This window comes from Heterodontus francisci, chromosome 12 (genome assembly GCF_036365525.1).
Source record: "Heterodontus francisci isolate sHetFra1 chromosome 12, sHetFra1.hap1, whole genome shotgun sequence".
In the NCBI taxonomy this organism is placed as follows: Eukaryota; Metazoa; Chordata; class Chondrichthyes; order Heterodontiformes; family Heterodontidae; genus Heterodontus; species Heterodontus francisci.
In genome coordinates, this window is record NC_090382.1 from 29,238,864 (window position 1) to 29,310,952 (window position 72,089).

Sequence of the window (72,089 nt, forward strand, 5' to 3'; positions counted from 1 at the left end):
AACATCCCTGCTGACAATCTTCAGCCAGAAGTGCCAAGTGGATGAAAAATCGCTGCCTCTTCCTGAGGTCCCCAGCATCACAGATGCCAGTCTTCGGACAATTCGATTCACACCACATGATATCAAGAAATGGCTGAAGGCACTGGATACTGCAAAGGCGATGGGTCCTGACAACACCCGGCAATAGTATTTATGACTTGTGCTGCCGAACTAGCCATGCCCCTAGCCAGGCTGTACCAGTACAGCTAAAAGGCTGGCAGCTACACAACAATGTGGAAAATTGCCCATGTCCACAAAAAGCAGGAGAAATCCAATTACCGCCCCATCAGTCTACTCTCGATCGGCAGCAAAATGATGGAAGGTGTTGACAGTGCTATTAAGCACCACTTAAACAACAAAAACCTGCTCACTGATGGTCAGTTTGGGTTCTGCCAGGGCTACTCAGCTCCTGACCTCATTACAGCCTTGGCCCAAACATGGACAAAAGAGTTCAACTCAAGAGGTGAGATGAGAGTGATTGCTCTTGATAGTAAGGCAGCATTTGACTGAGTTGGCATGAAGGAGCCCTAGCAAAATTGAAGTTAGTGGGAATAAGGGGGAAAACTCTCCACTTGTTGGAGTCATACATAGCACAATGGAAGCTGGTTGTGGTTGTTGGAGGCCAATCATCTCAGCCCCAGAACATTGCTGCAGGAGTTCCTCAGGGTAGTGTCCTAGGCCCAATCATCTTCAGCTGCTTCATCAACGACCTTCCCTCCATTATAAGGTTAGACGTGGGGATGTTCACTGATGATTGAATGATATTCAGTGCCATTCGCAACTCCTCAGATACTGATGCAGTCCATGTCCATATGCAGCAAGACAAGAAAATTCGAGCCACACAAGTACCAGGCAATGACCATCTCCAACCAGAGAGAATCTAACCATTTCCCCGTGACACTTAATGGCATTACCATTGCTGAATCTCCCACTATCAACATCCTAGGGTTTACCATTGACCAGAAACTGAACAGCACCAGCCACATAATACTGTGGGTTCAAGAGCAGGTCAGAGACTGGGAATTCTGCAGCATGTAACCCACCCCGTGACTCCCCAAAGTTTGTCCACCATCTACAAAGCACAAGTCAGGAGTGTGATGGAATACTCTCCACTTGCCTGAATGATTGTGGGTCCAACAACCCTCAGGAGCTTGACGCCATCCAGGATAAAGCAGCCTGCTTGATAGACACCCCAGCCATGAGCTTAAGCATTCACTCCCTCCACCACCAACGCACAGTGGCAGCAATGTGCACCATATGCAAGATGCACTGCAGCAATTCACCACACCTCCTTTGACAACACCTTTGACAGTGACCTCTTCCACCTAGAAGAACAAGAACAGCAGACGCATGGGAACACCACCATCTGCAGGTTCGCCTCTAAGCCATGCATCATCCTGACTTGGAAATATATCGCTGTTCCTTCTCTATCGCTGGATCAAAATCATGGAACTCCCTCCCTAACAACACCGTGGGTGTACCCGCACCAGATGGACAGCAACGGCTCAAGAAGGCAGCTCGCCACCACGTTCTCAATGGCAATTAGGGATGGGCAACAAATAGTGGCCTTACCAGTGATGCCCACATCCCATAAAACTAATTAAAAAACATAGAAGTTCGAAGACTTGGAGAAGACATCAGGCACCTCATGCCCCTCTTGCCTTGCCACTGCTGCATTGAACTCATGGCGAAGATGAGGGTATGCAGATCTGCGGCATCTCTGGGATCAGGCTGTCCAGGAGGAAGCAAGCTGTGTGCTCACACATCTGAGACATGGCAGCATTCGTGGCTTGGATGGGCCCCTCCATTGTCCACACATGACTGTGCATTGCCTCTGGCAGCTCTGCCAAATGTTCCCTTAACTCTGTCTGCAACTCCAGCATGTTCTGTGCTGCCAACACCAGTGGCTCATCATCAGCTGGGGGCTCAGTATGGACCAGGCCTTCCACAATCCTCTGACTATCAGTGGCCTTGCCTGTCACGGCTGCTCAGATGCATGCGTGGTTCTCTCACCCACTTGTGACCCTGCATCTAAGCACGAGCGCACGCCCACCAATGTGAGAGTATCTGCGCTAGTGCAGGGTACAAGGGAAATTGTGTGATGGTGCACCTTCTGAGGATTCTTCTTCCTCGTCCTCAGAGGACGATGGGATTCCAGCGGTGCCAGCAGATGATCTTCTCTCCGAGTTGCTATGACCTGATTGAGAAAATACAAACATTTAAGAGTTCTGTTGCATGGATCTGTCCATGCCAACCATGTGTGATGTGGTTCTCTAGAAGGTCAGTGGCCATCACATGATCACAATGCCTCCTCACTCTCTTGGGTGGACACTCCAGTCTCTTCATCTGCTATGGAATGGCCGCCTTGGGAGCCCACTAGTTCCAGGGCCTTCTCCTCTGCCTTCTCATTTCTCGGATATCCGGGATCCCACCTCTAGTCTTTGCCCTTTCCCTAGTAGTGTGAGCCATTTTCTCTTGCGAGCAGAAAGAGGGACACTGTTAGTCTTCCCATGGGGACCAATAGGGCACTTTTTCTGGTCGCAGTCCTTTGGCACCAAATGCCTCCTCCTCACGTCCGCTCTCAAGGGACAGGCAGCGGACAAGCTAGGACAGAAGACTGGTTGTCTTGGAGATGCAGCCATGCATCTGACATGATCTGCCGTTCCCTCAGCCCCTTGCCACCCACTTTGCAGCCACTCCCTGGTCATGTCACTCTATCTTCCATGTGGCCACATGCAAGGCCCAAAGATGAGATGGCTATGTTGGACTCACCTCAGATGAACAAAGGACACCACTGACCCCTTTGTGGCACTGGACCCAGTTTCGGAGGGTGTCTCCATGGCTGCTGACTTCCTCTGCTGTCTCCATCCAGGCTTGCTTGATCAGGCGGGAGGGTCTCTTCCTGCCGCCCATTAGGAAGAGGTGCTCCCACTTTTCTCTTACAGACTGGAGGAGAATCTGCAGGGAGGCGTTGTTGAACTGGGGGTGCGGTGGGGGGTTGGTGGGTGGTGCAGGGGCAGCAGCACAGGGATCCGCCAGGTGGGGGTCAGCAGCACAGTGTCTCCAGCTGGGAGCGGGGTGGGTGGGCGTTGGGGGTGACAGCAGTACAGCAGCACAGGAAATCCAGCAGGAGGGGCCAGCAGTACAGGGTCTCCAGCCAGGTGGGTCAACAGCACAGCAGCACAAAGTCTCCAGTCAGCAGCATAAAGGAAAGCAGCAGCAAAGTACTCAGTGAAGCAGCAGTTCAAGCATAGCCGGCAACACTTTAAATATGGTACCAGCACATAGGTTCGTCTCCGCTGACAATGGCATTGGCATCTAGCTGCCCGCCCCGCACCTCCTGCATTCAAATGGGCAGATTGCCGTGTGATCGTGGTGGATGTGCGGTGGTGCCACCCTCATCTGTCCTGCCGCTGGCACCCGCAACAGGCTGATAAAATTCAGCCCTTAGTACTGATCTGCTCTTTCCTTCTCCCAGGCTCCTGGATTCATCTCCACTTGGCCAATATTTTGTACATCGATTTCTATCTGGCTCATCCCTATCCTGATTCAGCAATTCATATGTTCTCTGTCTCTTGTAAATATCATAAATTTCTTGATTATTCTCATTATGCCTCACTATTGTCTAATGTTAATACCATTTCTGCTAATTACTGCCTGACCTGCTCAGTATTTCCAGCATTTTCAGTTTTTGTTTTACTCTTACTATACTTGTTCTTAAGTGCAGTAGCCTGTGAATAAAGCACAATAATAAAAACACAAAGTAAAGTCTGACTCATTTTATTCTTGGAAACCGTGTGGATGGATAACAATACATCAAAAAGAACACACAGAAGGCAAACACATTTTCTCAAGATTCCCAACACCATGAAAAGCAATAATCGTTTAATGTTGTTTATATTCATGTAAGATAACCTCTTTTTACTTTTTTAATACTGGTGCTGGTCTTATATTGCTCTCTGATGCTTGTAACTTTCTTCACCATGTTTGATTGTTTCCATCTTTGCAGGAGAATTGAAGCAAATAGTCACATCACACAGGAGAAGCTGTGTCTGCACTGAAATGCAAAAGAGATATCAAAAATACTAAGCATTGGATAAGAAATTGCTACCAGTTTCAATAGACGAGCACAAAGTTGTATTTATTAGTTCTAATTGTGAAAAATATCAATAGTTATTTTTGCTAGTGTCATGCAGGCCCCCACCTGCCAAGAATGAGGCACACATTATTTCACCACATGAACATTAAAACTTAAAATTGCTGCTGGGAAGAAAAGAGGGCCTATAACAAGGAATTGCCAGGTCCCTGAACGGAAGGACCTTTTTTGCATAGTAAAAGACAGTACTTGGAACGGATAAAGGGGCCACTCCCTGCTCCAATTTAAACCACAATGGAATTGTGATTACCAGACATTGAAGGTGGAGAGGCTAGCATTCTAGATTAACTGCTAAAATGGCCGAATAGACAGACAGACATGGTCAGACCAGATTAGTCACATGACTAACGGTTGGCGTTTTTTTGAATTTGAACTTACCACAGAGAATTTGAACTCTGAAAGCTGCTTTTTTAAAAAAGAGATACAGCACTGAAACAAGCCCTTCAGCCCACCGAGTCTGTGCCGACCAACAACCACCCATTTATACTAATCCTACATTAACCCCATATTCTCTACCACATCCCCACCATTTTCCTACCACCTACCTACACGAGGGGCAATTTACAAAAGCCAATTTACCTATCAACCTGCAAGTCTTTGGCTGTGGAAGGAAACCGGAGCACCCGGCAAAAACCCATACGGTCACAGGGAGAACTTGCAAACTCCACACAGGCAATACCCAGAACTGAACCCGGGTCGCTGGAGCTGTGAGGCTGCTGTGCTAACCACTATGCCACTGCTCCTGGACTAAAACAATCTCTCTCCTGTCTGCTCCCACCTCTTTCTCATGGAACTGAAGACCCATTGAAGACACATGAACCCCAAGAGAGAAGAGTCTCCTACAGTGAACAAGGTTTAAGAAGAATACTGGGCCCCAACAAAAAGCAAGACTAAAAGAACTACAGTGAGCTTGAAGCACAGTAAACAAGAAACTCTACTGATATTGCCTCAAACCTATCTACTTTATTTTTTCTTCTGCTCTTTTCTGTCTCTATTTGCATGTGCAGATCATGTATGCCTACTGGCTTGGGGTGCGGTGTATATCCGTAGACGTTAACCGAATTAGAGTTTAAGTTTAAGGTTTAATAAATTTCACTTTTCTTCTTTAAACCTCAGAAAGCCTGTTTGTGCTCATTTCTTTCCCTTATAATTGGAAAGCGGTGAACAAGGATTCACCAAGGCGGAGCTCAAAACATGGTGTTTAAAATTAAAACCCTGTTACAATAAGACCAGGTGCAGTCTAAAAGGGACCTCTGGACACCTTTCTGGAAAGGGATAGGTAATTATAAGTGCATTACCCCATTCTGAAGGTGTTGGCTCGGTCTCCCCACTCTCTAGCCGGCTACCTTTTAAAGGTAAAATTCCATCAGATTAGAGTTTCTATTAGGAGACACATGGCCCTCTCCCCTGGTGTGACCACACAGTGGACCAGGACATGGAAAGCATGGCTATTGATTGAAATTTGAATGGGGACAATCTATTAACATGGTGTTATTTCACTCCTATTCAATTTTGGTTTGAGCTGTGAGTCTGTCTTTCTCCAGAATTCTTTGTCAATTCATTCATGTCGATAAGAGTCATTAATATGCAAAAGTGGTCATTTTAATTTCAAAAAGGTTCTCCCCAGAGCAATTTCAGACAAGGTTAAGGAGTTCCATCTTTTCCGACAGGTTTGTTGATTTTTAGTATGGGAGGGGTCACATGACGATTACTCCATTTAATTGTGGTACAAGTGCCCATTTTGGTAGGAAGAATAAGAAAGAAGCATATTGTCTAAATGGTGAGAGATTGCAGAGGGATCTGGGTATCCTAATGCATGAATCACAAAAGGTTAGCATGCAGGCTCAGCAAGTAATTAGGAAAGCTAATAGAATGTTTCATTTATTGCAAGCGAATCGAATACAAAAGTAGGAGGGTTATGCTTCAGTTATACAGGGCATTGGTGAGACCCACATCTGGAGTACTGTGTACAGAATTGGGCTCCTTATTTAAGGAAGGATGTAAATACGTTGGAAGCAGTTCAGAGAAGGTTTACTATACTAACACCTGGGCGGATTCACAGAATTGTTACAGTGCAGGAGGCCATTTGGCCCATTGTGTCCACACTGGCTCTCCAAAAGAGTAGTTCCCTCTGTTCCAATCCCCTGCCTTCTCCCCATAACCCTGCACATTCTTCCTTTTCATATAACAGTCTAATTCCCTTTTCAATGCTTCAATTGAACCTGCCTCCACCACATTGTCAGGCAGCGCATTCCAGACTTTAACCACTTGCTGTGTGAAAAAGTTTTTCCTCATGTCACTTTTGCTTCTCTTACCACATACTTTAAATTTGTGCTCTCTCGTTCTCGATCCTTTCACGAGTTGGAACAGTTGCTCTCTATCCACTCTGTCCAGACCCCTCATGATTTTGAATACCTCTATCAAATCATATGTCAGCCTTCTCTTTTCCAAGGAAAACAGTCCTAACTTCTCCAATCTATCTTCACAACTGAAGTTCCTCATCCCTGGAACCATTCTCGTGAATCTTTTCTGTACTCTCTCTAATACCCTCACGTCTTTCCTAAAGTGCGGCGCCCAGAATTGGATGCAATACACCAGCTGAGGCTGAACCATTGTCTTATACAAGTTCAACATAACGTCTAAAATAAAAGCAAAATACTGCGGATGCTGGAAATCTGAAATAAAAACAAGAAATGCTGGAAATACTCAGCAGGTCTGACCTCTCCACAGATGCTGCCAGACCTGCTGAGTATTTCCAGCATTTCTTGTTTTTATTTCAACATAACGTCCTTGCGCCTGTACGCAATGCCCCTATTAATAAAGTCAAGGACACTGTATGGTTTATTGACTGCTCTCTCAACCTGTCCTGCCACCTTCAATGACTTATGCACATATACACCCAAGTCCCTTGTCAAGGTATGTTGGCTGCAGAGTAGTTTGTCTTGTGAGGAATGGTTGGACAGGCTGGTCTTGTATCTGCTGGAATTTAGAAGAGTAAGAGGCGACTTGATTGAAACATAAGATCCTGAGGGGTCTTGACAAGGTGGATGTGGATAGAATCTAGAACTGGGGGTCACTATTTAAAAGTAAGAGGTTGCTTATTTAAGACAGAGATGAGGAGAAACTTTTTCCCTCAGAGGGTCGTGAGTCTTTGGAACTGTCTTCCTCAAAAGGCAGTGGAAGCAGAGTCTTTGAATACTTTTAAGACAGAGGTAGATAGATGGCGGAGCAGGCTCGAGGGGCTGAGTGGCCTACTCCTGCTTCTAGTTTGTATGTCCATGTTCTTATGGTTTTGTTTAACAGTTCACCTTTTAAAAAAAAATTCATAATTCTTCCATTTTATTGTTTATTGCATCACGACTACTTCCATTCTTGACAGTATGATGTTATGATTGGTTATGCTAATGGTTGCCTGTGATTCAGTAGTGATAGCCAGGAGGAGCAGGGTGTAATGGAAATATCAGATGCTCGCTCAGTCTACGTGACTAAAAAGCAGGCTACCGGTTATGAGCCACCAGAGCATTAAAACCCTGAGATTCCATGTCGATTTCAAAGACATGTCTTGGTCTTTGCCACTAGTAAGGCATTGATGGGAGTGCAAGAGGTGGTTGAAAAGTGACTAGGGTTGGAAACTAAATATTTCTGCATATTTGACATTTACAAGAAATATGCAAAATAGAAAAGGAGTTGGGATAACCCTGATAATAAAGGATTGGATAAATATAGTACGTAGAAAAGATCTTACTTTGAAAAATCAAGATGTAGAACCAGTTTGGGTGAAGTTAAGAAATAGCAAGCAGCAGAAAACATTGGTGGAAGTAGGTTATAGGCTCCCTAATAGTAGTTGAATTGTAAGACCAAATATAAATCAGAAAAATTAGAGGTGCATGTAATAAGGGTAATACACTAATCAAGAGGAACTTCATATAGACTGGGAAACGGAATTTGCAGCAACAGAGTGGAGGAAAAGTTCATGGAATGCATTCAGGATAGTTTTCTAGATCAGTAATCGAAGGAACCAACCAGGAAACAGGATATTTTAGATGTAGTAGACGTGGTCTCTTCAGCAGACGTGGTCTCTTCAGACTACTAGAAAAGATCGGATGTCCACCAAAGCTACTAAGTATCATCACCTCATTCCATGACAATATGAAAGGCACAATTCAACATGGTGGCTCCTCATCAGAGCCCTTTCCTATCCTGAGTGGTGTGAAACAGGGCTGTGTTCTCGCACCCACACTTTTTGGGATTTTCTTCTCCCTGCTGCTTTCACATGCGTTCAAATCCTCTGAAGAAGGAATTTTCCTCCACACAAGATCAGGGGGCAGGTTGTTCAACCTTGCCCGTCTAAGAGCGAAGTCCAAAGTACGGAAAGTCCTCATCAGAGAACTCCTCTTTGCTGACGATGCTGCTTTAACATCTCACACTGAAGAATGCCTGCAGAGTCTCATCGACAGGTTTGCGTCTGCCTGCAATGAATTTGGCCTAACCATCAGCCTCAAGAAAACGAACATCATGGGGCAGGATGTCAGAAATGCTCCATCCATCAATATTGGCGACCACGCTCTGGAAGTGGTTCAAGAGTTCACCTACCTAGGCTCAACTATCACCAGTAACCTGTCTCTAGATGCAGAAATCAACAAGCGCATGGGTAAGGCTTCCACTGCTATGTTCAGACTGGCCAAGAGAGTGTGGGAAAATGGCGCACTGACACGGAACACAAAAGTCCGAGTGTATCAGGCCTGTGTCCTCAGTACCTTGCTCTACGGCAGCGAGGCCTGGACAACGTATGCCAGCCAAGAGCGACGTCTCAATTCATTCCATCTTCGCTGCCTTCGGAGAATACTTGGCATCAGGTGGCAGGACTATATCTCCAACACAGAAGTCCTTGAAGCGGCCAACATCCCCAGCTTATACACACTACTGAGTCAGCGGCGCTTGAGATGGCTTGGCCATGTGAGCCGCATGGAAGATGGCAGGATCCCCAAAGACACATTGTACAGCGAGCTCGCCACTGGTATCAGACCCACCGGCCGTCCATGTCTCCGTTATAAAGACGTCTGCAAACGCGACATGAAATCGTGTGACATTGATCACAAGTCGTGGGAGTCAGTTGCCAGCATTCGCCAGAGCTGGCGGGCAGCCATAAAGACAGGGCTAAATTGTGGCGAGTCGAAGAGACTTAGTAGTTGGCAGGAAAAAAGACAGAGGCGCAAGGGGAGAGCCAACTGTGCAACAGCCCCAACAAACAAATTTCTCTGCAGCACCTGTGGAAGAGCCTGTCACTCCAGAATTGGCCTTTATAGCCACTCCAGGCGCTGCTTCACAAACCACTGACCACCTCCAGGCGCGTATCCATTGTCTCTCGAGATAAGGAGGCCCAAAAAGAAAAAAAAAGAGGAGTATTCTGCAATGAGACAGGTTAATTAATAAGCTTATAGTAAAGAAGGCTCTGGGGAATAGTGATTATACAATGATTGACTTTTATTTTGAGTTTGAGAGCGATTTAGATAAGTCAGAAACTAGGGTCTTAAATCTGAACAAAGCAAACTACGTAATTATGAAGTGCGAGTTGGCTACGGTAGACTGTGAATCTTGATTAAAAGATATGATGGTAGATAAGCAATGGCAAACATTTAAAGAATTAATTCATAACACATAACAAATATATATTCCCTTAAGGAATAAAAGCCCTATGTGAAAAGTGATCCAACCCTATTGCTAACATGAGAAGTTTAGATAGTGTTAGATTAAAATAACAGGCTTATAATCTTGCCAAAAGAGTGGTAAGTTTGAGGAGTGGGAAGCTTTTAGAATTCAAAAGAGGATCAAGAAATTGATAAAGAAAAAAATAGAATGAGAGTAAATTAGAAAGAAGCATATGAATCGATTGTAAAAGCTTCTATAGGTAAGTAAAAAGGAAAAACATTAACAAAAGTAATTGTGGGTCCCTTAGAAGCAGAGACAGGAGAAATTGTAATGGAAATAAGGAAATAGTCTTCTTTTCTCCTTTGGCCTCCTTGTCTCAAGAGATAATGGGTAAGCGCCTAGAGATGGTCAGTGGTTTGTGAAGAAGCGCCTGGAGTGGCTATAAAGGCCAATTCTAGAGTGACAGACTCTTACACAGACGCAGCAGATAAAATTGGTTGTCGGGGCTGTTACACAGTTGGCTCTCTCCTTGCACTTCTGTCTTTTTTCCTGCCAACTGCTAAGTCTCTTCGATTCGCCACTCTTTAGCCCCGCCTTTATGGCTGTCCACCAGCTCTGGCAATCACTGGCAACTGACACCCACGACTTGTGATCAATGTCACAGGACTTCATGTCGCGTTTGCAGACGTCTTTAAAGCAGAGACATGGACGACCGGTGGGTCTGATACCAGTGACGAGCTCGCTGCACAATGCGTCCTTGGGGATCCTGCCATCTTCCATGCGGCTCACATGGCCAAGCCATCTCAAGCACCGCTGGCTCAGTAGGTTGTATATACTGGGGATGTTGGCCGACTCGAGGACTTCTGCATTGGAGATACGGTCCTGCCACCTGATGCCAAGGATTCTCTGGAGGTAGCGAAGATGGAATGAGTTGAGACATCACTCTTGGTTGACATACGTTGTCCAGGCCTTGCTGCTGTAGAGCAAGGTACTGAGAACACAGGCGTGAAACACTCGGACCCTTGTGTTCTGTGTCAGTGCAGCATTTTCCCACACCCTCGTGGCCAGTCTGGACATAGCAGCGGACCCTTTCCCATGCGCTTGTTGATTTCTGCATCGACTGACAGGTTACTGATGATAGTTGAGCCTAGGTAGGTGAACTCTTGAACCACTTCCAGAGCGTGGTCACCGATATTGATGGATGGAGCATTTCTGACGTCCTGTCCCATGATGTTTATTTTCTTGAGGTTGATGGTTAGGCCAAATTCGTTGCAGGCAGCCGCAATCCTGTCGATGAGTCTCTGCAGCCACTCTTCTGTGTGGGATGTTAATGCAGCATCGTCAGTAAAGAGAAGTTCCCTGATGAGGACTTTCCGTACTTTGGTCTTCGCTCTAAGATGGGCAAGGTTGAACAACCTACCATCGGATCTTGTGTGGAGGAAAACTTCTTCTTAAGACTTGAACGCATGTGAGAGCAGCAGGGAGAAGAAGATCCCAAACAGTATAGGTGTGAGAACACAGCCCTGTTTCACACCACTCAGGATAGGAAAGGGGTCTGAGGAGGCACCGCTATGCTGAATTGTGCCTTTCATATTGTCATGGAATGAGGTGATGATACTTCGTAGCTTTGGTGGTCATTCGATCTTTGCTGGTAGTCTGAAGAGACCACGTCAGCTGACGAGTTCAAAGGCTTTGGTGAGATCTATGAAAGCAACGTCGAGGGGCATCTGTTGTTCGCGGCATTTTTCCTGTAGCTGGCAAAGGGAGACCAGCATGTCAATGGTGGATCTCTCTGCTCGAAAGCCGCACTGTGCCTCAGGGTAGACACGCTCAGCCAGCTTCTGGAGTCTGTTTAAAACGACTCGAGCGAAGATTTTCCCCACTATGCTGAGCAGGGAGATTCCACAGTAGTTGTTGCAGTCACCGCGGACACCCTTGTTCTTACAGAGGGTGATGATATTGGCATCGCACATGTCCTGCAGTACTGCTCCCTCATCTACTTTAAGTGCTACGGATGGTAACTCACTGGGGGCTTTCTTGTAGTTCAACAGTGCAGTGCGCTAAGTGGATATGACAGATTCCAGCTCCTCAAACTGAGATTGAAAGCAGTCTGCATTCTGCTTCACACATTTGCCAAAGGTGGTCATTGCTGAGGTCTTTGCATCCCCTGCAGGAGTGTTTTGAAGGGCTTTTTTAAGTGAATTTAGAAACTAATGTAACAGCTGTGGCTAAGAAATTCTGTTAGTGTTGATGCGCAGGCAGCCCTTCTGCTTGGAGTGATATAGCTTCTTTGGTTTGAGTCTAACTTTGCTGTACACCAGGGAGTGGTCAGTGTTGCAGTTCGCACTGTGGAAGCTGCGTGTGATTTGGACACTGTTTATAGAGGCTTGCCTTATATTTTTTTTGATATTTAGAGATACAGCACTGAAACAGGCCCTTTGGCCCAACGAGTCTGTGCCAACCAACAACCACCCATTTATACTAATCCTACATTAGTCCCATATTCCCTACCACACCCCCACCATTCTCCTACCATCTAGCTACACTAGGGACAATTTACAATGGACAATTTACCTATCAACCTGCAAGTCTTTGGCTGTGGGAGGAAACCAGAGCACCCGACAGAAACCCACATGGTCACAGGGAGAACTTGCAAACTCCACATAGGCAGTACTCAGAACTGAACCCGGGTCGCTGGAGCTGTAAGGCTGCGGTGCTAACCACTGTGCCACCTTGTGACGATGAGGTCCAGGTGGAAAGAGCAGACAGTAAACAAATGCCATGTAACACTATTCACAGTAGAAGACATAAAATATGTTCCAGAAATAGTGGAAACCAAGGGTGAGAATGAGGGATTTAAAAGAAATTAAAGAAATAGTGTTGTAGAAATTAATGACACTAAAAGTTGAAACATCCCCTGGGCCTGATAGCCTACATCCTAGGATCGTAAGAGAGGTGGCTACAGAGATTGTGAGTGCAGCAGTTTTGACCTTCAACAACTCCCTAGATTCTAGAACGATCCCCATAGATTAAAAGGTAACAAATGTAACTCTGCTGTTCAAGAAAGGAGGGAGAGAGAATGTAGGCTACCAATTAGTCTGACATCAGTAATAAGGAAAATGCTATAATCGATTATTAGGGACATGATAACAGAGCACTTAGAAAATCATAATATGAGTCAACATGGATCTTTGAAAAGGAAGTTGTGTTTGACAAATATGTTAGAGTTCTTTGAGGATGTAACTAGCAGGATAGATAAAGGGGAATCAGTGGATACAGTACATTTGGATTTTCAAAAAGCATTTGATAAGGTGCCACCTAAAAGGTTATTACACAAAGTTAGAGCTCATGGGATTGGGGGTAACACGTTAGCATGGATTGAGGATTGGTTAATGGACAGAAAAGAGATAGTATGAATAAACGGGTGATTTTCAGGTTGGCAGGCTGTTATTAATGGGATGATGCAAGGAACAGTGTTGGTGCCTCAGCTATTTAGAAGCTATATTAATGGTGTAGATGAGGGGCCCGAGTGTACTGTATCCACGTTTACTGATGGTACAAAATTAGGTGGGAAATTTATCTGTGAGGAGGACACAAAGAGGCTGTAAGAGGATTTAGACCTATTAAATGATTGGGTAAAATTGTGGCAGATGGGATATAATGTGGAGAAGTGTGAAGTTATACATTTTGGTAGGAAAAATAGAGAAGCAGAATATTTTTTAAATGCTGAGAGACTGGAAAATGTTGGTATTGAATGAGATATGGATGTACTTGTACACGACTCGCAGAAAGTTAGAGTGCACGTACAGAAAAGCAAATGGCATGTTAGCCTTTATTAAAAAGGGATTAGAATATAAGAGTAAAGAAGTCTTAGTGCTATTGTATAGGGCTTTGGTGAGACCACACCTGCAATACTGTGTACAGTTTTTGGTTTCTTTACCTAACGAAGGATACATCTGCCTCAGAGATCATGCAACCTTGGTTTACTAGACTGATTCTTAGGATGAGAACACAGTCCCGTGAGGAGAGAATGAGTACACTAGGCCTATATTCTCTGAAGTTTAGAAGAATGATGATCTCATTTAAGCATATAAAATTCTTAAGGGGCTTGTCAGTATAGATGCTTGGAGGATGTTTCCCTGGTTGGGAAATCTAAAACTAGGGGTCACAGTTTTAGAATAAGGGATCAGCCATCTAAGACTGAGATAAGAAGAAATTTCTTCACTCAAAGGGTTGTGAATCTTTGGAAATTTTTACCCCAGACAGCTGTCGACACTCAGTCATTGAGCATATTTAAGAACAGAGATCGATAAATCTTTGGATACTGAGGGAATCAAGGGATAATGAAGGTCATGCGGGACAGTGGAGTTGAGGTAGAAGATCAGCCAGGATCTTATTGAATGGTGGAGCAGGCTCAAAGGGCCATATGGCCTACTGCTCCTATTTCTTATGTTCTTATGAACAGTGGCAACTTAGGCTAGATAATGGAAGGCAACTGCTGTCTTGCAATCATATGGCTGCAAGCAGTCAACAACTTGAGGGGAAGTGGTGAGAAAGGTGATCATTGATAAAGAGAAATAGAAAAAGCAAAGAAAAAGCTATTAAAATAAGAATCTATCATTTGAAGCCATAATATCTCCCCCAGAAATGTGTACATAATGATTCTATACCTAATATAATTTGCCATCTTATAGCTAATTTAATAATTCATTTTTTCTGTCAAATATATCATAGTTACCATATAGTTGATCCATATCTTCTAACATTGTGCCCAAGTAGTTAATAATTCCCTCAAGTATTTTCTGGTGTTCAGTCATGCAATAATTACTCACTGGCTCCTTGTGCATCTAATTCAACAAATAAATACACATTACTCAAAACATAGAGTTCGATCATTTTGTAATTAATGATCATCAATCTTATAAATTTATTGAGGAAAGTGAAATCCAGAATATTATAATTGATAGAAGGGAAAGTCTCAAATTCTCAACTAAGGTAAATGCTTAAATTCTCAACTGCACATCTGTGAGCCAGACTGGAAACCATATAATCCAAGTAAAAATAACCTGATTTAATTCAAATACTAAATAGCTAAACTTTGCACCATTAATACTATATTGAGTTATTTTATTCAATTTGCTACTAAGAAGAAGGATCTTTTTAATTCAGATTTCACAGAGAGAATTTCAACTTACCTGACCCACCAGGGGTTTGTTGGTGTGTGTGTGGGGGAGGGGGAGGGGCAGGTGGTGGGGGAATGGTGAACAGTACAGCATGGGGAACCCAAAAGTCAGGGATCCCTCACACACTCTGGAGTGTTAATGGAGTGCATGTGACATCACTGACAGGTTCCTTGCCTGAAAGGCAGCCTGATTGACAGGCTTGGCCTTCAGTCAGGTGGGCAGCAGTCTGGAGAAGGCGGCAGGACCAAGTAGGTCCATGCCGACAGGAGTGGTTGGGGGAATTAATCCCAATGTATGGGAGGTCCAATTCCCTGGGGCAGGGGGTGGTGAGGTGCGTCCAATCCAGGGAAGTGAGTCTGATCCCAGGCTCTGGGGGGGGAATCAATCCCAGTGTCCGTGACATCGAAGGCATTGGTCGGGGTGAGGAAGCCGAAGGCCTTCAGTGGTGGGATTGGGGGAATCCGAGGCCTTGGAGGGAGGTATCAAGAAACCAGTCGGCTGGACTTAAATTTCAAAAGAAGCATGCAGCCTCATAGAAATATTTAAAGTACCAAAGCATCTCCTATTTTATTTTTCATTCAGGAATGTGGGCGTCGCTGGCTAGGCCAGCATTTATTGCCCATCCCTAATTGCCATTGAGAAGGTGGTGGTGAGCTGCCTTCTTGAACTGCTGCAGTCCATTTGGAGTAGGTACACCCACAGTGCTGTTAGGAAGGGAGTTCCAGGATTTTGACCCAGCAACAGTGAAGGAACGGCGATATAGTTCCAAGTCAGGATGGTATGTGACTTGGAGGGAAACTTGCAGGTGGTGGTGTTCCCATGTATTTGCTGCCCTTGTCCTTCTAGTTGGTAGAGGTCGCGGGTTTGGAAGGTGCTGTCTAAGGAAGCAGGTTGGTCACAAACACCCTGATTAAAACCAGAAGTGGGTGGTTTGGCGGCAGGTTGGGATTGGGATTCAAACTGTTAACACTTTGACACCCCTACCTGACTGAAACCTGCCCGTCTTTTGGGGTTAGAATCCTCCTCTCCCGTGCCCACATGTTTACTGCAATAGGAAACTGCAAGTGATTTGCACCAATCAGAACTAGACTATAAACTGGGTGTGAGGATCCAAGTCGACTCTTAAGTAAAGTGGAGTGAAACCACCTCCTCTCGTGCTTAGTGAGGATGCTGTGAATGGTATTCCATGGATTTATGTGTTGCAGCCATTGTTACTGACTACAGATATCAATGAAATGGACAGAAGAATGGTGAAAACAATTTTGAAATTTATGGATGCAATCAAATTGAGGAATATGGCATATTGTAATGAAAACTGTAAAGGACTGTCGGAGGACTGTTCTGATCCCTGTGGAGACCACTAACAAATGAAAAGAATCAAATTCACCGATTGACCCCGATTTAGGAAACCAAACCAAACGGATAAGATTTCACTGTTATAAATTTTTTTTTAAGAGATACAGCACTGAAACAGGCCCTTCGGCCCACCGAGTCTGTGCCGACCAACAACCACCCATTTATACTAACCCTGCAGTAATCCCATATCATCTACCTACACTAGGAGCAATTTACAATGGCCAATTTACCTATCAGCCTGCAAGTCTTTGGCTGTGGGAGGAAACTGGAGCACCCGGCGAAAACCCACACGGTCACAGGGAGAACTTGCAAACTCCACACAGGCAGTACCCAGAACCGAACCTGGGTTCCTGGAACTGTGAGGCTGCAGTACTAACCACTGCGCCACTGTGCCGCCCCAAATTTTACTCAACACTCAAACCAAAACCAACATAAATTAAACATGAAGCAGCAGACAGGTCACAGGTAATATATATATATATATATATATTATAAATTACACCTTGACTATCATATGTAACTGAGATGGGTCTCATGGTTTCACTGGGCAGTCCACCCAGCATATATGGCAATAATTACAGTCATTCAGTTCTTCACAACTCTGATGTTCCTCAGGTAGATTTTCAGCTCTTTTCTTCCCAAGGATTTAGTTGCTGTTCTTCTTCAAACAGCAGTTCCCTCTCAATCCAAATTCCACGAGTGTTGTCTTCACCATGAGGCGCACTTCTCCAGAGCCCCCTCAGCTCTGCTCACGACAAGCTTGATGGTGTAGATTTACCAGCCTTCCCTTTATCTGAATCCTTCAGTGACAACCTGTGCCCTGTGTGGCTTGGTCTGGTTAGTCGGCTATTCTAAGTAATAGAAATAGCTCCTGGATTCAGTCTTCAACTTATTCTGCTTGATGATCAACCTGGTGTGGGGAGGAGTCTGTCTCCTTCTATCTGGTTCTAACCAGTGTCAGTTTCCTTGGAAACCTGAAGTTGTTTTTCCAGCTTCTGTTTCAGTTTTGGTTTCCGTTTCTGTTTCAATACTAGTTTCCCTCTCAGTTAGGGTCTAAGAAAAACAAGCTTTGCAACCATTGATTCCATTACAGGACATAGAAAGATTAGCAGAATGGCCAGAACATTCATAGACCTAGTTCAATGTCGAGAAATGTGAAGTAATACATTTTGGAAGCAGACAGGGAAAGGAAGTACACATTAAATGGTAAGAATGCAAACTGAGTATAGGAGAATTGGAATCTTGCTGTGGAGATGAACAATTTTTTTATCCATTCACAGGATGTGGGTGTCACTGGCAAGGCCAGCATTTAATGCTCATCCCTAATTGCCCTTGGGAACCACTGTAGTCAGTGTGAAGGTACTCTCACAGTGCTGTTAGGGATGGAGTTCCAGGATTCTGACCCAAAAACTATGAAAGAATGAGGGTATATTTTCAAATCAGCATGGTGTATGACTTGGGAGGGAACTTGGAAGTTGATGTTCACATGTGCTTGCTGCCCTTGTCCTTCTAGATGATAAAGGTTGAGGGTTTGGGAGGTGCTGCTGATGAAACCTTGGCAAGTTGCTGCAGTGAATCTTGTAAATGTTACACACTGCAGCCACGATGGGCCTGTGATTGACGGTGTGAATGTTTAAAGTGGTGGATGAGGTGCCAATCAAGTGAGCTGCTTTGTCCTGGATGGTGTCAATCTTCTTGAGTGTTGTGAGAGCTGCACTCATCCAGGCAAGCGAGAGTATTCCATTGCAATTCTTACTTGTGCCATGTAGATGGTGGGCAGGCCCTGCAGAGTCAGGAGGTGAGTCACCCGTTGCAGAATACCCAGCCTCTGACCTGCTCTTGTACAGCAATGATATGGCTAGTCCAGTTAATTTTCTGATTAATGGTGACCTCGAGGATGTTAATGGTGGGTGATTCAACGATAGTAATTTTATTAAATGTAGCTGCAGAAATAAACAAGGCCATCAAAAGACCCCTGGAATTGAGGAGGCCTATAATACAAAAATGGGGAGGCAATGTTGAACTTGCACAATAAAGAACCTGCATTTACATCACACTTTTCACTTCCTCAGGCACACCAAAATACCTCAGAGCCAATAAACCACATTTGAAGCATTTTCACTGTTGTTTTGCCAGCAAATGTCGCAGTTAATCTGTGCACAAAGCATTACCAATAGTAAATTAAATAAAACTCATTATTCTGTGTTGTTGGTGGCATGAATGTTGTTCAGGAAACCAGAAGAATCCCATGTTCCTTTTTAAAAGAGTATGTGACACACACATAAAGTGGTGATTGAAAAAACAAGAACTCACCCTGAACAGTTATAAACATGGACTTTCATTTAAACAAGTGAACAATGTGCTCCAAAATGGTTATGTTAAAATACCTGCCTCTGTATATTCAAACTGTCTACTGGCTGGTACAAACAAAAGAATACTTTCAAAGCTAAGAGGTGTCAATTCGACCCATCCTAAACTCATCAAGAGACAATTTTGAATTGAATGGATTCTTCTAAAACAAAGGAGTGAAGTAGCCACATCCTGGACCATTGCCAGTCACTACGGGGAGGAAAATCTGTCTCCCAACAGAGGCAAAGGTGTGAAAACATTTGGAGCTTTAACGATAGCTCCCTGGAGAGAGGGGGAGACCCAGAAAGAAACATCACCAAAAGCTTGTCCAGCGAAGAGCTGGGGGAAGAAAGCCAACAGGCCAAGAAGGAGGGAGCCCTGCTGTGAATTCTACATTTTCAAAGTGATCCTCTGTCTTCAAATTGAACTTTCAACCAAAAGAGAAATCTACAAACATCTCAGGCCTACAACCAGAGAACTTGATCTCTGAGAGAATTCAACAGGTTTATTGTGAACCCCAAAACCCTACCTCACTTCAAAACCACTTACCCCTTTTTCCTGACTATCTGTCTCTTTGCGCGTGTGTGTGCGCGTGTGTGTGTGTATGCGTGCATGCGAGTGACTGAATGTGCATGAGTGGATGCGGTTGCGACAATAGGAATAAGGCATATTGCTCAATAAATAATCAATCTTCTGTTTTAAACTTGCAAGGAAACCTGTCGCTGTCTGTTTGGCAAATCAAACACAAAGGGTTAAACCCTAATAACAAAAAACACTTGCTGCGGTTAGGTGGGAGTTGAACAGTAGGAACCACACACACCCTCACCACATGGCTGTAACAAATAATATAAAGAATATTTAATGTGCAAGCAGACAGAACCTTGGTTTACCATCTCTTCTGAAAGACAGTAGCTTTGACAATGCAGCAGTACTGCACTGTAATGTAAACCTAGATTAAGGGCTGAAGCCTTAGATTAAAGGCCTTCAATCCACAACCTTCTGACACAAAGGTGAAAGTGCAAACACTTAGCCAAGCTAGCAATAATAACATCTTAGTTGAGCCACAACTGGTGTTACATACATTTGCGAGTACCCCTTTTAAAGAAAGGATATATATAATTTTACGCCAGGCTGGAGGCCTCATTCACTAGCAGGAAAAGTCAGTGGCGAGCCCGCCTCTGCCTGGCCTGAAAGTCATGCCATGATTTTACGTGGCCCAGACCCTTAAGTGGCTTTGGGCAAGATTTCCACCCCTTTGAGGCAGGAAGTTCCGCCTCCAAGAGCTGCTGGCCAATCAGTGGACAGGCAGCTCTTCAGTCCCAGCAGTGCCACTGTGCACAGTGGATACTGCTGGGACTGCACCCAGCCAGGACCGGCAACATGGATGAATCACAGAATGCAGTTAAGTATGTTGAGCCTCGCTGGGGCTAATCGGCTGGGCCCTGGAGAGGAAAGGGGCGGTGGGGGTTGCTCAAGAGGGGGTGGGAGGTGCTCCAGTGGGGACGGTTTGTGCCATGGGAGGGGGGGGGCACCCTTCATTGGGCACAGGGTGCCTGATCAGGTGGGCCCCCCACAGCCCGCAAGGAGGCCACCAGGTTTTACTGGACAGCCGTCTGAGCTACCGTACTGCCCGCCCACCGCTGATAATAAACTGGCAGTGGCAGAAGGAGGCCCTTAAGTGGCAATTAATTGGCCACGTAAGGGCCTTAATTGGTCTAGGGTGGGTGGGCCGTTTGTCATATCCGCCTGCACTCATAAAATTGCAGCGGGGTGGGAAGGTGACGGGAGGGCACTCTCTGCTTCTCAGTCAATTTTACTCCTGCCCTCGGCTCCAGTCCACTCCTGCAAGGGTCATAAAATTTCGGCCATAGGTACAGGAAAAGGCAGTGTAGATTTATTAAAATGTTTCCAAGGATGAAGAATTTGTGATGCAGAAAGACTTTTTCCACTGAAGCTCAGATTATGAAGGGTCCGACTACGGCACCGCATTGTTTCCATTGGTCATTGAGATGGTTAGTGGTTAGAATTGCCACGACTACGGTTTAATCAGAGATGTTAAATACTTTTACTAAAGAGATGGTTACTTGAAAAAGTAATATTCAGGGTCATGTGACATGTGCAAGAGTGGGACCAGATTAGATGGTTCATGTGGAGAAAATATCAGTGCAGTTTGCTTCTGTATCAATAATTTTACTACAAATCATGATTTGTAATTTCAGATTAGCTGTGCATCATTTGTTTGACGTTTTGATGTATTTGCCATTCCAAGGAAAGTTCTACTTGTAATACAAAAATGCATGTAAACATGGGATAGATTTTCTGACACAGGCATGAACTTGGCGAGAAGCAAGTTCCGCAGTTGTAAAACCTACAGATTTGTTTGGAGGTGAATCAGAGGTCCATGGCCTATTTCATTAACATCAAGGAAGTAACTTCCTGGGCTGTGTAACGTATTAGGTAAAACATGTTCATTCACAACTTTCCTGGAAAGCTGCATTCTACTTTCCTCCCTAATCATTGCAGTTGCATGACACAAATCCATCTATTAACTTATTCTGTATTCGCAATAACACATCACTTGTAAATTTCTTTCTTACAAGATGGCACATAACCACTGATCAGAAGGAGGACCATGCAATTGCTGGCCTTACAGTTGTTTTGAAGAGACAGCATTCCTACTGTTATGACTGAGGCGGGAGGAGTGCACTGTTTTTCTTGTTCCACTTCTCCACAGATCATAACATACCAGTTACCAATAAGGTCATTCATAGACTCTATTTTTATCCCAGAATAAAATACACCAACCAGGCTTCTTTGACAAACAACAAAATTATCAGTTTATTATAAAACAAGACATAGCCAGTAACGAAGCAAAGCATTATCACAGAGAGTGAAATATGAAAGTTCCATTTTACCTTAGCCCCTCACATACACACACACACACACACTGGCTAACCAAAAAATAGAGATTTTCTCTTTAGAGCGCAGTTACAAAAAAAAAGCTTGCTAATTCTTGAAGAAAAAAGAAGATATGGAAAGATGTCAGTTGTCCCTTTTTGGTTTGGCGTCCAAAATATGCGTAGACAGCTGTCACTGGGATCTTTCAAAAACAGTTCTTTTCAGGCGACGTTGAAAATCAGTTTGGCAGCTTTCCAAGAGAAATGCGGCAACAGGGGTTTCTAGCAGGCCTTTCAGGAGGAATGCAGCATCAATTTCTCTATTTCTTACACTTGATTGTCAGGAATTTCTCAAAGAGATGGAAGAGGGTGATGATGGTGATTCTCTCTTGGTTGGTTTTCTCCAAATGCTTTCAAAACAGTTCACACCCAACACACTGTCCAAAGCAAAACCAAAAAGAATATCTTAAGAATCAAGCCTCCTGACCCCTATAAATCTTGACCTGTCACTTCTCTGTAAACACCTCCCCCAAGCAAAAAGCCCTTGCTGGGTATATATCTGACAGGTGACTTCCAGTAAATGTTGTTTTCAAACAAGACCTCTCAATGTCCTTTCAATGACCCCAGTGAAAAGAAAACATCCATGGATTCCTTTTCAGTTTTTCCAAATAAAACAATGCCCATAATTCTAAAATACATGAGTTCTCAAAAAAAACTTAACAAAAAATATAGAAGCATCGTCATAACACTTAGTATAAAAGCAGTTGAATGGATGAAGACTGGCTTTTCTGATAGTGAGAATCTCAGGAGTAGGCCAAGATGGATCATCCAACTGGCACTTCTGGTTGCAAATGCTTCAGTCTTGTCTTTTGCATTGCGTGCTGGGCTCCGCCATCATTGAGGATGGGGATGTTCATGAAGCCTCCTGCTCCTGTTACTAGTTTAATTTTTCACCAACATTCATGACTGGATGTGACAAAACACCTAAGCTTTGATCTGTCCAATGAAGGAGATTTCTTTGCTCTATCAAAAGTATGGTGCTTCCACTGTTAAACATGCATGCAGTCCTGTGTTGTAGCTTTACCAGTTTGCACTTCATTTTTAGGTGGTGCTCCTGTTCTACACTCTTATTGAACAAGGGTCGGTCTCCTGACATCATGGTAATGGTAGAGGGATATGCCAGACACAGCATAATGGCGTAGTGGTAATGTTACTGGACTAGTAATCAGAGGCCCCGACTAATATACTGGGGACATAAGTTCAAGTCCCACCACAGCAACTGGTGAAATTTAAATTCAATTAATTAATAAAACTGGAATTAAAAACTAATCACAAGAATGGTGACCATGAAACCACTGGATTGTTGTCAAAACCCATCTTGTTCATTAGTGTGCTTCAGGGAAGGAAAGCTGCTGTCCTTACCCAGTCTGGCCTACATGTGACTCAGTCCCACAGCAATGTGGTTGACTCTTAACTGCCCCCTGAAATTGCCAAGCAAACCACTCAGTTAACCAAACAGATACAGAAAAGTGAAATAAGGAAAAAAATAGATGAACCACCCAACAACATACCCTGCCCTGTTGACCCTACAAAATCCTCCTCATGAACATCTGAGGACTGGTGCCAAAATTGGGAGAGCTGTCGCACAGAGTAGTCAAGCAACAGCCTGACATATTCATACCCACTGAATCATACCTTATAGCCAATGTCCCAGAAACCTCCATCACCATCCCTGGATATGTCCTGTGCCACTGGCAGGACAGACCTACCAGAGGTGGTGACATGGTGACATACAGTCAGGAGGGAGTTGCTCTGGAAGTCCTCAACATTGACTCCAGACCCCATAAAGTCTCATGGCATCAGTTCAAACATGGGCAAGGAAACCTCCTGCTGATTACCACCTACCGCCCTCCCTCAGCTGATGAATCCATACTCCTTGTTTAACACCACTTGGATGAAGCACTGAGGGTAGCAAGAGTACAGAAGGTACTCTGGGTGGGGGACTTCAATGCCTATCACCAAGAGTGGCTCGGTAGCACCACTACTGACCGGGCTGACTGTGTCCGGAAGGACATAGTTGCCAAACTATACCTGCGGCAGGTGGTGAGGGAACCAACAAGAGGCAAAAACATGTTTAACCTCACCTTTAGCAATCTACCTGTTGCAGATTCTTCTGTCCATGACAGTATTGGTAGGGGTGACCACCGCACTGTCCTTGTGAAGATGAAAACCTGACTTTACATTGAGGATGCCATCATCATGTTGTGGGCCACTACAACTGTGCTACATGACATAGATTCAGAACACATCTAGCAGCTCAAAACTGAGTATTAATGAGGGGCCGTGAACCATCAACAGCAGCAGAATTGTGTTCAGCCACAATCTGTAATCTTATGGACAAGCATATCCCTCGCTCTACCATTAACATCAAGCCAGGGGATCAACCCTGGTTCAATAAGGAGTGCAGCAGAGCATGCCAGGAGAAGCACCAGGCATACTGTCATGTTCATGCAATACGAACTTATGAACTATAAATATGAACTTATGAAGTAAAAACCCGAAACAGACACTTTCCTGTGGAACAAATGGAGTTGAGAGGTCAGGTGACCTTTTCTTTCTTGCCAAAGCATCAGGAACTGCAAGAACCCCAAGCTAATTTTCATGTCTGAACAAGGTTTAGCAGTAATTAAAATGCAAATGAACCTTCCTGTGGCAATGGCTGCATTTCTCCAACTAATTAACAAAATTGGGTTTACAATACCATTGCAGACTCTTTGACTGCAAACTTGAAATCCAGAAAAATGGGTGTGAAATATATTTTATCAAGATGGTATGTGGATGAATGATACCCGGACTCCATTGTCTGACAATTGCCGAACCATCAGAAACTATTCATGAGGACAATGGAAAGAGATGGTCTGGTCACATGAAGGAAACTAGGAACATAAAACAACAGCGAATTCGTCCCCGTAAACCTCAAGAGCTTTTCTTCAGTGGGCAAAAATGAAAGAAATACAGGCCTGTCTCGTTTCAAGTCTTCACCTGAGAAAAAAGCAAGTGACCCTTGAAATCATAAGACCTAAATGCATGCCACTTTTATAATCACAATCTTTTCTTTCTTGAGTTTGTGTGTATCTGTATGAGTGTGAGAGTGGGTGTAGTTGCATATATTCGGGTGTTGAACAATTCACATTTATCTTTCCTTTGAAACTTACGAGAAAACCTGTAATTTGTCTATTCCTGATAATAAAAGCACTCAGGAGCTAAACTCTTTTTTTTAAGACATGCTGCCTTTGGTCAGTCAATAGGTGAAAAGGGGGAGCCATCACTATCATCTCTCTCCTGCCCTAACAATATCTAAAAATGAGGTGTCAACTTGGTGAAGCTGCAACACAGCACTACATAGACAAAGCAAAGTAATCCCACAACCAAAAGAAAACATCAAAGCTCTGCAGTCCTACCACGTCCAGTTGTGAAAGGTGGTGGACAATTAATCAACTAACCAGAGCCGAAGGCTCCACAAACGTCCCCATTGTCAATAATGGAGAAAACCAGCATGTCAGTGCAAAAGACAAGGCTATAGCATTTACAACGATCTTCAGCTAGAAGTGCTGAGTGGATATCCATCTTGACCTCCTTCAGAAGTCCCCACCGTCACAGATGCCAGTCTTCAGCTAATTCGATTCACCCCACCTGATATCAAGAAATAGCTGAAGGTGCTGGATATTGCAAAAGCCTTGACAACATCCCAGCCGTAGTACTGAAGATTTGTGCTCCAGAACTTGCTGCACCTCTAGCCAAGCTGTTCCAGTACAGCCACAAAACTGGCTTCTTCCCGACAATGTGGAAAATTACCCAAATATGACCTGTCCATAAAAAGCAGGACAAATCCAATCCGGCCAATTACCAGCCCATCAGTCTACTTTCAATCATCAGCAAAGTGACAGTGCTATCAAGTGGCACTTACACAGTAATAACCTGCTCACTAATGCTCAGTTTGGATTCTGCCAGGATCACTCAGCTCCAGACCTCATTACAGCTTTGGTCCAAACATGGACAAAAGAGCTGAATCCAAGAGGTGAGGTGAGAGTGGCTGCCCTTGACATCAAGGCAGTATTTGACCAAGTGTGACATCAAGGAGCCCTAGCAAACTTGAAGTCAATGGGAATCAGGGGGAAAACTCTCCACTGGTTGGAGTTATACTTAGAACAAAGGAAGATGGTTGTGGTTGCTGGAGGCCAAGCATCTAAGCTCCAGGATATTACTGCAGGAATTCCTCAGGGTAGTATCCTAGGCACAACCATCTTCAGCTGCTTCAACAATGACCTTCAATCTATCATAAGATCAGAAGTGGGGATGTTCGCTGTTGATCGCACCATGTTCATCACCATTCGTCACTCCTCAGAAACTGCAGTAGTCTGTGTCCACATGCAGCAAGACCTGGACAACATTCAGGCTTGGGCTGATAATTGGCAAGTCACATTCGTGCCACACAAGTGCCAGGCAATGACCATCACCAACAAGAGAGAATCTAACCATCTTCCCTTGACATTCAATGGCATTACTATCGCTGAATCTACCACCATCAACATCCTGGGGGTTACCTTTGACCAAACATTTAACTGGACTAGCCATATAAATACTGTGGCTGCAAAAGCATGTCAGAGGGTGGGAAGTGAGTAACTCACTTCCTGACTCCCCAAAGCCTGTCCACCATCTACAAGGGACAAGTCAGCAGCGTGATGGAATACTTTCCACTTGCCTGGACGAGTGCAGCTCCAACAACACTCAGGAATCTTGACATCCAGCATACGTGCTTGATCGGCACCCCACCCACCACATTAAACATTTACTCCCTCCACCACCAGTGCACAGTGGCAGAAGTGTGTACCATATAGATGCACTGCAGCAACTCGCCAAGCTTCCTTCAACAGCACCTTCCAAACCTGTGACCTCTACCACATAGAAGGACAAGGGCAGCAGATGCATGGGAACACCACCATCTGCAAGTTCCCCTCCAAGTCACACATCATACTGAATTGGACCAATATCGCCATTCTGCTGGGTCAAAAACCTGTAACTCTCTTCCTAACAGCACTGTGGTTGCACCTACATGAGGTGGACTGCAGTGGTTTAAGAATGCAGCTTATCACCACCTTATTAAGGGTAATTAGGGATGGGCGACTAGTGTTGGCCTTACCAGCGATGCTCACATCCCATGAAAGAATGAAAAAAGATTAGATTAAATATTGTGGTGGAATACAATTCTGCAGTCTCCCAACTATGTCCTTCAACACTCAACTAGTCTGGTCAGTAGTGGTACTACCAAGCCACTCTTGGTGATGGACATAGAAGTCCTCCACCTAGAGTACATTCTGTGCCCGTGCTACCCTCAGTGCCTCTTCAAAGTGGAGATTCATCAGCTGACGGAGGGTGGTAGATGGTAACCAGCAGGAGAATTCCTTGCTCATGTATGACCTGATACCATGAGACTTCAAGGTGTCCGCAGCCAATATTGAGTACTCCAAGAGACATGACTGTATACCACTGTACCGCCGGTAGGACAGGACATACCCAGGAATATTGATGGAAGAGTCTGGGATGTTGGCTGGTATGATTCTGTGAGTATGACTATGTCAATCTGTTGCTTTACAAGTCTGTGGGACATCTCTCCCAATTTTGGCACAGTCCCCAAATATTAGAGTTATAATACTTTGTAGGGGTGACTCGGCTTGGTGTAACTTTGTCGTGTCCAAATCTGTTGTCGAGGTTGATAGCTGTCATCTGTCTGGTTTTGGTATTACCATTTGTTGTCATGGTTTGGTCCAATTGAGTGGCTTGCCAAGCCATTTCAGAGGGCAGTTAAGTATTAACGACGTTGTTGTGCATCGGGAGTCACATAAAGACCACATCAGGTAAGGAAAGAAGATTGCCATTCCTAAAAATTAGTGAACCAGATAGACTTTTATGATAATCTGGTAGTTTGATGGTTATCATTACTGATTCTAGATTTTTATTCCAGATTTATTTAATTAACTGAATTTAAATTCTTAGCTGCTGTGGTGGGATTTGAACTCATGTCTTTAGATAATTAATCCAGGCTCTCACTCTATCCACTCATCAATCCATGCACTGAAATACAAGAAGGCACGCTAGCCAATTCTAATCTAACACATTTTGCATGTGATTCAACCACTCTATAATCTATATCTTCTAATTTACTTTCTTTAGATTTACAACATGAGCAATCTCAGCAGGCTGCAGAGCCAGACCTTCCAAACACTTGACACACAACAGGCAATGTCACTCAGTCCTACTGCCCAAGTCCAGTTCAGATGCATCCAACCCAGGCGATTGTGTAGTGATAGCGATAAGGGTGCACCAGGTAATTCACAAGTAGCAGGGTAAGCAGGTGAGGGTTGAGTAGACAGATGAGGTTCAGGAATCTACTATCTGAAGGGCAAACTTGAATCCTCCTCCATCTGAGGAGACAAGAGATCTAGAGCTCATAAGGGACCTTTTAAAAAAGATTACTTTCTGAGCACAGAAATATCATAAGTCAGTGGACAGAGTGGCTATCAAACTGGAACAGCTAAACAGTATTGTGAAGGAGGTCACAGGCAGTACATGTACAAGGATGTTAAACACACTGCAGTGCATGCTGGAGTATGTGGCAACTCCAAGTAACTGCCATGGAGACCCCACAGACTTTGACCCACCATTATGCAAACATGCTCTCTCCTCGTTTCCAGATGCTGGCTGATCAGATTGACAGGGACTTCATTGAACACATAGTTACCATCAGGACTGCTGTTTCATATCCAGAATCTCCCACTGTCTCCTTCCACTGATAGTATTGTTACAAACAGGTGGTAAGGAGTGTGGGTGGGTCCCACTGTTCACCTCCCAACTAACCGCAATCGTATTTTCTTTAAAATGATTAATTAGCCCCTGAGTGTTTTACTTGCTAAATAAACAGAGTGACAGGTTTTCTTGTAGGTTTAAAACAAAAGAATAACTATTTATTAAAAATATATTCATTCCCTGAAATGTACACACCACTCACACACGCATTCACTTTCGCATGTACTCTCGAGAGAAGATAGTGTCAGGGAAGCCCCTCACCTGCCAAGAATGGCGAAAAATAATTTCGCCACATGAACATTGATTTTGGACTGTTGTTGGTGAAGAAAGAACTTGCTTTAAAAAATAATTGGAGACTTTGGCTACAGAGACATTAACATATCCACAGACGGTACTTCACAGAACAAAGGGGTTATTCCCTGCTCCAATTTAATCCGCAATGCACTTTTGCTTGCCAGATGCTGAAGGTGGAAAGGCTAGCATTCCAGGTTAACTGCTAAGATGGTCGAATACACAACAGACATGGTCGGAACGGTTTGATCACATGACTGACTGACTGACTGACTGACTTGGAGCTTTTTGAATTTGAACTTCCAACAAGGATTTTGAACTGAGAAAGTTGTTTTCTCCTGGACTGAGAACACCTCTCTCCTGTCTGCTCTCATCTCACTCTCACCAGCTTTGGAAACCATTGAAGACACATGAACCTCAAGAAAGTCTCCTATAGTGAACAAGGTTTAAGAAGAATACTGGGTCCCAACGAAAAGCAAGACTACTTACAAAAGGACTACAGTGAGCTTGAAGCACAGCAAACAAGAAACTCTTCTGATATTACCTCAAACCTCTCCATTTTATTTTTCTTCTGCACTTTTCTGTCCCTATTTGCGTGTATCGCGTGTGCATGCTAGTGTGGGCGCGTCGTATACCCGTAGGCGTTAACCGTATTAGAGTTTAAATCTAAGGTTTAATAGATTTCAGTTTTCTTCTTTAAACCTAAGAAAGCCTGTTTGTGCTCATTTCTTTGCCTTATAATTGGAAAGTGGTGAACAAGGATTCACCGAAGGGGGAGCTCAAAACACAGTGTGTTTAAAAATAAAACCCTATTACAACGAGACCAGGTAAAGACAGTAAAAGACCCTCGACACCTTTCTCACCTGGTCATAACAATAGATAGAAGGTAAAGGCTAAGTGTTCAAGGTGTGGTAGGTGTTCATGGTTTACTGTAAACCGGCTGAATCTTCGAAGTAGGGCAGTCTCCTTTAACGATGCATGCTTGGGTGTTTGCAGTCTTGAACTTGAGGTGTTGAATTTCTGGTGGTTGAGATTTCAGGTTGGAGATGGTAGTCACTTTCAGTTCTCTGCTGCACCAAGTTGAAGTGTAGAATTATCAGCAGGGCTTCTTGTTTAGGCTGGATCTTATAACAACCCCTGGCTGGACTGCTTTTCAGTGATGTTGCTGTGATCTCTCTCTCTCTCTCTCTCTCTCTAGAGGGTTACCTTTTAAGGTCAAAAATCCATCAAGTTAGAGTCTCTGTTATTTGATACATGGCCTTCTCCCCTGGTGTGTCCAAACAATGGACTTGGGTGTGCAATCCACGTCAAAGCTTGAATGGGTATTATTCTGTAATGATCTACATCACATCTTCTTTGTCTCAGAAGAAAACCATTCAATTCAGGAATGTCTCTTGATGGTTCCAGGATTTGCGTCGTCGACACCTCTAGAATGTATTCTTTTGTCTTTTCAAGACAGTGAGACAATTTGAATACAGGTCAGGCCATTTGACCTTCAGCGGCCATCTTGCAGCACAATGCCCACTTTTTTAAAGGGAAAGTCAATTTCAAATAGTCCACATTGAATAAAGTTCATATTTTAAAAGTAGGAATATGATATGTCTTTACTGGGCATGACAGTATAGATAACAGAAAGCAGGTGGAACAAAGAAATTATTGCATCTGTGAATATACTGTAGTGAGTAGCACCCATCTCAACACTTAGCTCAAGCAGGCACAGCCATTGCAGTCCCAAGAGGCTCACACTGGCAATCAGAACAGTCTCTTCAGGTACTTTTTTTTATTCTTTCTTGGGATGTGAGTAACACTGGCAAGGTCAGCATTTGTTCCCCACCCCTAATTGCCCTAGAGAAGGTGATAGTGAGTCACCTTCGCAGTCCCTGTACACCTGGTGCCGGTACACCCACAGTGCTGTTAGGAAGGGAGTGCCAGGTTTTTGATCCAGTGACAGTGAAGGAATGGCGATTATAGATTCAAGTCAGGATGCTGGGTGACTTGGAGAGAAACTTGCAGGTGGTGGTGTTGCATCTGCTACCCTTAACCTTCTAGGTGGTAGAGGTTGCATGTTTGGAAGGTCCTGCTGAAGGAGGCTTTGCGAGAAGCTGCAGTACATCTTGTATATGGTACACACTGCTGCCATTGTGCATCGGTGAATGTTTAAGGTGGTGGATGGGGTGCCGATCAAGTGGGCTGCTTTGTCCTGGATGGTGTCAAACTTCAAGTATTGTTACACAGCAATTGCAGCTACACTCATCCAGGCAAGTGGATCTAATTACGGTTTAGATGTTTGGCCTCTAACAACCATAACCATCTTCCTTTGTACTAGGTATAACTCCAACCAGAAGAGAGTTTTCCCCCGATTCCCATTGAGTTCAATTTTGCTAGGGGTCCTTGATGCCACACTTGATCAAATACTGCCTCGATGTCAAGGGCAATTACTCTCACCTACCCTCTTGAATTCAGCTGTTTTTTCCATGTTTGGATCAAGGCTGTAATGAGGTCTGGAGCCAAGTGGCTCTGTCGGAACCTAAACTAAGCATTGATGAGTAGGTTATTGCTGTGTAAGTGCCGCTTGATAGCATTGTCGATGATATCTTCCATCACTTTCCTAATGATCAAGAGTAGACTGATAGGGCGATAATTGGCTGGAATGGATTTGTCCTGCTTTTTGTGGGTAGGACATACCTGGGCAGTGATCCACATTGTCAAGTAGATGCCAGTGTTGTAGCTGTACTGAAACAGCTTGACTAGAGGTGTGGCTAGTTCTGGAGCACAAATCTTCAGTACTACTGCTGGGATGTTGTCAGGGCTATAGCCTTTGCTGTATCCAGTGCCTTAAGCCATTTCTTGATATCACGTGCAGTGCATCAAATTGACCGAAGACTGGCATCTGTGATCCTGGGGATCTCAGGAGGAGGCCGAGGTGAATCATTCACTCAGCACTTCTGGCTGAAGATGGTTGCAAATACTTCAAGTTTGTGTTTTGTACTGATGTGCTAGGCTCTCCCATCACTGAGCATGGGAATCTTTGTGCAGCCTCCTCCTGCTGTTAGTTGTTTAATTGTCCACCCAATTCAACACTGGATAGGGCACGACTGCAGAGCTTAGATCTGATCCGTTGGTTGTGGGATCACTTAGCTCTGTCTATCACATGTTGCTTCGGCTCTTAGTCTGCATATAGTCCTGTGTTGTAGCTTCATCAGGTTGGCACTTCATTTTTAGTGGTGCTGCTCCTGGCATGCTCTCCTGCACTCCTCATTGGGTGACCACATAAAAAGAGTAATCAATTATAATCTAGAGCACATAAATTGTGTTCCACTAAAGAAAAGTAGGATGATACACAACAGAAAGGAACGCACCAAGTATGGTGCATTTAGTATGCATCTCTAGACAGTACTCTCATAAAGGTGTATATTCCCCCATGGATTCCCAAAGGTGGTGTGAAATGGGTGGAAAATCAGCATTGCTGTACATCCAACCATCAACCATCACTTTATGTTGTTAAAGCAGTGAAAACTATCCCTCTGATGGTAATATTTCAGTCCCAGCTGTTTTTGGGCTGTTGTCCCATTCATAGTTTTAAGAACACTTCTCAACTCCCTAAAACTGCCTTCTCAAAGCAAAAGATAGAAACAAATAAATAAACATTAGGAAAGCTTTACTTTTAATATCAATAAAATAGTTTATAAGTGTCGACACAATACAAAAAAAAGTTATATATGCTACCCAAGTATCAAAGCAACTGGCAGCTCCAATAAGTAGAGTAATACTGGATACTCTGAACAAGCAATAGACATAGTGAATCAAAAATTACAGACCATGTAACCTAAGCTTTAAAGCATCACAATTATTCTTTGTATCAATCTGTTGCTGACTTATTTTCTTTGGGTTTAGTTAGCATTTCTTTGTAGTCCTTTGCTACTGACTCTTTGCAGTTCAGATATGCTTCATTCAAGCGCATCATTGATTCCACGACAGAGGGGTTTGTACGGACGGTAACCATGTCATAGGTCATACAAGTCGCTTGCACTAGAAAATGTTAACAAATAATTTAATTAGCGAAAGATAAAAAATGAATTCTCACCTAATATTGCAGTTTCCTTAACTTCTGCAAAATAAATAATTATTTCTGCACAATTCGCAGCACTGTTTTCAATCTTCATTTTCTTGATAATTATAAAAAGTCACAAGCCACTTTTTTTCTTAACATTTGTTTTATCTGTGCAGGTTTTAATAACTTCCCTCACATATTTAGTTATTTTTCTTCATCTTCAGATCCTTACACCACACACCAATCTCTGCACAAGTAGCATGTTTTCAAGATACTGCACGAGTAAAACAAACTGCCTATTCTTATTGTAATGACCAGGGAGATAATTTGCCTATGTGTCAGTCAGACTCAGTGCTATAAGATCTTGGGTTTGGATCCTGATAGAGTTCACTCAGCCTGTTTATTATGCAATGAAAACCATGGCAACAGGTTTTGGCATGTTGTGCAAAGACCTATGGAGCGGGTCTCTGGATGTTCGACAGAGAAACTTGAGTACTGATTTTGTCTTGATGCCACTGTGGACAGTAGCAGAGTTGAAAGTGAAGACACAGGTGTTTGAAGTATTCGGGCTTCCAAGCTAGTATTGAAACAATTATGTCATTGCAAACATGTGGGGAATCTTCAAGAAAGTTTGCAACCTTTTAGAGCAAAGAGTTCCAAATTAAAAAATTCAAGGGAAAGCAGAATTTCAGCTCCTTAGGGATTCATATTTCATGCTATTATCTTTCTCAAGAGTAAGACTGAGAGGAGATATAATCTAGGTTTTTCTTACAAATAGTGATTGTTGACAATTTGACTGAGGAGGGATTTTGACATGAACTCAGATTCAGAATTTTTTGGGATCAATACATTAGGTTCCAGTATTTTTCCTGTTATTTTGATAAAAGAAGGATAGTTGGGACTATTTGAATAGTAGACCAGGACTGCCAAATTCAGTTGCGTAGCTGTTGTATTTTTGGCTCTATGGGTGCCATTTGGGTCCAAAATAGATTCTGAGCCATGCATAACCTTCAAGTGCTTGCTGCACTGGATATCATTTTGGTAAAGGCGTTAGTGCGGATGCAGAAGCAGAAAGACAGTGTGCCGCAAGTATGCAGAATAGGCAGATGGTGACATCAATGTGCAATGCTAATTTGATGCTAGCAGTGCCATTTTCGATCTGAACACTCCAGCTAACCCCTCTCATAACATCGTACAGCCGAACATGCATTCAGCAGCAGGAAGGAACACCCCCCCCACCACCTCCCAAGCAGCGCTATTTAAAGGGATCATCAACTACTTTTAGGATAGGTTCTGATTAATTTCTACTGGCTGCTGCTAAGTAACCAGAAGTGTTTGATGCTTTGAACTGCTATCTAGAGTTACTGTAGTCCACAGGGAGTGATGTGGCATGTTATGAAGGCCTTGGCTTTGACTTCAGAATTCTGCTCAAACCACTTGCTTCTATCCCACTTGGCCTGCAGCATGACAGGGAGAATGAACAGAAGTGACACAAAGGAGGACAAGCTGCTCGAACAGGGAGGAGAAGAAGGGAGAGAAGGGCTTTCAGCAGAACACTATATCCGTTCAGAGTGCTCAGGGTGCAATTCTGCTACTTCAAACTCAGCGAGGAACAGTGCGTTAGACACCTCCGCTTCACCAACTGCAGCCTCAGAATAGGCCGATGATGGCATTGCCAGTGACTGCAAAGGTGACCATAGCCATGACCTTTTATGTGTCGTGCTCCTTCTAGGCCGAAGCAGGTGCTATTTGCAACACATCCCAGTTTGCTGTCCACTGAACACTCCAGCTAACCCCTCTCATAACGTCCACACAAGGCAGGCTATTAAGGCTCTGTATGCCGAGAGAGCTGAATACATTTTATTCTCTCTTCCCAGAGAGCAGTAGGCAGAGTGAGCATGCATCTCCGCCAGAATTACAGGATTCCACATGGTACAGGGTGGCATTGAATGCACAAATTACTTTGTAGATGCCACATGTAAATTCTGACATGTACTGGCTTTTGCACCATGCTGCAGGATAAGATACAAACCACGGGTGTCAGTGGAAACCCAATGCCCGTAGCTCTGAAGATCACCGTGGCACTCAACTTCTACAACTCTGGCTATTTGCAAGGTTCCACCTGGGACATGAGTGGGGTCTCCCAGGCAGCAGCCCACTGCTGTATCAAGGATGTGACCAATTCCCTGCTGAAGAGGTCCAGTGACTATGTTCGCTACCGGACAGACCTTGACAGTCAGGCAGAGAGCGAGGGCCATGTGTTTCGGAGTCATCGCTGAATTCCCCCAGGTACAAGGTGTCATCGACTGCAGCATGTGGCCATCAAGGCTCTCATAGAGCAGCTAATGGCCTTTACCAACAGGAAGGGCTTCCAGTCCATCAACGTTCAATTGGTCTGCAACCAACGAAAATGTTTCCTGCTGGTGTATGCCCGCTTCCCAGAATGAAGCCAAGATGCCGACATACTTCAATAGACCCATGTGTACATCTTTTTAGGCTCCCCGCTCACCTTCAGAGATGGCTTCTCGGGGCAAGAACTACCCATTGAAGACATGGCTACCCATGCCTGTGAGGAGTCCTCGCACTGCAGCAGAGGAGAGGTACCACACCTGTCATGGATCCACCTGAGCGACCATCGAGCAGGCCATTTGGCTGCTGAAGATGAGATTCCAGTGCCTGGATCAATCTGTTGGCACCCTGCTAGGGTTTTGCATATCGTGGTGGTCTGCTGTGCTCTGCAGAATCTAGCACAGCAGAGGGGGAAGGCCTTGCATGAAGTGGACATGATGGATCGCCGGTCCTCATCCAACAAAGAGGATGTGGAGGAGGCTATTGAGAAGGCACCACTGGATATTGCACCAGAGACCAGGGCAATTGAGAGACGTACAAGGGAGGCAAGAGACAATCTCATGCATACCCGCTCCCTGCCACCATGATGGCCTCTCAAAATGAACTCAATAAAGACTCACCTCACTGCCTTCTGCCTGTCGCCTCCTTTCTGTCTTAATTCCGTGCCTAGAGCCCAGCTTCACCACATGCTCTGCACAATTTGAGATGCTTACCAAACATGGCCTGTGCCTACACTGACAGCCCAATGAGGCAGCAAGGGTGAAGGATGCATCTCACAATTCAGGCATGAAATAATGAGCATTTTGCAACAATGAATGTGAACTCTATTTATGACACCAATCACAGAAGACAATTCAAAGGCCACAATTAATACACCCATGAAGCCCGATAAGCGTCTAGGTGCTCTTTTTATGTTTTTGCGTGCTTCTACACCTTGCAGCCCCTGAGCTGACACCTGAGGTGAAGGAAAGCTGCTGATCAGGCTGCTCCTTGCCTGGGTTGACTTTGGCAGCCATCCTCTGGGTACCTGAGGCCTGGAGAACCCCAGCTGGATGAGAGTTCCTGCAGAGGTGCAAGAGATTTCTCAGTTGTCATGGCTACTGGGGCTGGGGTCATTGGCGGATGGGCTGAGGAATCACTGTTCACACTCAGAGCACCCTGAGGGGAGCTCCCAGATGTGGAGGTCAGCCTCTCCTCATCGCTTTCAAGATTCACTTTAATCTGCCTGCTGACACGAGAAGGATGAGGACCTGGAGAAGACTCGAGTGCCAATCCTTCTCTCACCTTGCCATTGCTGTGTTGAGCTCTTGGCCAAGGCGATGGTGTGCAGGTCTGCGTGGATCTGTGCGATCTGACTCTCCACGAGGGTTGCCAACCTCTCGATGGAGGAAGCTAGGTGCACACACGCCTGAGACATGGCAGCACACATGGCATGCAAAGACTCCTCCATCATTTGCTCACGGCGGCACATTGCCTTTGGCAGCTCTGCCAGATGTTCCCTTACCTCACTCTGCAACTCCAGCATGTCCTGTGCTGTGGACCCCAGAGACTCGTCATCAGCCAAGGGCTCAGCATGGGTCTGGCCACCCACAGTCCTACGACTGTCAGTGGCATCAGCTGTCAGACTCTGTCAGCTGCTCAGGCATATTTGTGGTGCTCTCACCAGCTTGTGACAATGAATCTAAGCCCAAAGTGCCCATCCACTGAGGTGAAAGTATCTGCACTGGTGAAATATGCAGGAGATTGATGTGCAGTGCATCCTCTGACTGCTCTTCCTCCTCTTCAGAGGTCGCCAACCAACATGAGAGAACATAAACATTAGGCTGTTCAGATCGCCTCATGCCAACCATGCGTGATACAGATCTCCAAAAGTGTGGTGGAGGACACATGAACATGATGTCTCCTCACTCTGTAGAGCGGACACTTCAGTCTCACGGTCACCAGCTTCTAGCTCCAGAGCCTCAACCTCGGCCGACGTTAGAGGATGCATATCAGGGATCAGATTGCCAGTCCTCGATGTCTCCCTGGGGTTATGGGCCAGTTTCGCCTGCGTGGGAAGAGGGACATAGCTAGACTTCGCAGGAAGAGCAACAGAACAGTTATGCTCGTGGCAGCCCCTCATCTCCTGATGGGGTTTCCTACATGGCTCCTCCCAAGTCCGAAATGCGGCGGCCTATCGCCGAGATGAAGCCATGCATCTGCCAAGATGTGGTGATGCCTAACCCTCTTGCCATTGCTTTTGTGGTAACTCCCTCCCCATGTCGCACTCCCTCTCACATAGCCACATGCAAACCCCAAAAAGGAGGTATGGATGACTCACCTTGGCAGAGTGAAGGAGATCACTGACCCTCTTGTGACACTGGACCCAGTTCTTGGGAGTGACCCCATGGCTGCTGACCTCCTCTGCAATCTCAATCCAGGTTTTCTTGGTGAGGTGGAAGGATCTCTTCTTGCCATCCCTTGGAAAGAGGGCCTCTCACCTTTCCCTTACAGCCTAGAGAAGATTCTCAAGGGGCCACCCAGTGTCTTGCCTTGGACATGGTCCCAGCTCGCTCCCGCGTCATTCTGACAGATAGCAGCAGCGGTCCAAGTGCGCAAGGAGTTCCAGCTACAGCAATAGCTGCAGCAATGGTGCAGGGGGATCCAGGAGTTTAAAATGCAGCAACAGCAGCAGTGGTACAGAGGGGATCCAGGAGCTACAGCAACAACAGCAGCAGTGGTGCAGGGGAGTCCAGGAGTTCCAGCTACAGCAACAGCAGTGGTGCAGGGTCTGAGGGGGGTGGGGGGGGGGGGGGGGGTGGTGTCCAGGAGTTCTAGCAAAAGCAACAGCAGCAGTGGTGCAGAGAGCTCCAGGAGTTTAAAATGCAGCAGCAGTGATGGTGCAGGGGGATCCAGCAGTTAGAAAGAACATCAAAGAGATGCAGCAGGACTCCAGGTTCACTGTTTCCCCGAAAGGCAGCAATACAGCAGGGTAGGCAGCGCTTTATAAATGGCACCAGCAACTACGTTGCAGTCATAATACACCACCATCAGCACCTTGGAGCCAGCCACCGTCCTGTAATAGGACAGGGCCCGTGCCTCCAATATGTTAAGTGGCTGGCTGCCACATGATCGTGTTCAGCCAGATGCACACATCATATGTAGCAACGGCACCCGCTTCTGGGGTTGCCAACGGGACCTGCAATGGGATGATCAAATTCAGTCCCCAGTATGCAGATTAGCTAAATCCAGAAACACAGACAGGATCAGCAATGTACAAATTGGATATGTGCAAATCATGCATTGAGTGACTTATGCAGGTGCTGTAGAACGAGATTAAAATTTGTTCAATTAAATATTTTTTTCCACCCATTGACTATTATGCTTTGCTCGAGCCTTTACTATTTAGTGTTTCAGCCACATATAAAAAAGATTAAAAGCTAAGTGATGAAAGCGAGCAAATTGTAGCAGCAGCACATTACATGGGATGGAAAAGGGAGGCACCAGATGAAACCAGTGCAACATAGTGCTGATCTAGACTACTAAAATGGTGGTAGTGATGCAAATGCTTTCTTCTGTGAAAGATGATGAGAGAACAGGGTAGCAGTTTGGGGAACAGTGCAATGCATTGCTAGAAAGAAAATTTTATATTTAAAAAAATACCCATCAGAGACACCAGCTAAGGCAGCAGCGAAATAGATGAGTGATGGAATTAATTTGCCTATGAACTACTCAGCTGTAAATGTGACACAGAACATTTTCCAAGGGCTTTGTATTTAAGTGTAGCAATAGTATGGTCTACAGAGACGCCAAATGCACAGTAGATGCAACATCTTGTTATATTAATATGTATAGTTGTAAATTGAATTACAAGTACAAAGTATGGTTATGCTGCTGTAATTCTTGACTTCCATCACTTGGTGGTGCTATTGTTGAACTCTACTGGAATATATTTAAATTAAAGCAAAATACTGCAGATGCTGGAAATCTGAAATAAAAACAGAAAGTGCTGGAAATACACAGCAGGTCTGGCAACATCTGTGCCAAGAGGAACAGTTATTGTTTCAGGTTTGTGAGTTCTGATGAAAGGTCATAGACCTGAAACGTTAACTCTGCTTTCTCTCTCCACAGATGCTGCCAAATCTGCTGTGTATTTCCAGCACTTTCTGTTTTTACACTGGAATATATTTTATTGTTCTACCCAAATCTCAGTGTTCCTTGGCAAAAAACAAAGAACTTCCATTTTTAGGGCAATTCCACATCCTCAGGCAATCCTAAAGCACTTCAAAGCTAATTAATTATTTTTGAAGTCCTGTTATTGTTACGTGATCAAACATTACAGTTAATTTTCTTACAGCAAGGTTCAACAAACAGTAAATAAGTGGAATGATCAGTTAATCGGTTACAGATGTCGCTGGTTCAAAGAATGCTGCTCAACACACCAGACAAACTTCCTGCTCTTGGTCAAATAGTGCTATGGAATCATTTGCGCCTATGTAATCAAGGCCGTGGCTTAACATTCCATCCAAAAGACAAGACAGTAACCCCAAACTATAGCATTGAAATACCAGCCTAAATTATGTGCTGAAATCCTGGACTGAGGCTTGTACCTACAACCAAGAAAGCTACCAAATAAGCTAAGCTGACACTTAACTTAAGACTGTCCAGCGGCACAGTGCCAATTACCCGCAACCCAGTACTAAATAATATTGATGGCTGTTATAGTGTCACTCATTGGAAAGAATTTGTATTTTGTTGAGCAATTACGAAAGTAGAGAACCTTATGAATATTGTGGAGTGGGGTATTTTTCCATGTTTAGAGTGTCTTACATCAAGGACCACCAGCCCAAGTCTAGTGTGACAAAATCACACACGCCAAATGGAAATATTCATTTTGTCATTTGGAACACTGCTTGAAACTTTTACTGGACGTCACAAATAGCGTTTAAAAAGCAGAACCGAACAGCTTAAAATGGCCACACACATTTGCATTTTGAGAAGACAAAGGCTGGCTGAGAGACAGAAGGAAATTACCCAGTCTAGCTGGAACATTGGGGGTGCTCCCTGATTCAGTTAGTGAGATTGATTTTGTCAATAGTGGTGATCAAAAGATGTTGACACCCGTTGTCTTTGAAAGAGCCAAACCACCACCTCCCCCGCACCACCACCGAGTATGTCTGATGGACTCTGAAGTTCAAAGTTCCTCCCAGAAGTTACTGTTTCAAACAAAGAGATGATGACATGACATACCAGCTGGTGTAACACTGAAGCTTTTGAATGGTGCCTCAGAGTGAAAGGAAAGGGACTGCAACTGAACTCGAAGAGAAAGCATCTTTCTCTCTCTCTCCAGCAAAGTCCCAGGGAAACCATGGTGGCAACTTCTAAGCCTCAAGACTACAGAACTTTACAGGTGACCACCAAGAAGACAGATGAAACCTCTCTTTGGCCTTCTGGAACCAGAGAAGCAAGCCTGAAATTGCGCACCTGGCCCCAGTGAGGACTCCAAGACTTTAACTTCAATTAAGGACATTACAGCCCAGTATTTGCATTCCATTTGTTACCAACTTTACTTTAACCTCCCAACTTTTCTTCCCCTCTGTATCTATTTGTGTGTGTATGTGTGTGTGTGCCTCTCGTACGCATGTGAGCGAAGATGCGTCACGTATTTTAGTAATTTGAACCAGTTTAGAGTGATAAAATTAATAAACTTACATCTTTCTTGTTTAAACCCAAGAAAACCTGTCGAAATTGGTTCATTTGTAATTATATTCGAGGAACAGTGAGCAAAGGCTCACTGAGGTGGTAAGCTAAATATCAATGTGTTTAAAAAGATAAACTCTGTTGCGGCCAAACCAGAGAAGGGGCGAAAGGAAACCGGAGACCCCTTCCTCATCTGCTCGTAACACTTACATGAATTCACTGCAGAATAAAGCTCCACCTACACTGCATCAATAATACAGCATAATCCAAACTCCAAAAAGCTTATTTAATTTTTCAAGTCATTTTTCTGCCCATTCCAAGGATTACTACAAAATCTTTATTCAAACATAAATCAGTAATAGGATTTCCCTTAACCAGTGTGGGCATCCCTCGGTATGTTGAGTCTTAAAAGTGTGAATCAGAAGTTGATACTTTCTGATTTGGGAAACTATCCATTGGGAAATAATAGGGAAAGTTTAAAAGGAAGACAGACAATAAATGAAATTTAAAAATTAAATACCTCAAAACAACTAGGTAGTTATTAACCATTCAAATAGTCCAAACCAGTGCAGTTATCACACTGGAACTCAAATGCACTAGGAATCACTCAGAAAAATGACTACCCACATTTCCACTCTTCTGTCCTCGCTCTTTTGAGCTGCAGTTTTCTTCTTAATCTATCTGCTCTACTGCTTTTGCTACTGGCAAACCCTTTCAAAAAAAAAGCTTTTTTGTTAAAATCAGAACATACAGAATGAGAAGTCAAACAGCCTACTAAATCCGAAGAAGGGTCACTGACCCGAAACGTTAACTCTGCTTCTCTTTCCACAGATGCTGCCAGACCTGCTGAGTGGTTCCAGCATTTCTTGTTTTTATTTCAGATTTCCAGCATCCGCAGTATTTTGCTTTCAAGTTAGCCTACTAAATCCATCCCTTCACTGAACGCTCCAAATCCATTTAATCTCCTGAGGAAAGGGCTCTGAATATCCACAGGGGCTGAAGTAATGTCAGTATAAAATGGATGGAGATAGCAGGCAGAGGCTAGACCCGGAACTGTTATTTGTACACCCCAATAATCAGAATCTATGAAATTTTGCTGGGGGAGATGCTGGGCGCTAGTTGTATCTAACCCACTGAAGAGCCTGATGTGTAAAAAGGTGAGGTCAGCAGAGTGGCATTCCTCACTAGATTTCTCACTGCTCTCACCACCTCTGGCCTACAGTAAGTAGATCACAGAAATCTTGTTAACCGGAGAAAACAATTCTCCATTTCCCCATGGAAAAGAAGCAACAGTATGAGAAGTTGCATCACTATTACCAGTTGGCAAACTTCCTCAAAATGCAGGGCCTCATTAATAGTACACATGTAGCCATGAATGCCCTTAAAAGCAAACCCATTGAAAGGTTTTCATTCCATTATTGCACAGATGGTTAGCCAATTCATGCTCCTAGTGAGAAAGTAAGTTGTGTTTGGTCTTCTTCCTAGTCTTGTTCTGCTTATAAATGCCACATCAGTAGAAGGAAGTGTGGCTGCAAACTGTTGCTCCTCAATTGGGATCTTGTAACTGGCTATTGCATTGCTTCTTTTTCTGCTTGATCATGAAATGGTCCTGCAATTACTTCCAGCATTTCAGACCCTACAAAGTCATTGCTCCGCTCCTCGTGATTCCTGCAGCCTCTGAGGGAATGACAGGGTTAGGAGGCTCAGTCATTTCCTTGAGGTCAATACCCTATGTATGCCTTTCCCTGTTGTTGGGCCTTTACAGATGACCAAGGATCTGGATAGAGCAATCTTCAGATGTCACTAAAGGTGAAGTTTGTCATCAAGGTCCTCCCAACCCAATCCCCCAGTCTCTCAAAGTTAAAGCTGAGAGCCTCCGGAAAACTGGAACTCCAGGTCCCAGTAGTGGCAGCTACTGTGTTGGCCTGCAATACAGCATTTGTGCTTGGGATCTCTGTCCTCTGTCACCCTGCAGTAATCATCTATTCCATGATGGCCTACATCCAAAATTTTCTCACATGCCTGCAAAGATGTCAGAGGGTTTGTGGCACTTTATTGGCTGAATGAAGTCAAGGGTAATTTGGTCTCATTTACCCCTTCCCCCATAAGGCTGCCAGATTCAGCAAACTCTAAATATTGCCAGGCTTTTCCCCCATCCCCAACACACCACCCCAATTTCATGGCCCCTAGGAGCCCCTTCCTCATTCACAGATCCTAAAGACAGTCAGTGCTAACAAACTGATATCATATTTCTAATTCTCCCCAATTTCAGGATTGCTCCCAATACTTTCAAATCTGGAGACTTCCCTTCTTGATTTACTAATCAGAGGCCCTCTTCCTCAGTGATGCCACACCTTCGGTCCTAATCCAGTATTCCCTAAACCTCTCACTCCAGTGTTCCCAAAATTCTTCTCTCAGACCCTGGAACCCCCTCAAAATATGAGCATGGATCTTACTAAGTTTCCTGCAAAATATACTAAAATCTAATCATAGGCAGCAACAAACTGCACCTGACAACATCTCCAAATCATTTAACTTTTCTTCCAATTCAACACGTGTGTCTTCAAGCAATTTTATGATGTCTTCTTGAGTGCATGGTATACCTTCTGCCATCTACAAAAAATTAAGAGCATAATAATTTTCAGAAATAATGTAACAAGATTTTACATTACACATAATGACTTACCTCTATTAAAGCAATGATGGAATATTGTGATTTGTTCTTCAGGAATTGTAACAACTCCGATGGAAATTATTTTAGTTCTTAAGTATTTCAGTGTCCAGCAATTTCATGTCAAGATGAAAGTGACCTCCAAATTATTGTCACAGGTAAGCAAACATAAATAAAAATCATAGGCCACTAGATTTTTTGCTCACTATAATAACTCTCCCGAGTAAACACTTCTGGGACTGCTAATGTAATGGTAGACACATAACATATTGAAGTGCATCAGATGCCTGTTACTTGTATTATCAGATGCAGAGTCACACAATGCACCTGAGGCACTGATTGCACCCCAATGTAGCCAGCTAGTGTGACAGGCACTGGAAGCCCATGGACAAACTATACATAAGGTTTACTAAAACCCCAAAACAAACTTAACACTCAAGAAGCTCGACACCATTCAGGACAAAGCAGCCTGCTTGAATGGCACCCCATCTACAAACATTCACTCCCTCCACCACCTATGTACAGTGGCAGCAGTGTGTACCATCTACAAGATGCACTTCAGCAACACACCAAGGTTCCTGAGACAGCACCTTCCAAACCCGCAACCTCTACCAACTAGAAGGACAAAGGCAGCAAATGCATGGGAACACCACCACCTGCAAGTTCCCCTCCAAGTCACACACCATCCTGACTTGGAGCTATATCGCCGTTCCTTCACTGTCACTGGGTCAAAATCCTGGAACTCCCTTCCTAACAGCACTGTGGGTGTACCTACTCCACATGGACTGCAGCGGTTCAAGAAGGCAGCTCACCATCACCTTCTCATAGGCAATTAGGGATGGGCAATAAATGCTGGCATGGCCTCCGATGCCCACATCCCATGAATGAATTTTTAAAAATCTGACCTGGAGTGCCTGAGAAGCACTGCAGTCTCACAGTTTTAATTTGGAACTTCAATCAAAAAATCTCCTGCCCAGTGCCCACTCTAACAGTTCCTCCTCTCATCTGGAAAATCCTGCAGGTAATCTTTTCTACAGGCTGAAGTTATATCAGGTGTATTCCTGGTTTCTAAAATTATATTGATCTGGCTGACAGTCCCTTTGTGATCTTCGTAGTGATGAGACTTTCGTTTCCAAGTAAGCGTTAACATGCCTCATCCAGCTTAATTTATTAGTGGTTTCTTCCCTTAGAACAGCTCCAGTTCTATTAAGATTGTCGCCTAAAAATTAGTTCTCTAAACATTCACATGTTGAATATTTCCACTTAACATGCTAATCTTGAAGGATAATTCAGTTTCCTCAGAAGTACTCCCCTGCATTCTCTTCCCTCTCAGTGCATCCAAGTCAGCTTTGAAATATCAAACCTTTCCCAGTTGATGCACTTATATTTTGAGTCTACTGCTTTTTTTGAAGGCCTTGCCTCTGACAGGTGAGTTTCAAGCTCAAATCAACCACCTTTCTTTCTTGAAATTCCAGAATAGTCTTGAGAACTACTGTAATCTGATATTTTTTGCTTACACTGTTTCTTTCATGTTGATCAACAAATTAATACCTCTCAAATGTATTTTCTTCATCTTCTCTTCTTCACAAGTTTGACTGGCTTGAATTTCTGTAATTTTATCTGCAGATATTCCTGAATATTCTTTGGTCCAGGTTCATTCATCCATCCATATCAACTTGTCCCACATAAAGCAAGATTGCAACATACATCCAACTTCATTAACATTACCACATACAACTCAACAAGTTGTCCCTGTCCCATCCACATCAAAAGGTCAACTTCTGAAAGATGCTGCCTCATTAATTGCAGCAGGGGTTTGAAGAGCTGCTGTGTGGTATAAATTCATATATTTTTCATACATTGTACTGCAATCCAGCATATTGAGTACCCCTGGTTAGTGCAGATTTATTTTGTTTTTTGTAAACTCAATTTCATCCCTCACGTTTAGTTAGTTGGGCTACTCAGAAACAATGCTACTTCTAACTTCACTTAAGCATAATTTTAGAATGTTACATCAGGGGAAATCCTGAACAAAGTATTAATTTGTAGACTTCCTGTAAATAATGATTAAAACAATAAAATACAATGGTAGAGATGACAGTAAATGTACAGATCTTCTCTCTTTGTAACATTTAAGAATTAATGAACAACTGAGCAAAATATATTTCTACTTTAAATATCAATTTACTGTCAGCACATCAGCAGTGGATGAAATTTGCATGCTATTTCGAAAGCTGTGAAGTATCAGTAAAACAAGCTGCTGGTTCAAACAGTGGTCAAAATTCTTGAAGAGCAATTGACTGGTAAATCTAGGCTGCAGTGTTGCCATAACCTCACGAGCCCTTTTCACAGACTTTTCTTCATCATACACATACTTGGAAAGTTGATCAATGTTCTCTAATAGGCCTATTATTCATTTATAGATTAGGACAAACACTGGGTTATCAACTCCTTTGACTCAGGAGATTGGAGGGAAATCAAGCCATGTTTACATGTGGGGCGGAGCAGGGAACAGAGAGAGCAGCTGGTAAAATGACATTAACACCCAGAAACTTTAGCAGGATCCAAGTCTCCAAATGTCACATTTTAGGATTTTTAACTCTGCTGCCACAGGAAGATCTTGGGTATTCATGTTAAAAAATGCTGTTAAGTTAAATGTAGTTCTCAAAGAGGTTAAATACCCAGAACAGCTGGGAGATGCAGAATAATTGAGAAGGAAAGCTTAAATTAGAGAGAATGCTTTAAATATTGAAAGTTAGTTCAGATATTACGAACATTCGAATTAGGAGCAGGAGTAGGCCTCTCGGCCCTTTAAGGCTGTTCCACCATTCAATAAGTTCATGGCTGAACTGATTACTCCACATTTCCACCTACCCCTGATAACCTTCCACCCCCTTGCTTATCAAGAATCCATCTACTTCTGACTTAAAAATATTTAAAGACTCTGCTTCTACCGCCTTTTGAGGAACAGAATTCCAAAGACTCACGACCCTCTGAAAGAAAACAATTCTCCTCATCCGTCTTAAATGGGCAACCCCTTATTTTTAAACAGTGCCCCCTAGTTCTAGATTCTCCCACAAAGGAAAATATCCTTTCCACGTCCACCCTGTCAAGACCCCTCAGGATCTTGTATTTCAATCACGTCGCCTCCTACTCTTTTGATTTCCAGCGGATACAAGCCTAGCCTGTCCAATCTTTCCTCATAAGATAGCCCGCCCATTTCAGGTATCAGTCTTGTAAACCTTCTCTGTACTGCCTCCAAAGCATTTACATCCTTCCTTAAATAAGGAGTCCACTATCATACACAGTACTCCAGATGTGGTCTCGCCAATGCCCTGTATAGCTGAAGCATAACCTCCCTACTTTTGTATTCAAATCCCCTCGTGATAAACGATAACATTCTATTAGCTTTCCTAATTATGTGCTGTACCTGCATGCTAACCTTTTGCAATTCATGCACTAGGACACCCAGATCCCTCTGTATCTCAGAGCTCTGCAATCTCTCACCATTTAGATAATATGCGTCTTTTTTATTCTTCCTGCCAAAGTGGACAATTTCATACTTTCCCACATTATGCTCCATTTGCCAGGTCTTTGCCCACTCACTTAATCTATCTGTATCCCTTTGTAGCCCCCTTATGTCCTCTTCACAACTTACTTTCCCATCTATCTTTGTGAAATCAGCAAATTTAGCAACCATACCTTCGGTCCCTTCATCTAAGTCATTTATATAAATTGTAAAAAGTTGAGGCTCCAGCACTGATCCCTGTGGGACACCACTCGTTACATCTTGCCAACCAGGAAATGACCCAATTATGCCTACTCTCTGTTTCCTGTTAGGTAACCAATCTTCTATCCATGCCAATATGTTACCCCCTACACCAGAAGCTTTTATTTTCCGCAATAACCTTTGATGTGGCACCTTATCAAATGCCTTCTGGAACTCTAAGTACAATTCATCCACCGGATCCCCTTTATCCACAGCACATGTAACTCCTTCAAAGAACTCCAATAAATTGGTTAAACATGGTTTCCCTTTCATAAAACCATGTTGACTCTGCCTGATTACCTTGAATTTTTCTAAATGCCCTGCCATAATGTCTTTAATAATAGCTTCTAACATTTTCCCTACGACAGATGTTAAGCTAACTGGCCTGCAGTTTCCTGCTTTCTGTCTCCCTCCCTTCTTGAATAAAGAAGTTACATTCACTATTTTCCAATCGAACAGAATCTTGCCCGAATCTAGGGAATTTTGGAAAATTAAAACTAGCACACATTAACTCTCTCACTAGCCACTTCTTTTTACACTCTAGGATGAAGTCCATCAGGACCTGGGGACTTGTTAGCCTGCAGTTCCACCAATTTGTTCAGTACCACTTTCCTGGTGATTGTAATTCTCTTGAGTCCCTCCCTTCCATTTCCTGACTTATAGCTAATACTGGGATGTTACATGTATCCTCAATAGTGAAGACCGATGCAAAATATCTGTTCAGTTCATCTGCCATCTCCTTATTATCATTATTAATTCCCCAGACTCACTTTTTAAAGGACCAATGCTAATTTTGTTAACTCTTTTTAAAAATATCTATAGAAACGCTTACTCTCTGTCTTTATATTTCTAGCTAGCTTTCTCTCGTAATCTAATTTTACCTTCCTTATCAATCTTTTAGTCATTCTTTGCTTTTTTAAATATTCTGGCCAATCTTTTGACCTGCCTCCCCATCTTTGCGCAATTTTCGGCTTTTTCTTTAAGTTTGCTACTATCTTTAACTGTTTTAGTTAACCACGGATTGGCGGGTCCTACCCTTGGAATTTTTCTTTCCCGTTCAAATGGATCTATTGTGAAATATCCACTTATATTCTCGTGAAATTTGTTCGGTCGATGTGAGAACAGCCAGAGGTGTGAATATGATCTTGGGAAGTGGCGGGGGTTGCTTTGTTTGACAAGCGAATCCCAGAAGAGGGTCGAGAAGAAAATTAAACCGTGCAGTTCGGGGCATCACCTCGTCCTTCACACCGACGCTCTGAGATATGTGCAGCATCGCCCAATTCTAAACAGCACGGGCAAAGATGCACATGAAAAACAAAATAAAACAGGTTTTAAAATATATCAAACAAACACCACTCCATCGAACTGATTGAGTGCGAGTGCAATTTGGTGTTTGGGAAAGGTACCTGCGGCCGTATGACTGCCGTATCCTGATTGTAAGCCATTACTCGGGGCCTTACCGCCTGTTTCAAGCCAGGACACAACGGGAAGACAAGCGACACTCCTCCCGCCAAAATTAACCGCCACACAGCAGGGGCGCGAGGGAGGGAGAGAGGATGGGAAGGGAGAAGAGGGGGGAGGGAGGGTTTAGTGGGAGGGGGAACTGAAGAGGGAGTGAAGGAAAGGGGGTAAAATGGAGGGAGTGGGAAGGAGAGGGAGCTTTAGGGGGGAGGGAGTTTGAGGAGGAAGGAGAGGAGAAAAGGGGCGGAAAGGGAGGGAGGAGAGGAGGCGGGAGGAGAGGAGGCGGGAGGAGAGGAGGCGGGAGGAGAGGGGGGGAAGGAGGGAAAAAGCTGATCGAGGGGAAGAGGGTAGGGACAGTGAAGTGGAAGAGGGGAAAAGGAATAGGGGACGGGGGGGGGGTAGTGGGGAAGAGCAGGATAAGTGGAAGAGGAAGGGCGAGAGTGGAGGGAGTGGGAATGGGGAAAAGAGGGGAGGGAGTGGAAGAGTGAAGGAGGGAGAGGAAGAAGAGAGGGAGTGATGGGAGGGTAAGAATGGAGGGAGGGGGAAGAGTGAAAGAGGGGAGGGAGGGGGAAGACAGAAAATGGGGGAGGGGAAAAAGGGAGGGAGAATGGGGGACAAACATGCAAGGGGAAGAGGAAGGGTAAGAGAGGGGCGAGAGAGTAGGAGGAAGATGGGATGGAGGGGAGGAGAAGGAGGAAGAGGGGATGGAAGGGAAGAGGAAGGGGAGGAAGAGAGAGGCAGGGGGAGAAGGGGAAGGAAGGAAGGAGGGGAAGAGCAGCGAGGGAGGAAAGGGGCTGAGGAGGGAGGAAAGGGGGAGAGGGGAGGGGCGTAGAAGTAGAGAGGAGGGTGAGGAAGGGAGTATTGGGAGAGAAAGGGGGAAGAGAGGGATAGAGAGAAGGGGAGAGAGGAGGGACTGAAGTGGAGAGGAGAGAGGGGGAGGAGTGGGTCATGGGTGGGGGAAGAGGAAGGTGGGGGAATTGGGGAGAGGAGAGGGGAGGGGAGAATGGGGAATTGGAAGGGGGAGGGAGGAGGATGAGAGGAGAAGAAGATGGGGTAGGCGAATGGGATGAGGAGGGGAGAAGAGAGGAGAGTGGGGAATCAGGGAGGGAAGGAGAGTTAAGGGAGGGCAGTGGGTGGAGAGGGGGCGAGAGGAGAATTGGGAGGGAGAAAGGGGGAGGAGGAGGAGGGAGTGAGGGGTGGAGGGACTGAGGGGGAGAGGAGACGGGGAGGTGAAAGGGGAAGAAGTGGGGGAGAGGAGGGGGAAAGAGGTAGGGGTGGAGATGGAAATGGGGAGGGGCGAAGGGGAAAGGAGAGGGGTCAATGGGGAATAGGAGGGGGGAGGGAGGAGTGTGAGGTATGAGAAGAGGATGAGGGAAGGAGAGGGAGGGAACGGGTTGAGGAGAGTAGGGAGAGGGAGGGAGGGGAGAAGAGAGGGGAGTGGGGGAAACAGGGAGGGGAGTGGAGGGAAGGAGAGCTGGGAGAGGGGAGGGGCTGCAGTGGAGTTAGGGGAATGGGCCACGAGCTGCCCAATGGGCAAACCGCCCGTGCAACCCACCTTGCAGTGTCAGAAGCCCGCCAAAAACACAAGAGCAGTTCTAACCAATGGAAGATAGGAAAAGATGTCCACTTACCTCTGGTTAGTTGGACTGTTCGTGGACCAAAGCCAACGTGTCACTGGAAATATCCCCAAATCTCACTAATTATTTCAATAATGAATGTAATGTTTGTGTTTTCCTGCTAGTGCAAACAAAGGGGGTTTCAATAAGTTCATTATAAAAGTCACATGCTAACCTACAATGCTCAGAAAAAAAACCTGGTGACTTCAAATAGTTTAAAGTAGGCCAAAATAAAAGTCCCATGACTAAGTCTATTGCTTCAACAACAGCTTGCATTTATGTAGTGCCTTTAACATAGCAAACGCTTCAAGCTGTGAGATTTAAGTTCAATTTCTTTTAATTCAGTTGGATTTCAAGATTTTTATTGCATCACATTCTGCAATTCCAGCAGCTGGAATTTCCTCCATAGGCATAACCTGGAGGTTAGAGTCATAAATGCACTCACTCCACTGGGTCTCCAGTTACCCACCAATCCAGTTAGAATATAACTGAATGTATAATTGGTCATAAATCAGTGCAAACTATCAGAGCTAAGGAAACGCAGAACTCACCCTTTGCTGCTTCTTTCAGAAGAAAAGTTAAAGTTTGAATCCATCCAGCAATCATGAACATCAGTTACAGCATTTTTAATTACTTATTTAATTACTTTTATCCTGACTTGGAACTATATCGCTGTTCCTTCACTGTCGCTGGGTCAAAATCCTAGAACTCCTTCCTAACAACAGTGTGGGTAAACCTATACCAAATGGACTGCAGCGATTCCAGAAGGTGGCTCACCACTATCTTCTCAAGGGCAATGAGGGATGAGCAATAAATGCTGGCCTAGCCAGTGATGCCCACGTATCTAACTGCTACGAGGTCAATAAGGAATGAAACCGGACGGATCACCCGGCATGGATCCAGGCACTGGAAATGACAGTGGCAAACCCAGCCCTGTTGACCCAGCAAAGTCCTCCTTACTTGTGTCAAAGATGGGAGAGCTGACCCACAGACTAGTCAAGTAACAGCCTGACATGGTTATACTCACTGAATCATACCTTACAGATAATATTCCAGACACCGCCATCACCATCCCGGGTATGTCCTGTACCGCCGGCAGGACAGATCTAGCAGAGGTGGTGGCACAGTGGTATACAGTTGGGAGGTAGTTGTCCTGGGAGTCCTCAACATCGATTCCAGACCCCATGAAGTCTCATGGCATCAGGTCAAAAATGGGCAAGGAAACCTCATGCTGATTACCACCTACTGCTCTCCCTCAGGTGACGAATCAGTACTCCTCCATGCTGAACACCACTTGGAGGAAGCACTGAGGGTGGCAAGGGCGCAGAATGTACTCTGGGTGGGGAATTCAATGTCCATCACCAAGAGTGGCTTGTTAGCACCACTACTGACCGAACTGGCAGAGTCCTAAAGGACATAGCTGCTAGACTGGGTCTGCAGCAGGTGGTGAGGGAACCAACAAGAGGGAAAAACATACTTGGCCTAGTCCTCACCAATCTGCCTGCTGCAGATGCTACTGTCCATGACAGTATTGGTAGGAGTGACCACCACACAGTCCTTGTGGAGAGAAAGTCTTGTCTTCACATTGAGAATATCCTCCACCGTGCTGTGTAGTACCACTGTGCTAAATGGGATAAATTTCGAACAGCTCTAGCAATGCAAAACTGGGCATCCATGAGGCGCTGTGGGCCATCAGCAGCAGCAGAATTGTACTCAACCACAATCTGTAACCTCATGGCCCGGCATATCCCCCACTCTACCATACCATCAAGCCAGGAGACAACCCTGGTTCAATGAAAAGTGCAGGAAGGTATGCCAGGAGCAGCACTTCACCAGGTGTCAACCTGGTGAAGCTACAACCCAGGACTATTTGTGTGCCAAGCTGTGTAAGCAGCATGTGATAGACAGAGCTAAGCGATCCCATAATCAACAGATAGATCTAAGCTCTGAAGTCCTGCCACATCCAGTCATGAATGGTGGTGGACAATTAAACAGCTAACTGGAGGAGGTGCCTCCATAAATATCCCCATCCTCAATGATGCGGGAGCCCAGCACATCAGTGTAAAAGATGAGGCTGAAGCATTTGCGACAATCTTCAGCCAGAAGTGCCAAGTTAATGATCCATCTCAGCCTCCTCCTGAGGTCCCCAGCATCACAGATGCCAGTCTTCAGCCAATTTGATTCGCTCCATGTGATATCAAGAAACGACTGAAGGCACTGGATACTGCAAAAGCTATGGGCCCTGACAACATTCTGGCAATAGTACTGAAAACCTGTGCTCCAGAACTTGCTGTGCCCCTAGCCAAGCTGTTCCAGTACGGCTCCAACACTGGCATATACCCGGCAATGTGGAAAATTGCCCAGGTATGTCCTGTACACAAAAAGTCCAACCCGGCCAATTACCACCCCATCGGTTTACTCTCAATCATCAGTAAAGTTATGGAAGGTGTCGTCGACAGTGCTATCAAGCGGCACTTGCTTCGCAATAACCTGTCCACTGATGCTCAGTTTGGGTTCTGCCAGGGCCACTCAGCTCCTGACCTCATTACAACCTTGGTTCAAACATGGGCAAACGTGCTGAACCTGAGGTGAGGTGAGAATGACTGCCCTTGACATCAAGACTGCATTTGACAAGTATGGCTTCGAGGAGCCCTCGAAAATCTGGAGTCAATGGGAATCGGGGAAAGCTCTCCGCTGGTTGGAATTGTAACTAACGCAAAGGTTGTGGTTGTTGGAGGTCAATCATCTCAGCTCCAGGACATCACTGCAGGAATTCCTCAGGGTAGTGTCCTAGGCCCAACCATCACTGCTTCATCAGTGAGCTTCCTTCAATCATAAGGTCAGAAGTGGGGATGTTCATTAATGATTGCACAATGTTCAGCACCATTCGTGACTCCTCAGATACTGAAGCAGTCCGTGTAGAAATGCAGCAAGACCTGGACAATATTCAGGCTTGGGCTGAAATGTGAGGAAGTAACATTTCTGCCACATAAGTGCCAGGCAATGACCACTGAATAACCAGAAGAGAGAATCTTACTATCTCCCCTTGACATTCAATGGCATTACGATTACTGAATCTCCTACCATCAACATTCTGGGGGTTACCATTGACCAGAAACTGAACCAGAGTAGCCATATAAATATCATGGCTACAAGAGCAGGTCAGAAGCTAGGAATCCTGCGGCGAGTAACTCACTTGACTCCCCAGAGCCTGTCCACCATCTACAAGACAGGAGGAGTGTGGTGGAATACTCTTCACTTGCCTGGATGGGTGCAGCTCCAACAGCACTCAAGAAGCTCGACACCATCCAGGACAAAGCAGCTTGCTTGATTGGCACCCCATCCACAAACATTCACTCACTGCACCACCAATGCACAGTCGGAGCAGTGTGTACCATCTACAAGATGCACTGCAACACACCAAGGCTCCTTAGACAGCACCTTCCAAACCCGTGACCTCTACCAACTAGAAGGACAAGGGCAGCAAATGCATGGGAACACCACCACTGCAGGTTCCCCTCCAAGTCACACACCATCCTGACTTGGAACTATATCGCTGCTCCTTCACTGTCGCTGGGTTAAAATCCTGGAACTCCATTCCTAACAACACGATGGGTGTACCTACCCCACATGGACTGTAGTGGCTCAAGGTCAATTCGGGATGGGCAATAAATGCTGGCCAAGCCAACGACACCCACATCCCATGAATGAATTTTTAAAAATCACATGAAAGAATTGTAAAAAATTAATTTCCTGATAGTTCAGTAACAAGGTTCCAAAATGTCACATTTGAAGAGGTCCCAATTTTAAGGAGAAAGTTGCCTTGTATGTACTGACATAACATCTTCATTTTTGAACAGGCACCAATTCATCAGGTTTGTTCCTGTGGTGTAAGATACCATGGCCTGGATTTTGTAATCAACGGTAAAGCAAGGGCACTCACCACTGAACTTGAAGACAGCTGCCCTCTAAGTTCCAGCAATCTCTGAGGCTTTGTTTTCCTCTTTCCTGATGGCAATTTAAATCTCATGCCAAGTCAAGGGGATGTCTTGCTGTCCTGCAACAATGTCAGCAAACGATAAGGAGCTTATCACATTGAAGTATTCACACACAGCAAACCAAGAAGTTAAAGCACTGAATATCCTTAATTTTTAATTAACATTTTCAGATAGAGTCATAAAGTTATACAGCACAGAAACAGGCCCTTCGGCCCTTCATGTCCATGCCGGCCTTCAAGCTCCTAACTATTCTAATCCCATTTTCCAGCACTTGGCCCGTAGCCTTGTATGCTATGACATTTCAAGTGCTCATCTAAATATTTCTTAAATGTTGTGAGGGTTCCTGCCTCTACCGTCTCTTCAGGCAGTGCGTTCCAGATTCCAACCACCCTCTGGGTGAAAATTTATTTCCTCAAATCCCCTCTAAACCTCTTGCCCCTTACCTTAAATCTATGCCCCCTGGTTATTGACCCCTCCGCTAAGGGAAAAAGTTTCTTCCGATCTAACCTATCAGTGCCCCTCATAATTTTGTATACCTCAATCATGTCCCCCCTCAGCCTTCTCTGCTCTCAGGAAAACAACCCTAGCCTTTTCAGTCTCTCTTCATAGCTGAAATGCTCCAGCCCAGGCAACATCCTGGTGAATCTCCTCTGCACCCTCTCCACTGCAATCACATCCTTCCTATAGTGTGGTGCCCAGAACTGTACACAGTACTCCAGCTGTAGCCTAACCAGCGTTTTATACAGCTGCATCATAACCTCCCTGGTCATATTCCATGCCTCGGCTAATAAAGGCAAGTATCCCATATACCTTCCTAACCACCTTATTTACCTGTGCTGCTGCCTTCAGTGATCTATGGACAAGTACACCAAGATCCCTCTGACCCACTGTACTTCCGAGGGTCCTACCATCCATTGTATATTCCCTTGCCTCGTTTGCCCTCCCAAAATGCATCACCTCACACTTCTCAAGATTAAATTCCATTTGCCACTGCTCTGCCCATCTTACCAGCCCATCTATATCATCCTGTAATCTAAGGCTTCCCTCCTCACTATTTACGACACCACCAATTTTCATGTCATCTGCAAACATGCTTATCATACCTCCTATATTCACCTCTAAATCATTAATGTACAAAGAGCAAGGGTCCCAGCATCGATCCCTGCGGTACACCACTGGTCACAGGATTCCACTCGCAAAAACAACCCTCGACCATCACCCTCTGCCTCCTGCCACCAAGCCAATTTTGGATCCACTTTGCCAAATTGCCCTAGATCCCATAGACTCTTACCTTCTTAATCAATGTCCCATGCGGAACCTTATCAAAATACTTAATGAAGTCCATGTAGACTACATCAACTGCTTTACCCTCATCTACACATCTAGTCACCGCCTCGAAAAATTCAATCAATTAGTTAGACACGACCTCCCCCTGACAAAGACATGCTGACTATCCCTGATTAATCCCTGCCTCTCCAAGTGGAGATTAATCCTGTCCCTCAGAATTTTTTCCAATAGTTTCCCAACTTTTGATGTTAGACTCACCAACCTGTAATTACCTGGTTTATCCCTGCTACCCTTCTTGAATAATGGCACCACATTCGCTGTTCTCCAGTTCTCTGGTACCTCTCCTGTACCTCTCCTGTGGCCAGAGAGGATTTGAACATTTGTGTCAGAGCCCCTGCTATCTCCTCCCTTGCCTCACATAGCAGCCTGGGATACATCTCATCTGGGCCTGGAGATTTATCCACTTTTAAGCCCACTAAAACAGCTAATACTTCCTCCCTTTCAATGCTAATATGTTAAGTATATCACAATCCCCCTCCCTGATCTCTACACCTACATCGTCCTTCTCCATAGTGAACACAGATCAAAGTAATCATTTCAAACCTCACCTATATCCTCCGGCTCCACATACAGATTGCCACTTTGGTCCCTAATGGGCCCCACTCTTTCCCTGGTTATCCTCTTGCCCTTAATATACTTATAAAATGCCTTAGAATTTTCCTTTATCTTGCCTGCCAGTGTTTTTTCATGTCCCCTCTTTGCTCTCCTACTTACTTTTTTTAGTACCCCCTTATACTTTCTATACTCCTCTAGTGCCTCTGCTGTTTTCAGCGCTCCGCATCTGCCATACGCCTCCTTTTTTTTCCTGATCCAATCCTCTATATCCCTTGACATCCAGGGTTCCTTGGACATGTTGGTCCTACCCTTCACCTTACCGGGCACATGTTGGCTCTGAACCCTCACTATTTCCTCTTTGAATGACTCCCACTGGTCTGATGTAAACTTTCCTACGAGTAGCTGCTCCCAGTTCACTCTGGCCAGATCCTGTTTTATCATATTGAAATCAACCTTCCCCCAATTCAGTACCTTTATTTCTGGCCCCTCTTTGTCCTTTTCCATATCTACCTTAAATCCTACAGAGTTATGGTCACTATCCAGGGCGGCACAGTAGCATAGTGGTGGGGCGGCACAGTGGCGCAGTGGTTAGCACCACAGCCTCACAGCTCCAGCGACCTGGGTCCAATTCTGGGTACTGCCTGTGTGGAGTTTGTATGTTCTACCTGTGATCGTGTGGGTTTCTGCTGGGTGCTCCAGTTTCCTCCCTCAGCCAAAGACTTACAGGTTGACAGGTAAATTGGCTATGGTAAATTGCCCCTAGTGTAGGTAGGTGGTAGGAGAATTGAGGGGATGTGGTAGGGAATATAGGATTAATGCAGGATTCATATAAATGGGTGGTTGTTGGTTGGCACTGACTCGGTGGGCCTGTTTCAGTACTGTATCTCTCTCTATCTCTATCCCTGAAATGCTTCCCCCACTGACACTTCTATCACTTGTCCAGCTTCATTCCCAGGATTAGGTCCAGTACTGCGCCCCCTCTTGTAGGACTTTCTACATACTGGCTCAAAAAGCTCTCCTGTATGCATTTTAAAAATTCCGCCCCCTTTAAATCTTTTACACTAAGACTATCCCAGTTGATATTAGGTAAGTTGAAATCCCCTACTATTATTACCCTATTATTTTTGCACCTCTCTGGGCAGCAGAGTGGCGCAGTGCTTAGCACCACAGCCTCACAGCTCCAGCAACCTGGGTTCAGTTCTGGGTGCTGCCTGTGCGGAGTTTGCAAGCTCTCCCTGTGACTGTGTAGGTTTCCGCTCTGGTTTCCTCCCACAGCCAAAGACTTGCAGGTTGACAGGTAAATTGGCCATTGTAAATTGCCCCTAGTGTAGGCAGGTGGTAGGAGAATTGTGGGGATGTGGTAGGGAATATGGGATTAATGTAGGATTAGTATAAATGGGTGGTTGAGCACAGACTCGAAGGGCCTGTTTCAGTGCTGTATCTCTCTTTGACTCTATTTGCCTACATATCTGCTCCTCTATCTCTCCCTGGCTCTTTGGAGGCCTGTAGTATACTCCCAGCCAAGTGTTTGCCCTCTTTTTCTTTTTAGGTTCCACCCATATGGCCTCATTTGAAGAACCTTCTAAGATATCATCCCTCCTTACTGCAGTAATTGATTCCTTGATCAATAGTGCAATGCCACCTCCTCTTTTATCCCCTCCCTTGTCACGCCTGAAGATTCTTTACCCTGGAATATTGAGCTGCCAGTCCTGCCCCTCCCTCAACCATGTCTCTATGATAACAACAATTCATAATCCCATGTGCTAATCAATGCCCTCAATTCATCTGTTTTACTCGTAAGACTTCTTGCATTAAAATAGATGCAATCCAGCCTTGCATTTTTCCCTTGTGCCTTAACAAGTCTATATTTGCTCTGCCTTCCAGACTGACTCAGTTTCTCTTCTATATTTGACTGAGCATCACCCCCTACTGTACCTCCACTCTGTATCCCATTCCCCTGCCAAATTAGTTTAAACCTGCGCCCCCCCACTCCCCACCCCCCCCACTCCCCGGAACAGCCCGAGCAAACCTCCCAGCAAGGATGTTGGTATGTTGGTCCCATTCTGGTTCAGGTGCAACCTGTCCAACTTGTACAGGTCCCATCTGTGCCAGAAACATACCCAGTAATCCAGGAAATTAAAGCCCTCCCTCCTACACCATCTATTTAGCCACGCATTCATCTGCTCTATCCTCCTATTCCTATACTCACTAGCACATGGCACTGGGAGTAATCCAGAGACTACAACCTTTGAGGCCCTGCTTTTTAATCTGCTACCTAGCTTCCTAAATTCTTGTTGCAGGACCTCATCCCTCTTTTTACCTATGTTTTTGGTACCAATGTGTACCATGACCTCTGACTGTTCACCTTCCCCCTTCAGAATGTCCTGCAGCCGTTCCACGACACCCTTGTCTGTAGCACCAGGGAGACAACATACCATCCTGGAGTCTTGTTTGCGGCCACAGAAACATCTATCTGTACCCCTTACGATAGAATCCCCTATCACTATAGCTCTTACACTCCTTTTCCTTCCCTGCTGTGCAGCAGAGCCATCCGTGGTGCCACGAATTTGGCTGTTGCTGCTTTCCCCTGGGAGGCCATCCCCCCCCAACAGTATCCAGAGCAGTATATCTGTTTGAGAAGGGGATGGCCAAAGGGGCCTCCCCCATTACCTGCCTGCGGCTACTATTCCGCCTGGTGGTCACCCATCCCTTTTCTGCCTGTGCAGCCATTACCTGCGGTGTGACCACCTCGCTAAACGTGCTATCCATGACATCCTCAGCATCGCGGATGCTCCACAGTGAATCCACCCACAGCTCCAGCTCCGTAATGTGGGTAGCTAGTAGCTGCAGCTGGATACACTTCCTGCACGCATGGTCATCAGAGCCACTGGAAGCGTCCCTGATTTCCCACATAGCACAGGAGGAGCATGTCATGAGTGTGAGCTCTCCTATCATGACTTACCTTTAGATTAGTTACTGCCTTTAAAAAAATACTAATTACACTAGGGGCCTTGTTCTACTCCAAACACTACCCACTACAATCTAAATTACACTAATTTTTAAAAAAACACACTAGTAGTACTCACTTTATCACTTGAGGGCATTTTTCAAATAAAAACTTTCCCCTTATTTTTAAGCTATTTAAATTGACTAACAGCTGTTACTTACCCAACCAGTCACCTTGCAGATTTCCCGTGATGTCACTTTAAGTCTTTTATTTCCTCTTTCGAGTCTCAGCGCGCGCCGAGAGACACAAGGAGCCTGTTGTCGCTCTGGATCAGCTTCCTTGCAGGTCTGTCAGTCGCCGCCCTGCTCCCAGATAACCTGTATCAAATCTCCTCTCAACCTTCTCCAAGGAAAACAGTCCCAACTTCTCCAATCTATTTATGTAATTGAAGTTCCTCATCCCTGGAACCATTTGTGTGCATATTTCTGCAACCTCTCTAATGCCTTCACATGCTTCCTAAAGTCTAGTACTCAGAATTGGACACATTCCTCCAGTTGAGGATGAATCAGTGTTTTATACAAATTTAACATGACTGCCTTGCTTTTGTATTCTATGCTCCATTGATAAAGCATCGGATGTTGTATGCTTTATTAACCACTCTCTCAATTTGTCCTGCCACCTTCAATGCACATGTATCCAGGTCCCTCTGCTCCTGCACCCCCTTTAGAATTGTACCCTTGATTTTATATTGTCTCTCCATGTTCTTTCTACCAAAATGAATCACTTCACCCTTCTCTGCATTAAATTTCATTTTCCACTTGTACGCTATTCCACTAACCTGTGTATGTCCTTTTGAAGTTCTACACCAGGGTTGTCCTGTCTTTTCACGTGGGGGGCCAGACTACAATTTGTGTCCTACATGGAGGGCTGGTGAGACAATTTCAGACAGATAAAGGCATTAAAATTTATCTTACTATTAATCAAAACAGCAACAAAATATACATTTTTGTGAAAAAGCTTTAAATGTGACGACTAATTTATTGACTTACTTTCTCTTCACTATGTTGGGCATTGATTTAGTGAGATACCTGACATCTTTTTGCTTACACTTGTAGAGATGTGGATTATCCTAGATAAATGTCATTCTGTCAGGAGTGATCTTAATCACTCTCCCTCACTCTCTCTCTGCCGCCCTTTCTCTCTCTTTCTCTCCCTGGCCCCTCTCTCTCTCTGCCCCCTCTCTCTCTGTCCCCCTTTCTCTCTCTGTCCCTATTTCTCTGACTCGCCGTCCTCCTTTCTCTCTCTGTCCCCCTTTCCCTCACTCTCTGTTCCCTTTTCTCACTCTCTCTATCCCCCTTTCTCTCCCTTTCTTTCTCTGTCCCCTCCCTCTCTCTCTCGATCCCTCTCCCTTTCTTCCCCACCCCCTCTCTGTCCCCATTTCTCTCTCTCTCTCTCTCTGATAGTTGCATAGAACAGGAACACTCAGCAGATAGTCAATTAGTTTTTAAGAAAATCTCAAGTCAGTTTCACAGCTGACAGTTGCTGACAGCAGGAACAGCCATTTCCCAACTTTGGACAGATTCAGGGTTTTCAGCCAGCTTTTTAAAAACCCTGAATCTGTCCAAAGTTGGGAGATGGCTGCTCCCGATGTCAGGACCTGTCAGCTGTGAAACTAACGAGTTTTTTTTAAAAGCCAGTCTGCAAGAAGACAATGGGAAATTTTTCATCTCCAGTCGCAGATCACTGGTGGGGTTGAGGAAGGGCTGGGGTACAGTTTATATCCGTGGACCAGATAGAAAGCTTTGAAGGGATGAATCCTGGCCTGCAGGCCGAATGTTGGACAACCCTGTTCTAAACTATCCTCCTCACAGTTCACAATACTTCCAAGTTTTGTATCATCCGCACATTTTGAAATTGTGCCCTGAACACCAAGGTCTAGGTCATTACTATGTAACAGGAAGAGCAAGGGTCCTAACACCAACCCCTAGGAAACTCCACTATAAACCTTCCTCCAATTAACCATTAACCACTACTCTCTGGCCAGGATTTTATCCGGGCAACATGGATCTTGACTCCTGCAAAAGTGATACTGAGAACCCCGCGTTGCGTCTTCTATAGGAGGCCCGCCGAATCAAGTGCCAATTAGGCACTTAATTTGACAGCGGCGGGCCTTCCTTGGGACCAAGGACCTGGTGACAGAACTCCCAACCCCTGAGAGCTGCCGGCCGATCAGCAAAGGTAGTGGGGTGGCTCTCAGTGGGCTTCCCCTATTCTCGATGCTGGGTCCCTTGTTCAGGCATTAAGTGCCCTTTAACGAGGCATGCACCCCCACCCGCCCTCCCAAGCCAGCAAGCAGCCCACATGGTTTTTCCTGCCATGCTTCCTGTGTAGCAGCAGGGCTGCCCTCCGCTCGGGTAATTGTGGCGGCGGTGGGATGAAGCCCTTAATTGCTCTATCTGCCTCCAAACCTGATGCAGGGAACAGCATAAAATTTCCCTTCCTGTTTCCTGTCACTCAGCCAATTTGATATCTGTGATGCTACTGTCACTTTTATTCCATGAGCTCTAACTTTGCATACAGGTCTGTTGTGCAGGACTTTATCAAATGCTTGGAAGGCCAGGTACACCAACCACATCAACAGCATTACCCTCATCAACACTACCTGTTACTGCATCAAAAAACTCAAGCAAGTTAGTTAAACTTGATTTGCGCTTAACAAATCCATGCTGGCTTTCCTTAACTAACCCGCATTTGTCCAAATGACTGTTAATTTTGTCCCAAATTATTGTTTCTAGAAGCTTCCCCACCACCAAGGTTAAACTGACTGGACTGTAGTTGCTGGGCTTATCTTTACACCCTTTTTTGAACAAGGATGTTAGATTTGCAATTCTCCAGTCCTCTGGCACCACCCCTGACTCAAAGATTGGAAAATTATGCCCAGTGCCTCTGCAATTACCAGGCTCACTTCTATTAGTATCCTGGATGCATTGCATCTGGTCCTGGTGCCTTATCAACTTAGTACAGATAGCCTATCCAGTACCTCCTCCTTATCAGTTTTAAACCCTTCACGTGTCTGAACTATCTCCTCTTTCACAATGACCTGTATAGCGTCTTCTTCCTTGATAAAGGCAGATACAAAGCATTAATTTAATACCTCAGTCGTGCCCTATGGCTCTATGCGTAAATCCCCTTTTTGGTCCCTAATCGGCCCCACTCCTCCTTTTACCATCTTTTTACTATTTATGCCTACAGAAGACTTCTGCATTCCATTTTTTGTTAGCTGCCAGTCTCGTCTCATACTCTCTCTTTGCTTTTCTTATTTGCTTTTTCAATTCCCCTCTGAACCTTCTATATTCAGCCTTGTACTATCTACCTGACATCTGTCATAAGTACACTTTTTCTTCATATTGATTTCTATCTCTTTTGTCATCCAGGGAGCTCTGGATTTGTTTGCCCTTTCTTTCCCCTTTGTGGGAATATACCTTGACTATGCCCAAACTATCTCTTCTTTAAAGGCAGTCCATTGTTCAGTTACAGTTTTGTCTGCCAATCTTTGATTCCAACTTATCTGGGTCAAATCCATTCTTACCCCATTGAAATTGGCTTTACACCAGTTAATTATTCTTACTCTGGATTTTTCCCTTTCCTTTTCCAGCCAACCTAAACCTTATGATATAATGATCACGATCCCCGAAATGTTCCCCTACTGACACATGATCCACTTTTGTCCAACCTCATTCCCAAGAACCAGGCCTAGCATTGCCTCCTTCCTCATTGCAGTAGAAACATACTGCTGTGGAAAATTCTCCTGAACACACTCTCGGAATTCTAGCCCCTCTCTGCCCATTACATTACTACTATCCCAGTCTACATTCAGATAATTAGAGTCCCTCATTATAACTACTCTATAATTCTCGCACCTCCCTGTAATTTCATTGCTAATGCCTTTCTCCACATCTTTCCCACTAGTTTTTGGCCTATAGACTACACCGAACAATGTAATTGCACCTTTTTGGTTCCTTAGCTCTAGCTGAATAGATTCTGTCCTTGACCCTCTGGGACATCTCTCTCTCCAGCTCTGCAATGTTCTCCTTAGTCAATACTGCCACCCACCCCCCTTTCCTTCCTTTCCTATCTTTCCTGAACACCTTTTATCCAGGAATATTTAATATCCAGTCCTGCCCTTCTTTGAGCCAGGTCTCCTTTATCACCACAACATCATATTTCCACATGACTATCTGTACCTGCAACTCACCAATCTTATTTACCATTCTCCATGCATTCACATACATGTACAGTAACACTAATTTAGACTTCATTATTTGCCCCTTGCTCTGAACCCACCTACCCACCTAATAACTTACTATTTCCTACTTTACTCCTATCTGTCTCTCCCAGTATTCTGTGCACCGTGGTATTTCTGTCTAGTATTACCTTCTGTTTCCCACATCTCTGCCAAGTTAGTTTACACCCTCCCCAATAAGTTCCGGCTCTATTTAGGTACAACCCATCCAGAAGGAAATAGCATGACAGAGTCAAATAAGAAACAGAAAGAGGAGTAAATACAGGGAAAGAAAGATTGGCTTAAGAGAGAGAAAAAAGAGGCAGAAAGGAAAAATAAGAAAAAAATGTAAAATTTTAAATATCTGGAATGACAAATTACTACCTTCAAGAATGAGACTCCACAGTTTAAATTGTTCCCATTCTGGGTCAAGGATGTTGGGCTGAATCTTCAGTGCCCCCCGCTGATGTCATGGATGGGATGTACAAAATTATCAAGTAGGGCTGCACGGGCTGCATGTCATGGAGCCGCGGCAATCTTCCGTGCGACGGCTCATTTAAATAGCCGGGGCACCCACCACACACCCCCCCCGATCATGTGGAGGGGCGGGCTCTCCGTTCCCGGCAATGGCATCAGCTGCCTGTGCACATTCACTGACGCCATTTTTATAGGGCCATCAGCCCTACTGGGAGATTTAAATATATATATTTTTTTAATTAAATACGTTTATTTTGCCCCTCTCCCACCCACCTCCTCATAACCATGAAATTAATTACTTGCCCTTTCCCCACCAAAGCACTTACCTTGTCCAACTGACCTTCCCCCTGCCCAAACTGCATAAACATTAACCTCCAACACTTCCCACCATCCCCTACACCAATGATGTTACTTTGTCCTCGTTCCCCACCTCTGCACTGAGAAACATACCTCCTCCCCCCTCCCCACCAGTATGGTGCCTCATTTCCGCAAAGGGTGGAGAGTGCTGGCCAGCGGTACGAAGATCACTAAAGGAGCTCAGGCGGCAAGATAAGTATGATTAATTTATTAATTTTAATTTATTTAATTATGCAAATGGGGGTCCCATTGCCGAGTGGCGAGGAAGCCGCCATGAGGCCTCGCCGCCGCCGGCAATATCAGGCCGGGTCCTATCAGCGTCGCGATGCATGGCGGCCCTCTCCAAAGGCATCTTCAGGCCTTGCTCCGCCACAGACCCCGATGCCTGAGGGAGAACTAAATCCAGCCCGTTGAGTGGCAAAACACCCACAATCTCATCCAGCATCTCAGCAGTCTCATTCCTCACCATGGCGTAGAACACAGCCCTGCCCCTGCCCAATATTATCCTGCACCATCACTGATAAGAGGGTAGCCATACTTGATAATTTTGTACATCCCATACATGAGCAGCAACTCAGAAAAGGCCTCCAGAGGGGCTTTCATTGTCAATGTCATGAGGCATTGTAATGGATGTAAAATAAAAGCAAAATATTGTGGATGTTGGAAATCTGAATTAAAAACAAAGTGCTGGAAATACTCAGCATGTCTGACAGTATCAATAGAGAGAGACCAGAGTTAATGTTTCAGGTCAATGATCGTTCTGATGCAAGGTCATCGACTTGAAATATGAACTATTTTTTTCTCCACAGATGCTGCCAGACCTGCTGAGTATTTCCAGCACTTTCTGTTTTTATTTTGTACTGGATTTAATTTGCTTGTAGGCCAGCATGCACCATGGTCGCGTTCTGCTGGATCTTCTCCAGCATATCACAGAGTGTGTCCATGCCGTCATCCCCTGCCTTGGCTGTGTCTTTATATTTCTGATGTCGCTTAGGGTCACAGTCTTATTGAATGTCTGCTAAATATAATCTTTCAGCTGCTGTTCCCAATCTGCAGCTTGACCAACTCTTCTACCTTGTACATTTCATCCTGGTTCAGTTGTCGTCTCCTGATGTAGAAGCATAAGCGTTCTGGATCCAGGACATGACTGGTCTGTGCAAGATGGTACGAGTGACACAAAACCTGTTGTTGGTCGCGTTGAATTTCAATGTCATGATGGCCTCTCAGCCTATGGTGAGATACCTGTCAAATAAAGTACAAAGTCAGTGAACAATCCAGAGATTAAAATCTGTGAGGTTTTGCGTTCAAGTTTCGACCAGAAGTCCCCGAACCCTCAACAGAACCTCATCCCTAGTTGTGTAAGTGTCAGTGGTTCCTATGCCGTCCATGACAAGCTTCCTCCCAAACCACCGTTCCAAATCCTTCATCGGTGTGAGTAGTCGCCCTTACACCTTTGACTGGGCAGGAAACATAGTCTCGGAACCTCCCTGATGTCCTGCAGTGTCTGCAGTCAGACTCCAGCTCAACAACTCTGAGCTGAGTTCCTCGAGATACAGATATTAGCTGCAGATGTGGTTGTCTGGATTATAGTGCTCTCCACAAACTCCCACGTATTGCAGCAGACCTGCATAGCCATCCATATTAAACACCTGCCTTATTTATTCCATTTCATATCTGAAATCAGTTTAGTATTTCGGGCTCTTTTTAAGCTGTTCTACCTCCCACCCATTTATTCTGCTCTCTCTTTTTGTTTATTAGCTCCTTTATTTCACTGTTTACTCAACCCATACTCATTAATGTTATATTTTACTCTGACTTCAAGACAACCTCCAAATCCTTTCATACAGATGTCCACTATTTAGTTATTGTTCATCTTGCCCTGCATCAGTTAAAGTCATGAAGCACTAAACTCGATTATATAATCAATTGTACACCTGACTAAGTGATGAAATAAATTAGTCACTTAGCTGCCGTTCCGTGTACACCACACCTCCTCTGATGTCACTTGTTCAGATTTGTTCATTAATTTTTTTTGTGTCACAGAGAAACCACTCCTCGCTGCTCCACTTGCGATTCATGGCCACTTCTCTCAGGTCTTCTTGCAATTTCAAGTTTCTTTCTTGGCTCTACATGAGCTGGCCATGGTATTGGCACTCTGGAGTCATGCCTAATACCAAGACATCAGGAGCCCATGATCCCATCATGGCATGTCTGACTCAACACATAAAGGGCACAAAATTTAGCTCTGTAGCGCCAGTACTCCAGGTGCTATGGGTGCCAGTTTAGAAACGAAATGGCACCCGTGGCACTTTAACCAAACTCCATTGTGGTGCCAAATGGGAGCACAGGTGTTACAAGCTTGGCCCACAAGTATGCAGAGCAGGCAGATAATGTCAGCAGTGAGAGCCTGATGCTGTTGCGATGCCAAGCAGCCTCTTTAGATCTCGGCGATCGAGTTACAACCCTCTCCTAAACATGCAGAGCTAAACATGCATTCAGCAGCACAAGGGAGCCCCCCACCACCACCACCAGTTCCACAGTTCACATGGTTTGCTATCGCTGCAACTGGGAGGCAGCAGAGGCTGTATGTCAGGAGAGGGAACTGCATACATGTGATGCTGTGGGCGCCCCATCTCAATGTTGAGATATATCAGTGCTGCAAAGCATACCTTGCCTCAATGCGCATGCTGGTGTGTCCAGCTCATCGTGCTGGTATATTCCGGTTATCTTGGTAGCAGGATGATGCCTTCATCCTACACCAGTCAACTGATTCAGCAATGTTGGAATGTGGGCATTGCTGGCAAGGCCAGCAATGGTCCATCCCTAATTGCCTTTGAGAAGGTGGTGGTGAGCCTTCTTGAGCCCTTGCAGTCCATCTGGTTTGGGTACACACACAGTGCATTTAGGGAGGGAGTTCCAGGATTTTGATCCAGCAACAGTGAAGGAACGGTGATATATTTCCAAGTCAGGATAATGTGTGGCTTAGATGGGAACTTGCAGATGGTGGCGTTCCCATGCATCTGCTGCCTTTGTCCTTCCAGGTGGTAGAGATTGCGGGTTTGGAAGGTACTGTTCAAGGAGGAGTGGTAAGTTTCCGCAACGCATTTTGTTTATGCTACACACTACTGCCACTGTGTGTCGATGGTGGAGGAAGTGACTGTTAGGTGGTGGATGGGGTGCCGATCAAGCAGGCTGCTTTGTCCTGCATTGCGTCAAGCTTCCTGACTTTCGGGTCAGTGGTAACCCCAAGGATGTTGATAGTGGGGGATTCAGCAATGTTAATGCCATTTAATGTCAAGGGGAGATGGTTGGATTCTCTCTGTTGGAAATGGTCATTGCCTGACACTTGTGTGGAGCGAATGTTACTTGCCACTTGACTGTTGTTGGAACTGCACTCATGCAGGAAAGTGGAGAGTATTCCATCGCACTCCTTACTTGTGCCTTGAAGATGGTTAGATAGTGAACAGGCTTTTGGGCATCAGGAGGTGGGTTACCCACTGCAGAATTCCCACTCTCTGACCTGCTCTTATAACCTTAGTATTTATGTGGCTGCTCCAGTTCAGTTTCAGGTCAGTGGTAACCCCCAGGATGTTGATAGTGGGGGATTCAGCGATGTTAATGCCATTGAATGTCAAGGGGAGATGGTTGGATTCTCTCTGTTGGAAATGGTCATTGCCTGACACTTGTGTGGAGCAAATGTTACTTGCCACTTATCAGCCCAAGCCTGAATATTGTCCAAGTCTTGCTGCATATGGACATGAACTGCTTCAGTTGCGAATGGTACTGAACATCGTACAATCATCATCCTACTTCTGACCTTATGATGGAGCAGCTGAAGAAGGTTGGGCCTAGGACGTGACCCTGTGGAACTCCTGCAGTGATGTCCTGGGACTGAGATGATTGACCTGCAACAATCACAACCATCTTCCTTTGTGCTAGGTATGACTCCAACCAATGGAGAGTTAACCCCTGATTTCGATTGACTTCAATTTGGCTAGGGTCAAATGCTGCCTTGATAGCAAGGGAAATCGCTCTCACCTCACCACTTGATTTCATCTCTTTTGTCCAATTTTCCACATTGTCAATGTTGTAGCTGTACTAGAACAGCTTGGCTAAGGGCGCAGCTAGTTGTGGAGCACAGGTCTTCAGTACTACAGTCAGGAAGTTGTCAGGACCCATATCGTTTGCAGTATCCAGTGCCTTCAGCTATTTCTTGGTATCACGTGGAGTGAATTGAATTGGCTGAAGACTGTCAACTGTGATGCTGGGGACCTCAGGATGAGGTCGAGATGGACGATCCACTCGGCACTTCTGACTGAAATGCTTCAGCCTTTTCTTTTACTCCATCATTGAGGATGGGGATATTTGTGGATCCTCCTCTTCCTCCAGTTAGTCATTTAATTGTCCACCACCATTCCCAACTGGATTTGGCAGAGCTTAGTTCTGATCCTTTGGTTGTGGGATCGCTTAGCTCTGTCTATTGCGTGCTGTTTCTGTTGCTTGACATGCAAGTAATCCTGTGTTGTAGCTTCAGCAGGTTGACGCCTTATTTGTACATCCAAATTCTGAGAGTATAATAAATAGGGTTTAAATAAACCAAGAGAGAGCTCTCTTTTCCTTCAATATATGGTGGCAGTTGTGTGTGTATCTGTTAACTGTGTCTCAAAAAGCCAGTTTTTCAGCTGGTTTCAAACGTTGGTCGGCAACATAGTATCTCAGCCTGAGTGGCTGTAGCCTACGGCAACAAGTATGCATTTTTTGACTCAATCCCTGGAGTTTGTTGCCTTAAAGCAGTACTGATCCTGTTACAACCTTAAAGGCACCCTGCATTCTTCCCGGAAAAGAAAAAAAACAACAGGATCATAACAACATATAGGCCAGACCAGATAAAGACAGCAGATTTTCTTCCCTAAATGGCATTAGTGAACCAGATAGGTTTTTATAACAATTGATGTTCGGTCACTATTACTGCGTGTCTTTTAATTCTAGAATTTTTATTTATTAATTGAATTTAAATTCCACCAGCTGCCATGGTGTGATTTGAATACACGTCCCCAGAGCATCACCTTGCTCTCTGGATTACTAGTCCAGCGACATTACCACTATGCCACCATCTTTTCTGCCAAGCTTTTGTCCTCAGTGCATTCCTCTACAGTAGAGAGACCTGGACAACATATGCTAGGCAGGAGAAAAGGCTGAACTGTTTCCACCTTCTTTGTCTTAGATTTATCCTCGGTATCTCTTGGCAGGACAAGATCACCAACTCAGTTTCTGGAGCTTGCTAATTCCATCAGCATACACTCATTACTAAGCCAACGATGTTTGCGCTGGCTCAGCCACATTCATCGGATGGATGACAGCTGTATGTCGAAAAACTTTTCACAGTAAACTGGCCACTGGGTCATGGCCTGCTGGGCGTCCACACCTCCACTATAAGGAAAGCTGCAAGTGAGATATGAAAATGGCGGGCATTGACACAGACAACTGGGAGACAATTGTAGATGGCCGTGACCTCTGGAAGCTGACATTTGGGAATGCATTGGAAAAGGTGAGGAGAAACAGAAAGCTCAGCTGGCTGAGAGAATGGTCCAGAGAGAACAGAGGCTAGGGAATCCTGAATGTTGTCAGCCCACTGTCTTCATCTGCAGCAAATGCGATAGAGACTACCATTTTAGAGTGGGGCTCCTAAGCATGGAGTTGACCACCAAGGTGCAAACCATCGTCTCACAAGATGGCTGCCAAAAGTAAGCTCAGAAGCAGAAGAAAAATGGACTAAAGTGCAGTAAAAACAATTCATAGCCATGAAACATACTATAGGCAGGAAAAGCTGGTAATTCAGGAGCACTTAGTCACAGGATGGGCAACAGTGAGCTCATCTAGACATGTTTGTTGAAAGTAACATTTACATCCTAAACTTGGCTAAAATACGACCCATTATTAGAGGCAGAGGAACATAGACAATAGCAGAGAGGCGATCAGAGAGGAAAGAGGTGAAACAATGCAGTGGTTGGGTGTGGATTCAGATCCACAGCAAAGGAGCACACCAGCCCCAGAGCCATGGAACCTCTCACAGGTAACATACATGTGCTAAAAGTTCTGCTAATACGATCAAAATAATATCAAATAATATCAGAAATACTCAGCTCTGAAACAGTTTTATTATTTACAAATTTAAAATCTCCTGTTGAAACCTGTACCTGGTGAGTGGCTGGTGACATCACTGTGCAAGCATCAGAACATGATGACGTTACCACACAACTGCCTGTGCATGATGACATCACTGCTCACATGCTCAGTGAGCATGCTTGAACTAGTACCGGCAAAGCGGGGAGCTTGGGTTTACTGGCATGTTTTGATAACATCACTAAGGCACATGCACACATTTTGAGCATGCGCAAACATGCCTTCCAATTGGCATCGGGAGTTACAGTGGTTGATCAATTGGATAGGATAAAAATAAAGAGGAGGTATTTAAAGGGTTGGTAGTCCTCAAAATGGAAAAATCACTGGGTTTGGATGTGATGCATCCTAGTGAAGTAAGGGTGGAAATTTGGCCACAATTTTCCACTCATCCTTAGATATGGGAGTGGTGCCGGAGGACTAGAAGATTGCAAATATTACACTCCCATTTTTTATTCCTGCACGGGATGTGAGCATTGCTGGCAAGGTCAGTGTTTGTTGCGCATCTCTAATTGCCCAAGGGAAGGTTGTGGTAAACCACCTTATTGAACTGCTGGAGTCCATAGAACATAAGAAATAGGAGCAAGAGTAGGCCCTTCGGCCCCTCGAGCCTGCTCCACTATTCAATAAAATCATGGCTGATCTGATTGTGGCCATAACTCCACTTTTTTGCTTGTCCCCCATAACTCTTGACTCCCTTCTAGGAGTTTCAGCATTTTGATCCAGCGACAGTGTAGGAATAGTGATAGAGTCCTGAGACAACATGGTTCAACAAAGGGAAGTGGCCGGCAATTACAGGCTAGTCAGCCTAATGTTGGGGAAATGTTTAGAGAAATTGATCCTGTGCAAAATTAATTGGCAGTTGGGAAAATATGGGTTAATAAAGCCAGCACAGATTTTTAAAGGCAAATTGTGTTTGCCCAACTTGATTGAGTTCTTTGATGAAATAATGGAAAGGGTTAATGAGGGTAGTGCAGTTGAAACTGGACTTTCAGAAGGTGTTTGATAAATTACCACTTAATAGACTTGTTAAAAAAGTTGAAACCAATGGGATTAAAGGGGCAGTAGCTACATAGATACAAAATTGGCTAAGGAATAGAAAGTAGACAGTATTGGTAGACCATTTGTTTTTCATGTGTACAGAGGTGTTCCTGAGGTTTGGTATTGGGAGAACTGCTCTTTTTGAAATATATTAATGACCTGAACTTGGGTATACATGTTGTAAAGTCAAAGTTTTCAGATGAAGTGGGAAATTTGGAAAAGTAGTCGAGTGAGAAGAAGAGCAACAGATTTCAGGAGGACTTAATCAGTTTGGTGAAATGGGCAAGTGCATGGCTCTCCAGCACCCAGAGAAGTGTGAAATTGTTCATTTTGATAGCAAGAATGAGGTGAAACAACAGTTTTAAAGTGGATGCAGGAACAGACGGATCTGGAGTGTATACACACAAATCTCCGGAACTGGCAAGACAAGTTGAGCAGACCATTTAAAAAGGCACACGGAATCCTTGGTTTTAGAAATTGAGGCAGAGGCCCTGATATTTACTTAGAGCCAGGAGGAGATTGGGG

General features: G+C 44.7%; 1 protein-coding gene across 1 annotated transcript; it reads right to left on the reverse strand.

The window, feature by feature from the left end:
- Positions 1 to 32,483: 32,483 nt before the first annotated feature.
- Positions 32,484 to 48,769, reverse strand: syce3 (synaptonemal complex central element protein 3). The gene is made up of 3 exons (XM_068042907.1): positions 48,710 to 48,769; positions 43,374 to 43,476; positions 32,484 to 32,813 (listed from the first exon to the last, which is right to left on the reverse strand). Exons 1-3 carry the CDS (start codon positions 48,746 to 48,748, stop codon positions 32,644 to 32,646), a joined length of 312 nt encoding a protein of 103 aa, XP_067899008.1. The 5' UTR covers positions 48,749 to 48,769; the 3' UTR covers positions 32,484 to 32,643.
- Between the last annotated feature and the right edge of the window lie 23,320 nt (positions 48,770 to 72,089).

What these genes read in the sequence shown, in the direction of transcription:
- syce3 (XM_068042907.1), bottom strand. Translation starts at nt 48,748, where the DNA reads ATGGCTTACAATCAGGATACGGCAGTCATACGGCCGCAG. An exon ending in CGGCAGTCATACGGCCGCAG is followed by an intron (nt 43,477 to 48,709) that starts GTACCTTTCCCA and finishes AATTTTTTGTAG; the next exon opens with ATGGCAGAAGGTATACCATG. An exon ending in TGATTTGGAGATGTTGTCAG is followed by an intron (nt 32,814 to 43,373) that starts GTGCAGTTTGTT and finishes AACATTTTCTAG; the next exon opens with TGCAAGCGACTTGTATGACC.